The 60948-nt window shown below is 28.1% G+C and overlaps 3 protein-coding genes and 1 long non-coding RNA gene across 4 annotated transcripts; 3 read left to right on the forward strand and 1 right to left on the reverse strand.

The window, feature by feature from the left end:
- Positions 1-16017: 16017 nt before the first annotated feature.
- Positions 16018-40956, forward strand: LOC123265591 (laccase-5-like). The gene is made up of 5 exons (XM_044729376.1): positions 16018-16386; positions 29930-30420; positions 32607-33218; positions 36089-36938; positions 40207-40956. The coding sequence occupies exons 1-5, from the start codon at positions 16302-16304 to the stop codon at positions 40377-40379; spliced, it is 2211 nt and encodes a 736-aa protein (XP_044585311.1). The 5' UTR covers positions 16018-16301; the 3' UTR covers positions 40380-40956.
- On the reverse strand, positions 30753-36180 carry LOC123265607. Its single transcript, XR_006509617.1, has 3 exons — positions 36055-36180; positions 35637-35642; positions 30753-30768 (listed from the first exon to the last, which is right to left on the reverse strand). It is a non-coding gene; the product is annotated as an uncharacterized LOC123265607 (long non-coding RNA).
- Positions 40957-44550: 3594 nt separating the features above from the next.
- LOC123265601 (chymotrypsin-1-like) lies at positions 44551-46633 on the forward strand. Its single transcript, XM_044729395.1, has 3 exons — positions 44551-44830; positions 45991-46378; positions 46452-46633. The coding sequence occupies exons 1-3, from the start codon at positions 44622-44624 to the stop codon at positions 46599-46601; spliced, it is 747 nt and encodes a 248-aa protein (XP_044585330.1). The 5' UTR covers positions 44551-44621; the 3' UTR covers positions 46602-46633.
- A 4980-nt stretch (positions 46634-51613) lies between these two features.
- On the forward strand, positions 51614-59751 carry LOC123266159 (transmembrane protease serine 9-like). The gene is made up of 8 exons (XM_044730188.1): positions 51614-51690; positions 51765-51915; positions 52824-53070; positions 53136-53276; positions 54871-55009; positions 55326-55548; positions 59088-59475; positions 59544-59751. Exons 1-8 carry the CDS (start codon positions 51648-51650, stop codon positions 59736-59738), a joined length of 1527 nt encoding a protein of 508 aa, XP_044586123.1. The 5' UTR covers positions 51614-51647; the 3' UTR covers positions 59739-59751.
- The last annotated feature ends 1197 nt before the right edge of the window (positions 59752-60948 follow it).

The raw sequence follows: 60948 nt of genomic DNA on the forward strand, positions 1-60948 counted from the left end.
ACAACTTGATGTAGACATTTTGTACTTGTCCCACCAGTCACAAATGCCTGTCCCACCAGTCACAATAAAAACAAATTTTTTTAATTGTTTCTACGTAGGTAATCAGTTTAATTCTTCATAATATTGAATGTTTGTAGGATAAATTTACTATTGAGAGGGAAGTATTTTTTAAAAGTTTAGTGGTCGAACTGAAATTGGACTTTAAGTATACCTTTGGTAAGAGAGAAGGATTTTTCGATGTCTCACCAGTCACACTCAGTCAAATGATAATTACGAGAAACTTAAAAAGTAATCGAGATTTTTGACAAAGGGATGTTGTTAATTAGTTGCTCTTCCATATAATAAGATAAATTTTACTATAGTATAAATTTCAGTCACATAATTATAGCTTATAATTGATGGAATTCCAGAGTCAAATGTCCCACCAGTCGCTATGGAATGCCCCTTTTCTCATTATTTCATAATTTACAGCCAATTTTTACGTGAGCAATTTTTTCAAATTTCTGAAGTGTATATATTAATGCAAAGTAGTGTTACTTTTAAACTCAGAATTTTAGAAAAAAAATTTTGAGATAAAAATTGTATTAAATTCAATTTTGATCAACTTTTGTTGAAAACTTTTTTTTGTAAACTAAATAGTTTAAAAATTACAGCTATTTTAACAATGAGCTACTTAAAAAAATACAAAATGAAAAATTTGCTTCCGAAATAATAAATCTAAAGATAATTTATCGTCGGGAATAATTATTTAGAATGAGGTAACCATTTTTAAAGTAAAAACAAAGTTAATTACTAGTTGTGCAAGCAGCCCTATTCACGTGAATAAAAAATATGTAGATAGTTATAGATATAGTTTATATATTTATATATTTATATATATAAAGTGAAATTGTTGTAGGAATACATTGTTGATTAAGCTGGAGTTAAAATAACAAATAAAAACTATAATAGAAATGTAATCCAATAGAAAGTGGCATTAGTTACTCCAATTCTTGGCCGGTCTTGCCTTTACTCTGTCTCTGGCGTTTTCATTAGTAATCTTGAGCCACAATGCGCTAGGTCACTCGACCAAGGCTATATACCCTCAGTTCTCAGTTGCATAATAACAAAACTGAATTATTAAGTGAATGACTTTCGTTTACAAGCTTTTCGTATCCATTTTTACTCTTTTTATTCATGGAATTCACACCCGCGACCCCCAATTCTAACAAAGCCTTAAGGCCAAATTCCTAAGCGAGACCTCAACCTTTACCGAAATTTGTTTCATAAATCTCTCAATTGCTCTATTTATCTCTACCTTTGTTTGAAAATAGTTTTTGTAATGCTCAAAGTTTCAAAACTATTGTAAAATATTTAAGCATATACTTTAAGCACATTTACTAAATTTTTGCAATTAATTTTTATTCAAAATAATTATATCTTTAAAACTATCAATTTTATAAAATAAAGTTGTTTAAAATTGAATTTCAAACAATTTTTGTTCAAAAATTTTTTTCTAAAATCTCAAATTCAAAAATTATAACTTACCAAAAAATTATGTATACTTTTCAAAAATTTGGAATTTGCGCTTATTTTTAAAACAGTTGTATTTTTTCAACTATTAAGTTTAGAAAAAAAGTTTGGGACAAATGTTGTAGGGCATTGAATTCTCTACAATTTTTGTTTAAGAAATAATTCTCTAAAACCTCTAGTTCAAAAATTACAGCTTTCTCTACAAATATATATACTTTCCAAAAATTTGAAATTTGTGTTTTGATTCAAAAAAATTGTATCTTTAAAACTACTGACTAGAAAAAAAAAACTTTGAAATAAAAGTTGTTTAAAATCAAATTTACTACAACTTTTGTTCCAAAAATATTTTTGTAAAATCTTTAGTTCAAAAGTTATAACTTTTTGGACAACTGTGTGAAAATGTTCAAAAATTAAAAATTTGCGCTTGTATTCAAAATAGTTGAAATTTTTTAACTATCGGCTTTAGAAAAAAAAGTTTCAAAACAAAAGTTGCCTAAAATTGAATTCTCTACAATTTTTGTTCCAAAAATTTTTTTTCTAAAACCCCTGGTGACAATTATTAATTTTTTGACTTCTTGTTGAGTGAAATCTACCAAAAAGTAAAAATTTTTTTTTTTGACACTTGAGATATACTTTCCAAAAATTTTAAATTTGTGTTTGGATTAAAAAAACGTATCTTTAAAATTACTGACTGGAAAAAAAAATTTTGAAACAAAAATTGTCTCAAATCAAATTCACTACAATTTTTGTTTCAAAAATTTTTCTGTAAAATATTTAGTTCAAAAGTTACGACCTTTTAGACAACTATACATAAAATTTAAAAATTTGAAATTCACGCTTTTACTAAAAACAGCTCTAGCTTCTAAACTATTGACTTTAGAAATAAAAACTTCCAACAAAAGTTTTTTTAAATAAAATTTCCTACAACTTTTGTTTCAAAATTTTTTCTCTAAAATCCTTAATTCAAAAGTTACAACGATGATTGAAACTATATACATTTTTCAAAAATTTAAAATTCGCGCTTTTTTTAAAAAAAAACAACTATAACTTGTAAAATATTAACTTTAGAAAACAAAATTAACATTAAAAGTTATTTGAAGCAAAATTCTTTACAACTTTTGTTAATTTAAAAAATTTTTAAAATCGTTAATTAAAAAACTTAAAAATTCTTTTTAAATAAAAATTTAATTAAGAAAATTTAAAAAAGTTAAAATTAAAAAAATTAAAAATTCTTTTTAAAATAAAAATTTAATTAAAAAAATTCGAAATTTTTTTTAAATGAAAATTTAATTTAAAAAAAAGGCCATTCGGCAGCCGAAATGGAAGTAGATTTTTCAAATAAAGAAAATTGATTTTTAATAAAATAATATAATAACACTATTAATGTATAACTTAATTTATGAATTAAAAACAAAATTCAATAATAAATTTAAAACTATTTAGAACAAATTTTGGAAAAAAATTAACTTTTGAAGAAAAAGTTTCTCAAAGAATTGCAAAGATTATAAAATTTGAATTATAAATGACCAAATTTTAAATAACTGCTTAGGAACAACAATTTGCAAATCAATCAGATGTTTGAAACCGGATAAAATTTTAATTGAAGAAAACAATATATAGAACTAATTTGTGACATATTTACTGACGAATTACCTGAAAACATTACACGAAAGACTAATCATTATCGTAATTATTGAATTTACATCATGATTAAGCTATGATGTAGACAATAATTCTAAAACGGCTGCAACGGTAAAACTGTTTCATTAAACGAATTCTAAAAGGAGTAATATTGAGGCTATTACCACTTCTGAGTAATGGAAATTGAAGCTTATTAAAAGAGCTTTACGATGCATTTTACCGAATTTTGATATCTTGTCTCGATCAGTAATTATATCAAGTTGAAGTAGTAAAAACATCAATTTTTACGATTTTCAAAATTTCAAAATCCTGTCATTTCCAAATTACTCGCCCGATTAAGCTCATCTTCGAACTTAACCTTGGTCTTGATCGATAGATAAAGCATGTTGAGTTTGAAAAGAATCGGTTATAAATTGAAAACGCTATCGTGCTGACAAGCAGCGTTATATCGTATAAATATATATATATATACATACATATATAAACTTTTGAACTATATACATTTTCTAACTCAGCTCGACAAACTGAGTCAGAAAACGACTAAATTTTTTCAAAGTTGCGCCATGAGGACGGCTGCAATAGTTAGATTTTTATAAAATCTACTAAAAATTAAAAATTTTTTTTAAAATAAAAATTTTTAAGTTAAAATTAAAAAAATTCGAAATCGCGCTTACATTTAAAATAGTTGAAATTTTTGAACTATTAACTTAAGAAAAAAAAGTTTCAAACAAGGTGTCAAAAATTGAATTTTCTACAATTTTTGTTTCAAAATTATTCTCTAAAACCGTTAGTTTGTAAATTACAGCCACTTTAACAACTTAATGTGTAACAAAAATTTGTAATTTCTCCACAAATTATCAAAAGTATTCCACAATTCGATTAGTTTCATACTCACCCATCAAAACTTGTCAATTAAAACAAAGTCTTTAATCCGACGTTTTAAATGAAATTTAAAAATTCCGGATTTATCGTTCAATTAAACGTACTTGGTACCGGTTCGCAGAAATAAGGTTTTTTAAGAAATTCTTTATTATATGGGCTTGAGCAATTAATAATGTCTTTTTCTCTCTTTGCATAAAAATGTAGCGTAAATTACCGCGGCCTACATTAGAAGAAAAATATTATTCTCGAAAAATTTAATTATCGCGTGTTTCGGTTAATCGATTAATTAATTTTTTTTACAAATAAATACGTAAGTGTGTTTAATACATTAGTATTTATAATCCTACTTGTTGCATAATTAGAGTAAGTAGTTTTAGCAACACTTTAGACATTTTAAAAAATGTCTACAGGATTTACCGCATAAAAAAACTTTTTTTACTTATGCAATTTCAATAATTTATTATTATATTTATTTTGCGTTTTAAATTAAATGTATTACTGCGAATTATAAGAAAATATATTTTAAAAATTTTCTAATTCTTGTGACAATAATTAAAAAAAAAATCTATGCTCAAGACCTCTATTGAAGTAATTGCAATAGTTAGTTAATTAGTTAATTACCTGTATTTCTTTATTGCAGTAATTAGAAAAATTTTTTTTCTTTAAAAGTTTGCAACTCAAGTTTAAATAATTGAAAATTTACAATCCGCAACTTGAAATATCCGTCGTAATAATTTATGCAATGAGTTATAAAAATTTAAATTATGATAATTACTTAATTTGTTATATTTTGGGATTATTGAAATGTCTTTGTAGTAGTTTTTGTATTTAAAAAAAAAAACTAACAGTATTTATTGAAAAATTAAAAAATAAAATTTTGAATTTTTGGAAACTATATATAATAGGGTGATTCAAAAAAACTTTTTAATTTTTTTTTTCAACTCTTACCCTCTCAAATGTTTCTATTTGATATAAAAAAAATCCTCTCCAAACACGAGCCCTATAGCTCAACTCTAAGGGGTCGCTTTTTTTATTTTAGTTTCCCATTTAATTAACATGGGAAAAATTCTGTTTTGTTTTAAATTGAATTTACATATAATTTACGCAATTTTTTACAAAAAACGTTTTGATATTCTTAAAGTAGAGTCTTTGAGCTTTACAAAACTCTAAGACAAAGTATGATTATCTCTACAAAAAGACTAGTTACAGCCATTTAAAAATGACTAAATTTCGAAATTTAAAGAAATAGTTGGCAATTGGGTCATTCCATGTCAGATCGACAAATAGTTGGAATCGATCTCTTTCGATTTGGACAAATTTTTATCAGAAGTTTTCGTTTATCATAAAACGAAGTTCTGCCAAAGGAAAAACAATAAAAAATTTTTTTTCAAAAGATATGCAAATTCAAAATTTCGCAATTTTTTCAGTTTTTCAATTTTGTTTTTGTAATATCTTGAACGCTATTGTAGATATAGAAATGACCTTTTTTGGTTAAAAGGGGACACTTAGGGTTATTGAAAAAAAAATATTTTTAAAACAAATTTTCAAAAATGCCAAATTTGTCAAATTTTGAATTTTTGAAAATTGTTAAAAATTCAAAATTTGACAAATATTGCATTTTTGAAAATTTTTTTTCAATAACCTTAAGTGTCCTCTTTTAAACAAAAAAAAAGGTTATTTCTATATCTACAATAGCGTTCGAGATATTACAAAAACAAAATTGAAAAACTGAAAAAATTGCGAAATTTTGAATTTGCATATCTTTTGAAAAAAAATTTTTTATTGTTTTTCCTTTGGCAGAACTTCGTTTTATGATAAACGAAAACTTTTGATAAAAATTTGTCAGAATCGAAAGAGATCGATTCCAACTATTTGTCGATCTGACATGGAATGACCCAATTGCCAACTATTAGTTTAAATTTCGAAATTTAGTCATTTTTAAATGGCTGTAACTAGTCTTTTTGTAGAGATAATCATACTTTGTCTTAGAGTTTTGTAAAGCTCAAAGACTCTACTTTCCTATCTTTCCTATCGTTCCTATCTTTCCTATATAACTTTTGAACAAAAAGTTTGAGAAAAAAACTTTTTTAATTAAAATTTGTAGAGAATCTTATTTTTGATAAATTTTATTTCAAACTTTTTTTCTAAAGTCAATAGTTTACAAGTGACCGCCATTTTTTATGTAAGTGTGAATTTCAAATTTTGGAAAAGTACACTAAGAAAAAAAAAATTTTTGTCCAGAAAAAAATTTCTTGGCTCAAAAATCGTTTAAAATCATGATAATAAATGTTGGCATTTATTTTGATAGATTAACAAACGAATAAGTTCACTTGAATTAAACGAAAAATACTTCGATTAATTCGATCAATTCTTGAGACAAGAAAATGTATCGACTCTTATAATTTAGATGAAAAATATGAAAATATATCATGTAAGCAAACTATTCGTAACGTGATTGGTCAAATATATTATAAGTATGAAAATATAGATAATTCTATACTAATATTCACACGCGCGCTTGCGCGCGCAACGTATACTAGTTCTTGAAAATTATCAAGAATATATATTCTTGTAACAAGAAAATTTTTTCAAGAGTAGTACTTTTTTGTCAGCGCACATATTAATGTTCGGCGAGCTGCAATTTTTGAATTTCAAGTCTTAGAAAAAAAATTTCGAACAAAATCTGTCGAAAATTTGCTCCTCTATAACTTTTGTTCCTAAATATTTTTTCTAAAAGTGATAGTTTAAAAGTTGCGACTATTTTCAGAGAGCGCGAATTTCAAATTTTTGAAAAGCATGTATAGTTGTTTAAAGAGCATTAAATTTTGAACAAAAAGTTTTGGAAAAAAACTTCTTGAATAAAAATTGTAGAGAATATTATTTTGGATAAATTTTATCCCAAACTTTTTTTTTAAAGTCAATAGTTAACAAATTACAGTCACTTTAAAGTAAGTGAAATCTATTTTTGAACGGCGGGAAATTCAATTTTTAACAATGTATACTTATAGTAACCAAATAATGCCAATTTTTCATTTTAATTTCTCAAATTCTATCTCAATTTTCTCCTGTAGAACCTGTTAGATTCCCTTACAATCAATCGAAAAGAAAATCGTGACATTGCATGTAGGATAATTTACATGAATGGTAAGTCATAGAAAGAAAAAGTGAAAAAAAAAATGAAATTTTCGATCTAGCATAAAAGAACGGAACAGAGAAAGAGCATTAGCATTACATTGGTATTCCGGGTACGTAACAGTCAGGAAAGAGAAGCGAGTAATATTATCGATTCAATCAACAGATCCGATTTATCTGATGATTGAAAATCGGAATAGCCGTTCCATGATTATATCGGTTTAAAAAAATAATAAAAGAGTCACGTCGCCGTCGAACTTGGATCGTGCCCATATAATGTTTGCGTTTCCCGATTAAATCGAAAATATATCTAATGCAAACGCTCTGTTTATAATTTTAATTCATTTTCTGCTTGTGGAGATATCCATCATCAATCATCCATCATATTGCGATTGAGATCGATTATTCATACCGATTTCTCGCTGTTGGTATTTCAACCGGAAAATAGTGAAGTGCGGTCCACCTACGGAAAATTTATCTAAGAACTTCCGTACAAGTAGACGTTAAATAAACCGCTAATTTATCATTTGTAAGTCCTTTTAATATACATTTTAATATCAACAAACAAATTTAATGTTAATGGGATTATTATGGATTATAGTACTCACTCAAGTCCGTGTTTGGGATATAATATCTAATCTAATCGATTTAGACGCCTAAGGCTCTTGCATCACGTGCCGGTCTCCAATCAAATCAAAGCTAGGAAAATAAATACAAATCACCAAATAAATATAACAAGCCTTTACTTTAAATTGCTGAATTTCTTAATATTGTCTTTTAGCTGGCCTCATATATTTGTAAGTTAGAAATAATTGACAACTTGCGCAAATTTTTTTTTTTTTTAAGGGAATTTAATAGATTTTTTGGTAGTAAGGTAAAAGCCTTAATTATTAACAGGGGTATAAATATTGACACCCTAAATTATTTTTAAATACATTGAATCATCTGTAATAATAATAACTATCATATAAATTTTTATTAAATTCTAATTAATTAAAAAATTGAAAAAAATTACTCAGTTCAAAATATTAAGTATTAATTATTAAAAAAAAAAAATAAAGTTACCACCAGTTCATCAAACCAGCTTACGAACGTTTATTTTCTTAACAACTTTGATTAGAAAAGCATTTTTTTTAAATGCCGAGTTTCAATTAATTTCTTCATCTAATAATATGATTTTTTTTTTTTTTTTAATTAACAATACATGAAAAATTTATAAAATTGAATAATCGAAATTAATTGTATGCTTTATAATATTTAAATAATGGGTGTCAATAACTAGTTGATAATTTTTAAGTTGAATCTCATATTGACAGTCATTCGACAGTGCTATCACGCCTTTTTTTGACTTTAACTTAAAAAATTAACTGTAAGAGTTTGAACTCTTCTGATTCAATAAATTATTTTTAAATAAATTTTTATATTTTTAAAAGTAATCAATCATCTATGGAAATTATTATTAATAAACTTTAATAAAATTGATTACTTAATAAGGTCAAAGCCCCAATTATTGACAGGGATTTAAATATTGACACCCTAAATTATTTTTATATATATTCAATCATCTGTAATAAGAATAGCTACCATATAAATTTTTATTAAATTCTAATTAATTAAAAAATTGAAAAAAATTACTGTCAGTTCAAAATATTAAATATTAATTATTAAAAAAAAAATAAAGTTACCACCAGTTCATCAAACCAGCTTACGAACATTTATTTTCTTAACAACTTTGATTAGAAAAGCATTTTTTTTAAATGCCGAGTTTAAATTAATTTCTTCATCTAATGATATGATTTTTTTTTTTTTAATTAACAATACATGCAAAATTTATAAAATTGAATAATCGAAATTAATTCTATGCTTTATAATATTTAAACAATGGGTGTCAATAACTAGTTGATAATTTTTAAGTTGAATCTCATATTGACAGTCATTCGACAGTGCTATCACGCCTTTTTTTGACTTTAACTTAAAAAATTAACTGTAAGAGTTTGAACTCTTCTGATTCAATAAATTATTTTTAAATAAATTTTTATATTTTTAAAAGTAATCAATCATTTATGGAAATTATTATTAATAAACTTTAATAAAATTGATTACTTAATAAGGTCAAAGCCCCAATTATTGACAGGGATTTAAATATTGACACCCTAAATTATTTTTATATATATTCAATCATCTGTAATAAGAATAGCTACCATATAAATTTTTATTAAATTCTAATTAATTAAAAAATTGAAAAAAATTACTGTCAGTTAAAAATATTAAATATTAATTATTAAAAAAAAAATAAAGTTACCACCAGTTCATCAAACCAGCTTACGAACGTTTATTTTCTTAACAACTTTGATTAGAAAAGCATTTTTTTTAAATGCCGAGTTTAAATTAATTTCTTCATCTAATGATATGATTTTTTTTTTTTTAATTAACAATACATGCAAAATTTATAAAATTGAATAATCGAAATTAATTCTATGCTTTATAATATTTAAACAATGGGTGTCAATAACTAGTTGATAATTTTTAAGTTGAATCTCATATTGACAGCCGTTCGACAGCGCTATGACGCCTTTTTTTTGACTTTAACTTAAAAAATTAACTGTAAGAGTTTGAACTCTTCTGATTCAATAAATCATTTTTAAATAAATTTTTATATTTTTAAAAGTAATCAATCATTTATGGAAATTATTATTAATAAACTTTAATAAAATTGATTACTTAATAATAAGTTTGGATAAATAAGAATAAGCAGATGATTCTAGGCATGCTTAGTATAAGTGTCAATAATTGGGGTGAAAGTATGTCAATAATTAGATCAATCAGTTTTTTAACCTGCCAATAATTGGTGTATCCAGATAATCTTTTTAATTATTTAAAATTAATTAGTAAATATCAGTGATTATCATTTAAAAAAAAAAATTAATCAGCAAAAACATTACTTGAGACATTACCACAAACAAAATTCAACAATATTGATATTTGATTGCTTAAAAAAAATCAAATCATAACTTTGTCTCTAATAGTATCAATAATTGGGGCTTTTATCTTATATGAAAAATTTATAAAATTGAATAATCGAAATTAATTGTATGCTTTATAATATTTAAATAATGGGTGTCAATAACTAGTTAATAATTTTTAAGTTGAATCTCATATTGACAGACATTCGACAGCGCTATAACGCCTTTTCTTTACTTCAAGCTAAAAAATTAACTGTAAGAGTTTGTACTTTTCTGATTCAATAAATTATTTTTAAATAAACTTTTATATTTTTAAAAGTAATCAATCATTTATGGAAATTATTATTAATAAACTTTAATAAAATTGATTACTTAATAATAAGTTTGAATAAATAAGAATAAGCAGATGATTCTAGGCATTCTTAGTATAGGTGTCAATAATTGGGGTGAAGATATGTCAATAATTAGATTAATCAGTTTTTTAACCTGCCAATAATTGGTGTATCCGGATAATCTATTTAATTATTTAAAATTAATTAGTAAATATCAGTGATTATCATTTTAAAAAAAGAAATTGATTAGTAAAAACATTACTTGAGACATTACCACAAACAAAATTCAACGATATTGATACTTGATTGCTTAAAAAAAAATCAAATCATAACTTTGTCTCTTATAGTGTCAATAATAGGGGCTTTTACTTTATTTATGTTTATTAAAATGGATGTAACTTTGAAACTAAGGGTTTTTGAGGAAAAATTTTAATACAAAAGTTGTAAAGAATTTTATTTTGAACAACTTTTGTTTAAAAGTTTTTTTTCTTCAGTCAATATTTTGGAAGCTAGAGCTATTTTTAATAGAAGCGCGAATTTCAAATTTTTGGAAAGTGTATATGATTGCATGAATCGTTGCAACTTTTGAACTAAGGATTCTACAGAAAAGTTTTTCACACAAAAGTTATAGGAAATTTTATTTTGAACAGGTTTTTTTTTTTTCTAAAGTCAGTAGTTTGGAAGATACAGCCATTTTTTATGTAAGCGCAGTAACTAAATTTTTGAAAAGCGAATGTAGTTGTATGAAGGGTGTTAACCCTGAAGTTATGAACCAGAAGTTATAGAAATAAATGTATATAACTACGGAAAAATGCATAATAGAAATGGAAATAGTAATTTATTTTATTGTCGGAAAAAAATTGAAAAGCAAATAACCTGCCGGTGAGTAATTGTAATTTGATTTCTAAAATTTATCTTCTTAAAATTTTCTTACCTAGAAATCTAATGGGTTATGCGTGAGACAGTAACGTAAATAAGCATAAGAAATTCTAATGTCAGGCACAAACATACATAAACATTTGAATGGTATGCGTCCAGAGCGAGCGTCCACATTTACATTCTTACAAGTTGTAATTGTTTTGCGGAGAAAGTTAGTTTAGTTTACTTTTTTCACTTTTAAACTATTTTTCCATCTACATTCCCCAGCCCAATATTCAAATTTCCTTTCAACAATTTCCTCACATCGCGTGTATCATTCTTTTTATTTTTATAATTGCCTGCTACCATAATCATAGATAAATTCTACCATCAGTTTCAGTTATCACTTATCATTATGAGTAATCACTATCATTTGAAGCTTTGTTCTTTATTATCAAACATCTATTTTATTAAACACCAAAATTAATATATCTTGCAAAATATCAAATTTACCAAAAATATTATACTAACAAAAATTATTTATAATTAAATTTTCTACATTTTTTGTCCTGAAATTTTTTCTCTAAAACCTATAGTTCAAAACTTATATCTAAGGAAAAAGGCCCAATTATTGACACTATTAGAGACAAAGTTATGATTTGATTTTGTTTTAAGCAATCAAATATCTATATCGTTGAATTTTGTTTATGGTAATGTCTCAAGTAATGTTTTTACTAATCAATTTCTTTTTTTAAAATGATAATCACTGATATTTACTAATTAATTTTAAATAATTAAATAGATTATCCGGATACACCAATTATTGGCAGGTTAAAAAAGTGATTAATCTAATTATTGACAGACCTTCACCCCAATTATTGACACCTATACTAAGAATGCCTAGAATCATCTGCTTATTCTTATTTATCCAAACTTAGTATTAAGTAATCAATTTTATTAAAGTTTATTAATAATAATTTCCATAAATGATTAATTACTTTTAAAAATATAAAAATGTATTTTCAAATAATTTATTGAATCAGAAGAGTTCAAACTCTTACAGTTAATTTTTTAAGTTAAAGTCAAAAAAAGGCGTCTTAGCGCTGTCGAATGGCTGTCAATATGAGATTCAACTTAAAAATTATCAGCTAGTTATTGACACCCATTATTTAAATATTATAAAGCATACAATTAATTTCGATTATTCAATTCTATAAATTTTTCATATATTGTTAATTGAAAAAAAAAAAAGATGATATTCCCGAGAAAAAATATTTATATATAATTATATATATTTATATATAAATTGGTTATATATGATTATATATGAAAAATGGCCAAATATAATCATATCTAATTATATATAACAATATTTAATTATATATTTATTACATCTAATTAATTATTGGGTTAATTTTACGGATAGAATATTTAATATGGTCCTACGCAATTCTGTGTAACCAATTAAAATGCAAAAAAAAGTATCTAGATATAATTTTAAAGCTATAACACCAGCGTTCACCCATCCAACTATTAACCCTGCTCAATGCTGCTTAACTTTGGTGACCTCCGTGCGTCTTGAAGTGTCTGTCTGCTGTGCTGCTGTCTTAGATAATAATGATTCTATGATCTACATAATGTATCATATGAGTTTATCATAAATGGAATATAAAAATTGATTTTAATATATATTTGGATAGTCATTATTCATAATTTATTTATTTTACCGAATTTCATTATAATATAACACTTATTTAAATAATAAAATAAATAATGATTTTACTATTAGGTAATAGCAGAGCAGACCAAAACATCTCATAGGAAATGTGACAAATTTTGTATTTCAGAATTATTTAAACGTAATTATAAACATCATTTTACACTTTTTGTGATTACCAAAAAAAAATTTTTTTTCAAAGAAACAATTTTTATGTCTGTTAATTATATATAAGCATATATACTTATATATAATTATACATGGGACTATATACAATCTTGCATGGCTGTATATTGCTCCATATATAGTCATATATAATTGTATATGATTATATATAACCTCATATACAATTCCATATATAATCATGTATGATTATATATAATTCTATATACTTATATATAATTGTATATGGAACTATATATAATCCTGTATGGTTGTATATTGCTCCATATATAGTCATATATAATTGTATATGATTATATATAACCTCATATACAATTCCATATATAATCATGTATGATTATATATAGTTCTATATACTTATATATAATTGTATATGGAACTATATATAATCCTGTATGGTTGTATATTGCTCCATATATAGTCATATATAATTGTATATGATTATATATAACCTCATATACAATTCCATATATAATCATGTATGATTATATATAATTCTATATACTTATATATAATTGTATATGGAACTATATATAATCCTGCATGGTTGTATATTGCTCCATATATAGTCATATATAATTATATATGTGATTCCATATATAATCATATATGATTATATACAATTATATATAATTATATAGAAACATTTTTTCTCGGGTTAGTAGATGAAGAAATGAATTTAAACTCGGCATTTAAAAAAAATGCTTTTCTAATCAAAGTTGTTAAGAAAATAAACGTTCTTAAGCTGGTTTGATGAACTGCTGCTCTTAATTTTTTTTAATAATTAATATTTAATATTTTGAACTGAGGAGTTTTTTTCAATTTTTTAATTTATTAGAATTCAATAAAAATTTATATGATAGTTATTTTTATTACAGATGATTAAATATATTTAAAAATAATTTAGAGTGTCAATATTTAAATCCCTGTCAATAATTGGGACTTTGACCTTATTGAGTAATCAATTTTATTAGTTTATTAATAATAATTTTCATAAATGATTAATTACTTTTAAAAATATAAAAATTTATTTTAAAATAATTTATTGAATCAGAAGAGTTCAAACTCTTACAGTTAATTTTTTAGGTTGAAGTCAAAAAAAGGCATCTTAGCGCTGTCGAATGGCTGTCAATATGAGATTCAACTTAAAAATGACCAACTAGTTATTGACACCCATTATTTATATATTATAAAGCATACAATTAATTTCGATTATTCAATTTTATAAATTTTTCATATATTGTTAATTAAAAAAAAAAAAAAATGATATTAGTAGATGAAGAAATGAATTTAAACTCAGCATTAAAAAAAAAAATGCTTTTCTAATTAAAGTTGTTAAGAAAATAAACGTTCGTAAGCTGGTTTGATGAACTGGTGCTCTTTATTTTTTTTTTAGTAATTAATACTTAATATTTTGAACTGAGTAATTTTTTTAAATTTTTTAATTAATTAGAATTTAATAAAAATTTATATGATAGTTATTCTTATTACAGATGATAAATATATTCAAAAATAATTTAGGGTGTCAATATTTAGACCCCTGTCATATGGGGCTTTTACCTTAAATAAACACATAAACAATTTTTTTCCTAAACCACTGGTTCAAAAGTTACAACCCTTTTAGCAACTAGATAGATAGATAGATTTGCTTTATTATGCCAAGGCCTAATCGCCGAATGGCAATATTATAAAAAATACAGACATAATTAAGGGTACATTATATATACATTCAGTAATATTTAAAGGAAACAATTAGAGTGGTAAATTAACACTATTGACTAGTATCATCATTATTGATCATGTCAGTAATTGCTATAGTAACTATTTAATTATAATCTATTCTAAATTTAAAAAATATAAAAAATAAAAAAAAATAAAATAAATAACATAAAATATATCACTCTGATTTAACCAATTTGCTCAACGGCTTTACAAAATTCAATAAGTAATAATAAAATTTAAATAAATGAGTGTTGTTTAAATATCCGGATTAAATAAGTGGTCATACATCTTATTTTTAAAAATCTCCAAGCTCGCAGAATCAACAATATCAGCTGGCAATCGCTCCCACAAGCGAATTACAGTAATGATAAACGAATCTTTATACTGTGTCGTTGTAAAATTTGGTAACTTAAAGTTGATATTATTTACAACTAAATACAATTTCCAAAAAAGAAAAAACCTTAAAAATTTCCAATTTCTCTAATCTTCTAAAACTTAAAACCTAGTTCTCTAAAAATGAAAAAAAAACCTTCAAAGCGCATCATAAATTCCAGATCTTAAATAAACCTTGAAAGAAAGTCTTATTAAACCTGGCTGCGAAGTAGCATTAGATTAATAAAAAAACCCATCAACATCAGCATCACTATCCCGAGCGTCAGTTAATAGGTAAACAACCAGAGAGAAAGGCTACTTGAGAATTGGTGTGTGCGAATGTAAGCGAAACGAGACGTGCAATCTCATTGCCAAGGTGCTTGGTGCCTATTTCTATATTGCAACATTCTCAATTCCTCAAGAATCAAGCTTAATAGCACGATTCTTCCAGGGCCTAGATATGAATTTGGATAAGGCGATTGTAATAACTGCTAATGACTATGCACAAAATGGCAGGCGTTAAGCCGACTAGGTTGAACAGAGGCGGTGAACGCAAGTAGAATGTATTTGGGTGGTTTGGTGGATTGCTTGCTTGCTTGCTTGCTGGAGTGGGCAAGATATCAAACCAGAGACAGTGGTGGAGGAGTGATAGGTATTAAATAGCTCGCAACCCCAGAAAGTTCCGTGTTTAGTGTCGGCCGTCGTCTAAGGACCAAGTGGTTCAATTTTAAAATTAGTGGATAGTCGAAGTTTATTTTTTTTTTTCATGTATTTAACAGTGACTCCTGGTGATTGTTAACGGTATTGCGCCAATGAGTTGTCCCGATCAGGGAAATCAAAAGTAAGCGTAGGAGAAAAGTGACAGCAACTGTGCAGTGGCCTCAGTTGCTGGAGAGAACGTGTCTAAGACAGTTCTAGGCATTCCTATATCTGAAAGTACTGTTTGTTATCGATTATTCCGAAGATTTTACATTTTTTATTTTTAAAATGAAATTACTGGGTGCCATTATTCTGACTCTTCTCTTAGTGGAGTGTTGGGGAACGCGAGTACAGTCAAGTAAAAAAAAAAAGGGTGAGTTTTTTTCGGAGTGAAAAAATTATTTTTTGTGCGGATTGGAAATTTTTATTGTTTTATTTAAAGTAAGAGCTGGATATTTGTAGAAAGTAGATAAATTAGCGCGTTAATGATCGAGCACCTGTTCGAGATCCACGTGCGCCAATGTGAACCTACTTGACGGGCTTAACGGTACGGAAGAGTTAGATTTTTAATTTCTGGGCTTTGTAAAGGAGAATTTAAGTAGAATCGTTTCAGTTAGGCTAGGTTAGTGTAATTAAATGGAAAAGATCGGGTCATAAGACGACCTCGCACTCCTGGGCACGATCTCGATATGTCAGGGCATGTTTTCGTGGTCTAGATAGGGAGTTAATGTCAATGATGGTGGTATTTAAAGAGATTATTGGAGGAGTTTGCTTTCTGGGTTATGGGATGAAATTTAAGGTTGGAAAAGATTTTAAGGACATTTTTATACACTGAAAAACAAATTTAGAGCGCTAAAAAATTGAGTTTTCAAAAATTAACTTGATTCAAGAGAAAAATTCTTGAACCAAAAATATTATTTTGAAGAGGGGAATTGGCTTGAATTAAAACGAAAAATTCTTAAATCGAGTAAAATTTCTTTAAATTAAGATTATTAAGTTCTTCAAAATTATATACTTGATTCAAGATCATTTTTTTTCTGTGTAGAATTTGGAAGAGAAAAACTATGAATTTTTTGTAGAGCGGGAAATTATGGATGTGATTAGATGTTGATTTTGGGATAAAATTTTTTTTTCTTTGGAACTGCAGATTAGATTGTTTGTAAATTGTGTGTTGTGATTTTTTAGAAAGGGATTTTAATTAAAATGGGTGTAAATTTTGAAATATTGATCATAGGAAGTTTTTGTTAGACAAAAATTTGATTTTTTACGAATTTTGTTTGAAAATTTTTTTTTTTAAACTGATGGTTCAAAAGTTACAATCTGTTAAATAACTACATAATTTGTCCAAAATTGCTTTTTTTTTTATTGAGTTTGAAGGCTGTAATTAAAGAAGCTATATCTTCTAAAATATTGGTCCTAAAAAATTTTTATGGATATCAAAATTGTTTAAAATTTGATCTTCTACAAATTTTGTTTTAAATTTTTTTTTCTAAAATTGATAGTTCAAAAGTTACGATGCGTTAAATAACTACATAATTTTTCCAAAATAGCTCCTTTTTTTTATAGAGTTTAAAGTCTGTAATTAAAGAAATTGTTCCAAATTTGATTTTCTATACTCTAAGAAAAAAAAAATTTTTTGTCCAGAAAAAAATTTCTTAGCTTAAGAATCGTTAAAAAAAATTTTGGTTTTTTAACAAAACAATATCAATATCTATCATGATAATAAAATGTTGGCATTAATTTTGATAGATTAACAAATAAATAGGTTCACTTGAATTGAACAAAAAATACTTCGATTAATTCGATTAATTTTTGAGACAAGAAAATATATTCTTAAAAATTATTAAGAATATATATTGTGACAAGAAAATTTTCTCGAGAGTAGTACTTTTTTTTCTCAGTGTAAAATTAATAGTTTAAAAGTTACGGTCCGTTAAATAACTATCAAATTTTTCCAAAGTTGCTCCTTTTTTATAGAGTTTAAAATCTGCAAGTAAAAAAGCTATATCTTTTAAATTATTGGTCCTACAAAAATTTTTGAAGATATCAAAATTGTTCAAAATTTGAATTTCTACGAATTTTGTTAAGACTTTTTTTTCTAAAATTGATAGTTTAAAAGTTACGATCCGTTAAATAACTATCTAATTTTTTCAAAATTGCTCCTTTTTCATAGAATTTAAAGTCTATAATTAAAAAAGCTGTATCTTCCAAAATATTGGACTTCAAAAAATTTTTAAAGGTATCAAAATTGTTCAATATTCAATTTTCTATAATTTTTGTTCAAAACTTCTTCCTCTAAAATTGTTATTTCAAAAGTTAGAGCTCTTAAACAATTATCAAATCTAAAATCTAACATTTTTTCCAAATTTTTTTCTAGATTTACTTTTGAGCCTATAATCAAATCTGTCATAAAGTTAAAAATATTGATTTTTTTTTTAATTTTTATCAAGACTAATATTTTCAATATTGAATTCTTTACAATTTTTGTTTAAAACTTTTTATTCCAAAATTGATACTTCAAAAGTTAAATCCTTTGAACAACTATAACATTTTTTCCAAATTTTTTTCTAGATTTACTTTTGAGCCTATAATCAAATCTGTCATAAAGTTAAAAATATTGATTTTTTTTTTTAATTTTTACCAAGACTAATATTTTCAATATTGAATTCTTTACAATTTTTGTTAAAAAATTTTTATTCCAAAATTGATACTTCAAAAGTTAAATCCTTTGAACAACTATAAAATTTTTCCCAAAATTTTTTCTAAATTTAGTTTTGAACCTTTCACTAAATCATCCATAAAATTAAAAATATTGATTTTTTGCAAATTTTAACAGATCAATATTGTTCAAAATTTAATTTTCTACAACTTTTGTTCAAACCTTTTTTTTTTTCTTAAATTGATAGTTCAAAAATTACGATTCGTTAAATAACTATCTAATTTTTCCAAAATTGTTCCTTTTTTTTATAGAATTTGAATTCTATAATTAAAGAAGCTATATCTTTTAAAATATTAGACCTACAAAAAATTTTATAAAATCAAAATTGTTTAAATTTGATTTTTTATAACTTTTGATCAAAACTTTTTCATCTAAAATTGATAGTTCAAAAGTTAGAGCCTTTAAATAACTAAAAAATCTTTTCCAAAATTTTTTCTTAATTTACTTTTGAGCATTTGATTAAATATTAATTTTTTAAAAATTTTTACGAAATCCATTATTGTTCAAAATTGAATTCTCTACAACTTTTGTTCAAAAATTTATCTCTAAAACCATCCATTACATAATTAAAGCAGTTCCAAAATTACTAATACAAAATAAAAAAAATCGCAAAAAACTGTCAGTAATTGTAACTCTGAATAAAAAAAGGATTATCTCCCGTCTTAAATCAGAGCCTCATTATCCAAACAATAACAGGATCAAAGAATGACAGGAAATTCTTCTTCAACAATCGGAAGTTGTCTTGTCACATCAGAAAACTGTGGAGAAAACATCTAGGTATTTTCTCTTTGGATTGCTGCACAACTACAAGTTGCGTGTTCCTGAGAAAGATTTGCCAGTTTTACGACATTATATACATGTCCGCGTCTCTTTAGGGCGTCCCGCGGTCATTAAGAGCGAGAGAGACGGAATATTAACCGCGTATTAACGTATGAGTAGAAATCAGCTATCTTCCGGCTCTTAATGTCCCTCTAGCACTTTAAAACATTTATTACTCGGACTCCGTAGTGACCAAACAAAACCAGCAAGTCAACTTTCTTGAGGACTGCTTTAATAAACTAAACTCCAAATACATCTAAATGGATAAATAAATAAATAATACATATGAATAAATAAATAACAGCCTCGAACTTAAACTTATAGACATTACTGCACTTGACCAAATTTTAAGGTCAATCCCGATCCCGTTCCCGTTCCGGTAGATGTTTATTTCCACGAGACAAAAAAAATAACCCGAATTTCGATTTAATGTCTTAATTTATTTAATCTCGTCGTAAATCATTTTTTAATGCATTATTCAGAGATTTTTTATTTTATTTATGCGCTGATATTTACATTGATCATTAATCTTTTATTTAATGCCAAAAATTGTGATTATTTATGTAATTCGATAATTTTAAAGGAAGAAAACACTATTACTATTGACCTGGAATTTTTAGTTTCTAAAATGAATTTCGGTAGAAATTTAACTACTCGGGAAGTAATCAACGGATTGCAAGAATTTCTTCCGGGGTCGAAAGCATATTATATATTTAAGATCTCCACAAAATTTGAAATTATTCGGATGATTAGTTTTGAAGTTATCGCGAAAAAACGATCCGTACAGAAAGATTTGTGCGGATGTACGGAGTGAATATCTCGGAAACTAATCAAATAATTAGAAAAATTCTTTGAACAACCTTAATAGTAGCAAATAATGAACAGTTTTACAAAATTTGAAAACAATTGAACAATTGGTTCAAAAGTTATTGCAAAAAAGATTGTTAGACTATAATTTTACATGTTTGTAACTCGAAAGTAATCAACGGATTATAAAAATTTCTTCTAGGGTCTTAAGAGTATTATAAGCTTAAGATCTCTACAAAATTTGAAATAATTTAGACAGTTAGTTAGGAAGTTATCGCGAAAAAATGATCCGTACAGAAAAAATTGTGCGGATGTACGGAGTCAATATCTCGGAAACTAATCAAATAATTAAAAAAATTCTTTCAACAATCTCAATGGTAGTAAAAAACTAACAGTTTTACAAAATTTGAAAACAATTGAACAATTAGTTCAAAAGTTATTGCAAAAAAGATTTTTAGACTATAATTTTACATCTTTGTAAGTCGGAAAGTAGTCAACGGATTATAAAAATTTCTTCTAAGGTCTCAAGTGTATTTTAAGCTTAAGATCTCCATAAAATTAGAAATAATTTGAACAATTAGTTTAGAAGCTATCGCGAAAAAACGATCCGTACAGAAAGAATTGTGCGGATGTACGGAGCCAATATCTTGGGAACTAATCAAATAATTAAAAAAATTTTTTTAAAAACCTCAATAGTAGCAAAAAACTAACAGCCGTACAGAATTTGAAATCAATCTTACAATAAATTAAAAAGTAATTTATTTTACAAAAATTTCCATGACAGAAACTATAAACAAAATATAAAAATTTCTCTAGATTAACCAACGGTATAAAGTTCAATCCAACTAGTCCCAACACGGAAGATCAATGTTCGATTCCCGGCTCGAGCAAAACCAATAAATCACCGTAAGATTTCCGATTAACTAAACACCTAAATCTACTTTATTTATTTCCTTATTTTGTCGAATCATCGAGTATGAAAGTAACGTGAAATGTTTTAAATATCCTTAGCTGCGGCCGATAGCCATCGGAGTACGTGACACACGATATCTAATAGAGATAGAAAGAGCACAACGTGGTAACTGATGCAGAAACCGTGACACCGATTTTTATAGCAGACACACGCCATTAGATCTATCGAAAAACATTTACATTAGTTATTTACAATTAAATCTCATTCTTAATCTCCGAATAAATATCCGTTAATTTCGCAAACTAGCCCGCGGCAGAAACAATTTGCGTGTCTATAAAAAAAACTACTTTTACTTTTTTATCCGAAATTTCCTGCAAAAAATTAATTTATTAAACAAGTGTTTGCAGCAAAAACATCTTATTAAAACTAATAACAGGTATTTCGCGAAGTAACATAACAGTATTTATTTTATTACCGGATTATTACAATGGTCATAGTCATAGTGCAAATAATTGATATGATACGACAAAGTAGCGCAACATATGATACTTATTTATATATATTGTCTACTGTCTAGTTATCGAGTCCAGAAAAATAAAACAAATAAAATTTAATCTTACGAAAGTCTATCATAATATTGTTCTTAGAATTTATTATTGTACACGGAGAAAACAATTTATTTGAATTAAATGAGATTCGTTTAGTATAGAGAAATATCTCATTTAAATACCACCAATTAATAATTATTTGACACAATTAAATGAATTTATTTGAGAAAAAGATATGGTTTCAGGGTATTTATTTGAATGAAATAGTTATTGCTTTATAGAACAAATATTTCTTTAATACTTTAATAGTATATTGTGTGACTAGGGATGAAACAAAACGATTTCAGACCAGAGTGAAGTTGCCTGCCCGAGCGAAGCGAGGGCTGACATCACTCGGTCTGAAATCGTGTTTCATCCCGCGTCACACATTATATTTTTCTGCCCTCCGGCCGGAAAGTGGCAACTTTCTGGCCGCTGCGCTAAACAAAGTTGCCACATTCCGGCTACGTCGAGCAGAAAAATAGTATACACACCTTGGCCAGTAAATAAGAAAGCCTCAGATCACATGTTTGTCAACCTCGGCTTCGCCTCGGCCAACAATTACATGTGATCTGAGACTTTTCTTATTTTACTGGCCTAGGTATGTAATATACTATTTCATATAAGTTGCATTAAAAATGCTAGTTTCAATGTCTGGAGCCAACCAGAATTAGATAGTTTCAGACGAACAGCGAAAATACCATTTTATTATAAAACATAATAAAATAGAAAGTAATAGTTTATTTTTATCAAACATTATTCGTAAATTGACAAGTTTTCTTTTATCATTCTTATTTGTGCTTAATAACAGAATTATAATATGTCAGTACAGTTAACGGTTAGAATGACAATTATAAAGCTGCAACTTCACCTCGCGGACAGAAAATCGTCATTTTCTGTCCGCCGGGAAGAAATAATTGATTCCTGCCCGGCACAGTCGCATTGGTCTGAAATTGTCTAGTTTCGGTTGGCTCAACAGGCATTGAAACTCGCATTTTCAATGCAAGTTATATGAAAAATAATTTATTTCAGACAAATCAGATTTGTTAACTATAAACAAATGTGATTTTTGAATGTCGATAAAGAAATCATGCTCTGTAATATAGTAAATAATATCTGACATATTTTTAGGGTAATGAAAGCAAAGAGGATGAGTTTATTTAAATAATTTATATTGGGGTATCTTCTAATAAACTAAAATTATTAGATCCGAGTTGGATTTTGATAGTTTTTTTTTCATTATTAAATTCATCAAAAATTTATGTATATATACAAAATTACTCAATTATAACAGGCGACGATAAAGGTATTAAAATTACGATAACTCAAATAGCGACAGTCGCGACACAAACGTCTTATGATTTATTTCAAACGAGATTTGTTCACTATTAACAAATCTTATTTGAATGAAATAAATCGGTGAATTCAATCAATTAAACCAAAACAAAATAGTATTCGGTTGAAAGTAATCCAAATTTAAATCAAACAAATTTATTCCTATTAAATACATATTTTTAAGCTATTTTAAATAAATCTACGAATTTAAATGAAACAAACTGTTTTCTCAGTATGTACTTACTTCAATAAAATAGTTATTTGTTTATAGAACAAATATTTCTTTAATACTTTAAAATCATATATTTCAGTCAAATCAGATTTGTTAACTATAAACAAATGTGATTTTTGAATGTCGATAAAGAAATCATGCTCTGTAATATAGTAAATAATATCTGACATATTTTTAGGGTAATGAAAGCAAAGAGGATGAGTTTATTTAAATAATTTATATTGGGGTATCTTCTAATAAACTAAAATTATTAGATCCGAGTTGGATTTTGATAGTTTTTTTTTTATTATTAAATTCATCAAAAATTTATGTATACATACAAAGTTACTCAATTATAACAGGCGAGGATAAAGTTATTAAAATTACAATAATTCAAATAGCGAGAGTAGCGACACAAACGTCTTATGATTTATTTCAAACGAGATTTGTTATCTTATTCGAATGAAATAAATCGGCGAATTCAATCACTTAAACAAAAACAAAATAGTATTTGGTTGAAAGTAATCTAAATTTAAATCAAACAAATTTGTTCATATTAAATACGTATTTTTTAGTTATTTTAAATAAATCTACGAATTTAAATCAAACAAACTGTTTTCTCAGTAAAGAGTTCAAAAGTAACAGTCCTCCAAAGAACTATTATATAAATTTAAAAATTTCAATTATTTAATTTAATAAATTATTCAATTTTAGTTTTAATTTCTATAACAATTTTTTTTGGTTCAATAATAAATTGATTAATATATGCTTTTCAAAAATTTAATATTTCAGCTATTTCTAAAAATGGCTGTATTTTTCAAAATATTGTGTTTAGAAAAGAAAGCTTAAAACAAAATGAAATTTTCTAAAACTTTTTTTTAAACCTTTTAGTTCTCAAGTTACACCTATTTTAACAACTAAATATACTTTCCAAAAAAAAATTATTTTCAGACGACGACAAAACACTTTCTCCGCTTTAAAAACTCCCGCTCTTAACTTTCAAAACGTCTTTTTCAAATCAATCAAAAATAGTCCGTTTAATTTCCAATTTTCATTCTAAATTACAAAAAAAAAACTCTTAAATTTTCAACAATATATATGAAAAATAAATAAATAAATAAATAATAAATATTCCGTGTTAACAAAGTCTTAGATGACAGAAAATAAATAGCCGACACTCGAGAATGCGCTGTATAAAAAAAAGAAAAATAAAAATAGAGTGAGTTGAACCTTAACCGCAAACTGTGTCACCTTTCTCGGATAATGCAACATATTAATAACAACAAACAGAGTTTTATCGTATCAAACAACTTGCCCAGAAGCATTTCTACGTTGCGTGTACTTAGGCTGAGGTATAAAGGTATCCTTAGTCCGTAACAATAATAATAACATTAAATCTTGAGGCCTACATGCCTGTGATTATTGTTTATAGCCATAGTTACATTCTATATAACAGTATGTTGTGCAGAAACGCACGTAATGCAGAAATGTAGTAACAAGGAGATATATTGGCCCTCGGCCGATAGATAAATAATCTCCTGTCCTGAAAGTAAACTTATTGTATATCGGTGATACAATATATAATGTACAAAGGTGCCATACAGTATTCACGCGTCGGACAATGAAAAATGCTAAGAACAATATTATGATATTGTTTCGTAAGATTGAATTTTATTTGTTTTACTTTTTGGACTCGATAAGTAGACAGTAGACAATACACTAAGAAAACAGTTTGTTTAATTTAAATTCGTAGGTTTATTCAAAATAACTTAAAAATACGTTTTTAATATGAACAAATTTGTTAGATTTAAATTTGGATTATTTTCAACCGAATACTATTTTGTTTTGGTTTAATTGATTGAATTCACCGATTTATTTCATTCAAATAAGATTTGTTAATAGTGAACAAATCTCGTTTGAAATAAATCATAAGACGTTTGTGTCGCTACTCTCGCTATTTGAGTTATCGTAATTTTAATACCTTTATCGTTGCCTGTTATAATTGAGTAATTTTGTATGTATACATAAATTTTTGATGAATTTAATAATGGAAAAAAACTATCAAAATCCAACGGGTCTAATAATTTTAGTTTATTAGAAGATACCCCAATATAAATTATATAAATAAACTCATCCTCATTGCTTTCATTACCCTAAAAATATGTCAGATATTATTTACTATACTAGAATTCAAATTTGCGCGCGCAAGCGCGCGCCTCATATTTATTGTCATGATATATTTATGTGTCGTTTATGTATATTATATTCACTTTCAACCAATCAGAATGAGAATAAATATTTTCAACCAATCACATCACGAATAGATTGGTTTCACATACATTTCATCTCAATTTTATTATAGGACTAGAATTTGAATTTGCGCGCGCAAGCGCGCGCCTGACTGTAGCATTTGCATATATTTTCATGCTTATGATATATTCGACCAATCACGTTACGTATAGTTTGATGCCACATACATTTCATCTCAATTTTATATTAGGATTACAGAGCATGATTTCTTTATCGACATTCAAAAATCACATTTGTTTATAGTTAACAAATCTGATTTGACTGAATGAATGATTTTAAAGTATTAAAGAAATATTTGTTCTATAAACGAATAAGTATTTCATTGAAATAAATACACCCTGAGAAAACAGTTTGTTTGATTAAAATTCGTAGATTTATTCAAAATAACTTAAAAATACGTTTTTAATATGAACAAATTCGTTAGATTTAAATTTGGATTATTTTCAACTGAATATTATTTTGTTTCGGTTTATTTGATTGAATTCGCCAAATTATTTCATTCAAATAAGATTTGTTAATAGTTAATAAATCTTGTTTGAAATAAATCATAAGACGTTTGTGTCGCTACTCTCGCTATTTGAGTTATCGTAATTTTAATACCTTTATCGTTGCCTGTTATAATTGAGTAATTTTGTATATATACATAAATTTTTGATGAATTTAATAATGGAAAAAAAAACTATCAAAATCCAACTCGGATCTAATAATTTTAGTTTATTAGAAGATTCCCCAATATAAATTATATAAATAAACTCATCCTCATTGCTTTGATAACCCTAAAAATATGTCAGATATTATTTACTATATTACAGAGCATGATTTCTTTATCGACATTCAAAAATCACATTTGTTTATAGTTAACAAATCTGATTGGACTGAATGAATGATTTTAAAATATTAAAGAAATATTTGTTCTATGAACAAATAACTATTTCATTCAAATAAATATACTGAAACCATATCTTTGTCTCAAATAAATTCATTTAATTGTGTCAAATAAGTATTAATTGGTGGGATTTAATTAAGAGATTTCTTTATACTAAACGAGTCTCATTTGATTCAAATAAATTGTTTTCTCAGTGTTGGTTTTATAAAAAAAAAACCTTTTTAAAACAAAAGTTGTAGATCATTCAATTTTGCACAATTTTCATCTGAATCCTTTTTTTCTAAATTCAATAGTTCAAAAGTTACAGCCTTATATTTAATATAAGTATATTTCAATTTGTGAAAACAGAGTTAAGGTTGATTTTTAGCAATAATGGACACAATTATCTATAAATTTGATAATTAATCAGAAAAACATTATAATAAATAGTAGAAAATCAGTAAATTGATGAAAAATTGCTGGAAAAAAAAGTTTATTAAAAAATTTTGAACTTTCTAAGGACAGATATAAAAATAAGAGGTCACTTTCTCGATCAGTCGCAAATTCTTATTGCAGATAGATTTAAGCTGGCGTTAAAGCCATTTACGAGTAGTAAAGTTATGCGCGAACGGCAACGGCCCGTACTGAAATTACTCTCAGTTTGTTCTTGTTTACCGTGACTGATGATATTCCCGATTGTCACGGTTCCCGCGTTCACATCTTGTGAGGCGGATTAAGAGCTGAAAACAAAATAACATGTAAATTGTAAATATCAAATAAAATGATATTTAATTTTAAAAAGATCGACGACAACAATAACAGGAGCGTTTAGTTAAAAGTAAACAAAAATAATTAAAAAACATTCGATCCTGTTATTATGTCGCTTTATATCTTTATTATGAATGAAAAAGGAAATTTTACATCTCTTTCTTTCAGCTCCCTCGGTCAAGGTCGCAGCACACGCTTTCGTTTTAAAAATAAATAAACCGTTTTAATTTATCATATAATTTAAGCCCGACCGTTTTTTTAATAATCGTCCTAAAAATTTAATCACCGGCTCAAATACAATTTCACGATATAGTTTCGTTAAATAGTTCATTTGTTATTTATATTTATATTCATTATTTATTTTTTTTTTTAACTTTCTTTCGAAGCAAAAAAAATTCAGTCAGGAAATTAAATTATATTTTTCGGTTATTATTGAACGTTAATTAATTGTATAGAGGCCATTGGAAAGCTAATTTTTAATTTTAAAGATTTAGGGATTTTAAGGCGACCCAAGTACCTTCCTAGTGTAAAAAATGGCTATAAAAAATTAATACGTAGAAATACTTTTGTTATGCATCTTAAAATTAATTTTTAAATTAATTAATAACATTTTTGAGGAAATTTCCGACAAATTTACTCATTAAATAATTATTAACATTTAATTGACCAATAAAAAAATATAGCACTCTGAATTACCGGTATACACTTGACAACACCGCAAGAGTTCCCTAACCTTCAAATTTATTTATGTTTACTGTCTAACTAAAATGACTTAGATCTTCTAGCATTTAAAAAACCGCGGTTACTTATGCGCCGAGTAACTGCGCAAGCGGTGTTGCCAAGTCAAATACAAGAATTTAAAGAACGCAAGTTCCGAGTGATTTTTCATAAAAAATATAAAATATCTCCGTCATACGTTCGGAAAGATACTTTTTTATTGTTTTAATCGAAATCTTATTATTTTTTCAATCAAATTCAATGAAAATAAAATTTTTTTTAAATCGTTAATTGCATTAAATTCTTAACCAAATACACGGCTGGTGGAATCTCTATTTACCTACATGTAAAAATTACAATTTTCAAACTTAATTATTTGATTAAATATCCCGGAATTCTACTGTTTTTTAATTTTTAATTTCCCGCTAAGAAAATCGAAGATTTTCAAAAATCGGGAAGTTATTGTTTTCACCCCGTTTTGCAAAAATCGAGTTTTCATCAAATCTCGACGTTTGAAGGTCACAAGAAGCTTCCCTGACTATCCCCGCGAGGTTGTCACGGTGTCTGTATGTATGTGTGTGTGTGTGTGTGTGTGTGTGTGTGTGTGTGTGTGTGTGTGTGTGTGTGTGTGTGTGTGAAAGTATGTGAACCGCTTATAACTTTTGAACGGCTTGACCGATTTTATCGCGGTTGGTGCCATTCGAAAGGGCTTGACCAAACTTAGATTTTGAAAACTATTTGGACCGATTCAAATCAATAGATTTTGAGAAATCTTAAAAAAACTGAAAAAAAATTTTTTTCAAATGTGGTTTTTTTGGAATAACTTTTAAACGGCTTAAAGGTTCAATTCCAAAAACTAATCAGCTCTTAACCTCAAAAAACCACGTCGATCGCCACCAGTCCGGTCAAAATCGGTTGATTCGTTCGAGAGATATCGTGAACGAAAGAAAACCGAAAAAAGTGTTTTTTCGGAATAACTCCAAAATTCCTAGCGCGATCAATTCAAAATTTGAGATTCTTTGTGGGGCTTGAAAAACTGCGTCAAATGCTTCTAACCGCGTAGAAATCGGTTTATTCATTCAAAAGTTATTGCGGTTTAAAAATTCAAGAAATAGTGTCTTATCAAATCTCTATCAGACTTTTGAGCTCGAAGTGCTTTAAAGCATAGAAAAGCAATCTCTTTGAGCTCGGAGAGCTCAAAATAACCCATAAATTGTATTTTTAAGCTCGAAGAGCTCAAAAACGGCATTGGTGCAATTTTAAGCGCCTAAGTATGGAATTAGCGGGAAGTTGCAGGGATGGCCTTCAGGGTCAACCGTTTTCCTAATTTTTTTATTAATTATTAGGCTACGTAGAATTAAATTTACAAATTTTCAGGAAGTTTTAAAAATTAGACTACTTCGCGTGGATATCCTTGAAATCGGCGTATTTTTTTTGCTTTTGATTTAAAAAAAAAAAAGTTTATGGTACAAAATTTGGAGGAAATTTTACTTTGAACAATTTTTAAAGAAAGAAATTTTATGGAAAGAATTAAATTTTGAGAGATACAGTAAATTTAAATGGTTTAAAATTTTAGAAAAGTACACATAGTAGTTTAATAAGTTGTCATTTTTAAACTTGAGATCTTAGAAAAAAATTGTTTCTAATGTTAACTCAAATTCTCAATTTATAAAAAACATATATAGTTTTTCAATAAGCGGTAATTTTTGAAATTATCATTTTACAAAAAAATTTTTCAACTAAAACTTGTAGAAAATTAAATTTCCAACAAAATTGATTTCTATGAAAATTTTTGTACAGTCATTAGTTTTAAACCAAAAAAAAAAGTTTTTCTCAAAAAGTTTAACTTTACAAAAATTTTATAGAAGTAGCAGCCGATCAAACAGCAGCCTCCTCATTCTGGAGCCCTGCAATAAAGACAGGTAACATCTTCAGCCAAGATGACAACTCAAACTTCTTCTCCGCCGGGCACGGATTGGTGCAAACCCACCCAATATCCAGCACCTTCCAAAGCGGGTTCGGTGGAATCGACGATTTGGGAACCCGTGGGGCCACCGTACGACCGCCTCGGACGCGCCCTCTGGACTACAGCGAGCGCGCAACCGCGGAACTGCGCAGGAACCCTTCCTTGTCAGCTCCTGACGAATGCGCACGTGCCTGTCGCGAGGGAGAGCCACCCCGAATCTGCTACTACCACTTCACGCTAGAGTACTATTCAGTTCTGGGAGCTGCCTGTCAAGTCTGCACTCCAAACGCGACCAACACCGTCTGGAGTCACTGTCAGTGTGTTTTGGCTGATGGAGTCGAACGAGGAATTCTCACGGCCAACCGGATGATTCCTGGACCCAGTATACAGGTAGAGTTCTCGATATTTTTAGAAATGTTCTTACTAATCATGCTAAAAATATTGCGCAAGTAGTGCAGAAAGCAGTTCTTTGTTCCTAGAACAATATTTTTAACAAGATTAGTAAGTAAAATTATTTCGTACTAAAAACATTGCCTTGTTCAGAAAAAATTACTTTGCGCACTATTTATGCAAATATTTATCAAGTAAAGTATAAGAGCAGTTATAATGATCATTATTAATTATCATTAATTAATTATCAATTTTTTAAGTTCAAATAGTATGAAATATTTATTGTGATTATGAATTATGGATATTATAAGTGCAATCTTAATTGAAAAATATTTAAAGACTATATATCTAATGTTTCATTTATCTTACTCATAAATTTCAATGTTTGTAACATGGGTCGCAAAGGAACTTACTAACCACGTTAAAAACATTGTGCAAGTAGTGTAAAAAGTAATTTTTCGTTCCAAGAACAATATTTTTAATAATATTAGTAAGTAAAGTTAATATCCATCTTAAAAACATTATTTCTCGAATAAAAAATTACCTTGCGCACTATTGATGTGAAAATTCAACAAGTAAAATATGATAGTAATGGATTTAATGATTATTAAATTAACAATCAATTTCAAAGTCATAAAAAATGCGAAATATTTATTGTAATAATAAATTATGGATATTAGAGGTTCGATTTTAATTGAAAAATATTTAAAGACCACATAATTACCATTTCATTTATCTTACTCATAAATTTTGATGTTTTTAGCATGGATCCTAGCGGTACTTATTAATCATGCTAAAAACATTGTGCAAGTAGTACAGAAAGCAATTTTTTGTTCCTAGAACAATATTTTTAGCAAGATTAGTAAGTGAAGTTAAAATTCGTGTTAAAAACATTGCCCCTAAAATAAAAAATTACTTTGCACACTATTTAAGACCATATAACTACTGTTCCATTTATCTTACTCATAAATTTTGATGTTTTTAGCATGGATCCTAGCGGTACTTATTAATCATGCTAAAAACATTGTGCAAGTAGTACAGAAAGCAATTTTTTGTTCCTAGAACAATATTTTTAGCAAGATTAGTAAGTGAAGTTAAAATTCGTGTTAAAAACATTGCCCCTAAAATAAAAAATTACTTTGCACACTATTTAAGACCATATAATTACTGTTCCATTTATCTTACTCATAAATTTTGATGTTTTTAGCATGGATCCTAGCGATACTTATTAATCATGCTAAAAACATTGTGCAAGTAGTACAGAAAGCAATTTTTTGTTCCTAGAACAATATTTTTAGCAAGATTAGTAAGTAAAGTTAAAATTCGTGTTAAAAACATTGCCCCTAAAATAAAAAATTACTTTGCACACTATTTAAGACCATATAACTACTGTTCCATTTATCTTACTCATAAATTTTGATGTTTTTAGCATGGATCCTAGCGGTACTTATTAATCATGCTAAAAACATTGTGCAAGTAGTACAGAAAGCAATTTTTTGTTCCTAGAACAATATTTTTAGCAAGATTAGTAAGTGAAGTTAAAATTCGTGTTAAAAACATTGCCCCTTAAATAAAAAATTACTTTGCACACTATTTAAGACCATATAATTACTGTTCCATTTATCTTACTCATAAATTTTGATGTTTTTAGCATGGATCCTAGCGATACTTATTAATCATGCTAAAAACATTGTGCAAGTAGTACAGAAAGCAATTTTTTGTTCCTAGAACAATATTTTTAGCAAGATTAGTAAGTGAAGTTAAAATTCGTGTTAAAAACATTGCCCCTAAAATAAAAAATTACTTTGCACACTATTTAAGACCATATAACTACTGTTCCATTTATCTTACTCATAAATTTTGATGTTTTTAGCATGGATCCTAGCGGTACTTATTAATCATGCTAAAAACATTGTGCAAGTAGTACAGAAAGTAATTTTTTGTATTTTTGGAAAATGTTTTTAGCAAGATTAGTAAGTCAACTTATGACCCGTGCTAAAAACATTGCCCTGTACAAAAAAAATTACTTTGCGCACTAGTTACGTTCATATTTATCAAGTATTTTTTAATTGCAACTAATTAACTAATTAAAAAAAAAATATACTTAGATTTATATTAAATTATCCAAAAAGTGAATTATTTCACCATAAATTTTCATTTTTTAAATTGTTTCTTCTCCATTCTAGGTCTGCGAAGGAGACAAAGTAGTAGTTGACGTAGAAAATCACATGCAGGGAATGGAAGCAACTATCCACTGGCACGGAGTCTGGCAGCGTGGAAGCCAGTACTACGACGGAGTTCCTTACGTGACCCAGTGTCCCATCCAGGAAGGAAACACTTTCCGGTACCAATGGACGGCAGGAAACGCAGGAACCCACTTCTGGCACGCCCACACTGGACTCCAGAAGATTGACGGTCTCTATGGAAGCGTCATTGTCCGTCAACCACCCAGCAAGGACCCCAACAGCAACTTGTACGACTACGACTTGACCACCCACGTGGTTCTCATCAGTGACTGGATGCACGAGGACGCTGCCGAAAGGTTCCCCGGAAGATTGGCAGTCAACACTGGCCAGGACCCCGAAACCGTTTTGATCAACGGAAAGGGCCAGTTCAGGGACCCCAACACTGGATTCATGACCAACACGCCTCTAGAAGTATTCACTGTTACTCCTGGACGCAGGTACAGGTTCCGATTGATCAACTCCTTCGGAAGTGTTTGTCCAGCTCAGATCACCTTCCAAGGTCATGAACTCACTTTGATTGCTACTGATGGTGAACCTGTTCAACCAGTGCAGGTAAGAATTATTGATAATTTACTAAATTACAACTTACTTGTATTGATTATTTATTGTAACTTACAATTAGCAATTTGTTGACATGTTTGGTAATGATTAATGACAATACAGTGACAAAATTAATGCATTAATTACTCATTTCAATTATTTACTGGATTTAAACTTTTATTGATTATTGATTTCAATTATTTAGTAAATTGGCTTTTTTATTAAACAGTACTGTCAATATTTAAAAGGTTGACACTCATATTAATCATTGTTCTTAATTATTTACTGTGTTAACACTTCTATTGATCATTAATATCAATAATTGACTGTACTGATCTTTATTGTCAATTTTTAGTATGTTGACACTTTTATTGACCATTATTGTCAATTATTCACTGCATTGACACTTATTTTGACCTTAATTGTCAATTATTAACACGTTTATTGACCTTAATTATCAATTATTAACACGTTTATTGACCTTTATTGTCAATTATTAACTACAATAACACTTTTATCGATCTTAACTGTCAATTACTTACTGCATTACCTTATCAGTGATAATTAATGTCAATTATTGACTGCATTGACACTTATTTTGACCTTAATTGTCAATTATTAACACGTTTATTGACCTTAACTATCAATTATTAACATGTTTATTGACCTTTATTGTCAATTATTAACTGCATTAACACTTTTATCGACCTTAACTGTCAATTATTTACTGCATTACCTTATTAGTGATAATTAATGTCAATTATTGACTGCATTGACACTTATATTGACCTTAATTATCAATTATTAACTGCATTGACACTTTTAGTGATCATTAGGGCCAGGACTTTCGCAGTTGTTTAAATGAGTATTCATATGTTTAACCTAAAATTTGAATAAAGAAAAAACGCCAACTTCCTGGCCCTAGTGATCATTAATATCAATTATTGACTGTATTGACACTTTTAGTGCCCTGTTAAGTTAATTTTTAGTATATTGACACTTTTATAAACCTTTATTGTCAATTATTAACTTCATTTACACTTATATCGACCTTAATTGTCAACTATTTAGTGCATTTACCTTATTAGTGATCATTAATTGTCAATTACTTACTGTATTAACACTTATATTGACCTTAATTGTCAACTACTTAGTGCGTTGACCCTATTAGTGACCTTTTTAATCAATTATTGACTACATTAATTTTACTATTGAAATTAATTATCAATTAATGATTGCATTGACACTTATATTGACCTTATTTGTCAATTTTTCATATATTGAAACTTGCATCAACCTTTATTGTCAATTATTAACTGCATTGACACTTGCATCGACCTTTTTTTTGTAAGTTATTGACTGCATCGACACTTATATTGACCTTTCATGCCAATTTTTAGTATATTGACACTTGCATTTATCATTAATATCAATTATTGACTGCATCGACCTTTATAATGACCTTAATTGTCAATTATTTACTGCATTGATATTTTTAGCAACCTTTTTAGTCAATTATTGACTAATTTGGCTCTTTTATTAACCTTTATTGTCAATTGTTAACTGCATTGATGCTTGCAGCGGCCTTTTTTGTTAATTATTGACTGCATTGAAACTTATATTTACCTTTAATGCCAATTTTTAGTATATTGACACTAGCATTGATCATTAATGTCAATTATTAACTGCATTGACACTTATATTGCTTATTATTGACCTTTACGTCAATTTCATGTTACATTGACATTTCTGATGACCATAACTATCAATTTTTCACTGTATTAACCTTCCCAGTGAAAATTAAAATCAATTATTCACTCCATTAACATTTTCAATAACAATTAATTTCAATTCTTGCCTGCATTGACATTCTCAATCATTAATTACAAATTTCCACCAAAAAACTTTCTATATTGTAACGTCCACGTTTTCCAAAATTATATATATATATTTAATTTGTCCCCGGCTCGAAATTTGCTCGCCGGAGTCCAGGGTCATAAACGGGGATCGCCGACCCCAAGGATCGAGAGGATAGCCTCCAGCTCGATCCCTCCTACTCGACTATGATCACCTGCCGCACCCTGACAGAAGGTCGGAGTACGGGGAGTCCGTAATACCCTTAAGAGATGAGCTCCACTTACCTTGGTACAGTCGTACTCTGGGTAACTTGAGTTCCTTAGCGTTTTTCCCTTCTGGATAGCCTCCATAGGGAAAATCGTCTCAGTGGTACTGGATGCCTTTTCCGCGATAAATTTAGGCGTTTATCATTTTTCCCCTAACTCTCTTGTAACGAACCGGAAGGGTCGTTTTAGACACCTGTCCGGTGTCCTCGAACTAGCATTAAAAAATAATTATTTATTATTTTAATCGTAATTTCCTTCGTTTTCTATCCATTCGTCTCGCCAAATTCTAAGTTTTTATTTTCGAAACTCAATTCTTTATTATTTTAATCGTAATTTCCTTCATTTTCTATCCATTCGTTTCGTCAAATTCACAATTCTTTATTATTTTAATCGCAATTTCTTTCATTATATATCCATTCGTCGCTTTCCCATACTAAATCTTGTTCGGAACTTAGAATAATTTTCCCAGTCTTTTAATTTCTTTTACAATTAATTCGCTCGGCTTCGTAATAATTTCTCACACGCTTAATTTCTTAATTTAATCATACCTTCGGTAACAATAATATAAAATTATTAACTAAATAAATACAATAATTAAATAATAATCGCCGCACTAATACAATAATTGTTTCTATTAATTTTTAAGTAATTAATAAAAAATAAACTCAAATACTCAAATACAAAAAGTAAAATCTGGGTCATAATATTTAAAGAACCTCTTTAACAATTTTCTCAAAAATCAACCCAATTTCTCTCCAGGTCAACACAATTATCTCCTTCTCTGGAGAGCGTTACGATTTCGTAATCAACGCAGACCAACCAGTCGGCGCTTACTGGATCCAGCTCCGTGGATTAGGAGAGTGTGGAATAAAACGAGCTCAGCAGTTAGGAGTGCTCAGATACGCGAGAGGACCTTACCAACCAGCCAGCCAGCCACCAACATACGACCTTGGTCTTCCTCAAGGAGTAGTTCTGAACCCGCTTGACGCTATCTGCAATATGCCGCGTGACGACGCCGTGTGTGTCAACCAACTTAAGAACGCTAAGCCAATTGACGAAGGAATCTTGCAAGCCAGACCCGACGTCAAGATCTTCCTGCCCTTCAGGTTCTTGTTCTACAGACCTGAAGAAGTCTTCCAGCCCAACACCTACAACAGGTTCTTGGTAGCTCCCACAGGTGACCATGTAATCTCGCTGGTCGACGAAATTTCCTTCACTTTTCCTCCAGCACCTCCACTGTCGCAAATTGATGACATCCCACCAGAACAATTTTGTAACGGAGACAACAGACCCGCTGATTGTGGAGCTAACTGCATGTGCACGCACAAGGTTGATATTCCTCACAACGCCATCGTAGAAGTCGTCCTGGTTGATGAAGTCCAGCAGCCTAATCTCTCGCATCCGTTCCATCTTCACGGATACGCTTTCAATATTGTGGGAATGGGAAGGTCGCCTGACAAGAATGTCAAGAAGATCAACTTGAAACACGCGCTGGATCTTGATAGACGTGGGCTTCTTCACAGAGAGTTTAACTTGCCGCCTTCTAAGGATACTATTGCTGTGCCGAACAATGGATATGTTGTCTTCAGATTCCGAGCTGATAATCCTGGTTTGTATTTTTGGTTCTTTGCGGTTTGGGTTGTGCACTTTTGATAGTTTAATTTTTTTGGGAGTGATCTTGTAGGAATGTTTTAAATGATTTGAGTTACTGTTTTTATCTTTGGAACTATTTGGGGTAGTTCAATTACTTTAAAGAGTTCTAAAGGTTCTAAATGATTATTTAAAATTCTTAGAACAAGATAAAATCTTGTTCTTGGAACTTATCTTGTTCTTAGAACAAGATAAGTTCCAAAGGTTCCAAATGATTATTTAAAATTCTTAGAACAAGATAAAATCTTGTTCTTGGAACTTGTTCTTGTTCTTGGAACTTGTTCTTGTTCTTGGAACTTGTTCTTGTTCTTGGAACTTGTTCTTGTTCCTGGAACTTGTTCTTGTTCCTGAAACTTTCTCTTATTCCTGGAACTTGTTCTTCTTCTTGTTCTTGTAATCATTGTAACATTTAAAATGATTTAAATTCTCAATTTTCCACTAATTCAAAGAGCTCAATAACTTCAAATTCTCGAACAATTTGAGAATTTTAATTCTCTATAATGTTCCAAAGATTTAGTTACTTCGAATTCCTAGAACAAGATAGGTTCTTGGAATTTGTTCTTGTTCTTGGAACTTATCTTGTTCTTGGAACTTATCTTTTTTTTAGAACAAGATGTTCTAAGGTTCTAAACAATTACTTAAAATTCTTAAAACAATTCGAGAATTTTAATTCTTTATAATGTTCCAAATATTTAAATTGTTCGATAACTCCGAATTAATAAGAATATTATCAAATAACTCAAATTTTTGGAATAATTTAAAGTAATCTTACTTGAATCTTACTAGATCATTGAAAATAATTGAAATTATAGTCTTTCTATCAATTCAAATAGTTCGATTACTTCGATTTATTCTCAAGATTCAAGTAGTTTGATTTCTTCTAATTTTCGGAAGAATTTACAGTAATCGAACTAATTGTCCCCTTATAAAAATTCGAAGTAATCAAACCAATTTAATCATTGGAACATTTAAAAGAATTTAAATTCTCAATTTTCCACTAATTCAAATAGTTCAATAACTTCAAATTCTTGGAACAATTTTAGAATTTTAATTCTTTATAATGTTCCAAAGATTTAATTACTTCGAATTCTTAGAACAATTTAAAGTAATTGAACCATTTGAATCTTAAGAATAATTCGAAGTAATTAAAAAACTTGAATCTTTAGAACATTAAAAAGAATTGAAATTCTTAGCGTTCTACAAATTCAAACGATAACTTCAAAGTCTTAGAACAATTTGAGAATTCAATAATATTTCAAAGATTCAATTATTTCAAATTCATAGAACAATTTAAAGTGATTGAACCACTTGAATCTTTGGAACATTTGAAAGAATTGAAATTCTTGACTTTCTACTTATTTAAATAGTTCAATTACTTCAAATTCTTGGAACAATTTAAAAATTTCAATTTTTTACAATGTTCCAAAGATTCAGTTATTTCAAATTTTCAGAACAATTTAACGTAATTGAACTAATCAAATTCATAAAAAAATTCAAACAATTAAAAAGACTTGAAATTCTCGACGTTCTACAAATTCTAACGATTACTTAAAATTCTAGGAACAATTTGAGAATTTAAATTCTTTATATTGTTCTAAAGATTCAATTATTTCAAATTCTAAGACCAATTTAAAGTAATTGAACTAATTGAATTCATAAAACAATTAAAACAATTAAAAATAATTGTAGTTCTCGACGTTCTACGAATTCAAACGATTACTTAAAATTCTTAGAACAATTTGAGAATTTAAATTCTTTATATTGTTCCAAAGATTCAATTATTTCAAATTTTTAGAACAATTTAAAGTAATTAAACTACTCTAATTCGTAAAACAATTCAAACAATTAAAAAGAATTGTAATTCTCGACGTTCTACGAATTCAAACAATTACTCAAAATTCTTAGAACAATTTGAGAATTTAAATTCTTTATATTGTTCCAAAGATTCAATTATTTCAAATTTTTAGAACAATTTAAAGTAATTAAACTACTCTAATTCGTAAAACAATTCAAACAATTAAAAAGAATTGTAATTCTCGACGTTCTACGAATTCAAACAATTATTTAATATTCTTAGAATAATTTGAAAATTTAAATTCTTTATATTGTTCCAAAGATTCAATTATTTCAAATTTTTAGAACAATTTAAAGTAATTAAACTACTCTAATTCGTAAAACAATTCAAACAATTAAAAAGAATTGTAATTCTCGACGTTCTACGAATTCAAACAATTATTTAATATTCTTAGAATAATTTGAAAATTTAAATTCTTTATATTGTTCCAAAGATTCAATTATTTCAAATTTTTAGAACAATTTAAAGTAATTAAACTACTCTAATTCGTAAAACAATTAAAACAATTAAAAAGAATTGTAATTCACGACGTTCTACGAATTCAAACAATTACTCAAAATTCTTAGAACAATTTGAGAATTTAAAGTAATTAAACTACTCTAATTCGTAAAACAATTAAAACAATTAAAAAGAATTGTAATTCACGACGTTCTACGAATTCAAACAATTACTCAAAATTCTTAGAACAATTTGAGAATTTAAATTCTTTATATTGTTCCAAAGATTCAATTATTTCAAATTTTTAGAACAATTTAAAGTAATTAAACTACTCTAATTCGTAAAACAATTCAAACAATTAAAAAGAATTGTAATTATCGACGTTCTACGAATTCAAACAATTATTTAATATTCTTAGAATAATTTGAAAATTTAAATTCTTTATATTGTTCCAAAGATTCAATTAATTCAAATTTTTAGAACAATTTAAAGTAATTAAACTACTCTAATTCGTAAAACAATTCAAACAATTAAAAAGAATTGTAATTCTCGACGTTCTACGAATTCAAACAATTACTCAAAATTCTTAGAACAATTTGAGAATTTAAATTCTTTATATTGTTCCAAAGATTCAATTATTTCAAAAATTCTTAGAACAATTTAAAGTAATTGAACTACTCTATCCTTTTTAATTCGACAAGAATATTAAATTAAATCTAACTATTAAAATTCCAAAATTGAAAATTCTCCAAATATTCTAATTTTTATAAATTTTTTCTCTGAATTGGATTAAATTTAAACATTTTACAATAAAAAATCACCAAATATCTACAATTACCCCCAAATTTAAACATAACCATCAAAAGTGTGCAATTCTTAACATCTTAACCTCCAATTAAAACTAAACTAACCTAAAAATTTGTTCCAAAAACAGGATACTGGCTCTTCCACTGTCACTTCTTGTTCCACATCGTGATCGGGATGAACCTGGTGCTTCATGTGGGTACCCACGCAGATTTACCACCAGTACCACCAAACTTCCCGACTTGCGGTGACCACTTACCACCGATAACGCCGCCACTCGCACTGGATAATCCCTTCCATTGAGGATCTGTAACTTTAAATAGGAAATACTTTTGTAAAATAGTTTAATCGTCTAGCGGAAGATGTCCAAGTCCAATAAGTACGTTCGTCCCTCAAGTCCACGATGGGATTTACAAATGCGGATTATTTATTAACGGTCTAGGTTTTTTCGAGTTAGCTTCTTTAACTTCGAAAAACAAAAAAGACCGATATTATTCTAACACTGTGTAATTCTGTAAATAATCTAGGCGTAATTACTGTGTATACATTATGCATACATTATTATTAAATGCAGAGTAGTAGGAAATTTATATGATTATAATAATTTTATTTTTAATGTTTTTTTTTTTTTTTTATATATATATATATACATAGTTTTAATTACTAACAGAGTGTTAAATAATTGAGTGCGCGTGATGTGTGTATTCAATTGTGTAAAATTTACAACGCAATAGAGTATCGATTTTTTAATCCAATTTATTAATTAATGTTAATTAAATACTATTGCTATTATTCATTTTAACCTGCTACTCTCGACTGTCATTCATTTTGTTCTCGATTGAGAATTATTTTTTAATAATAAAGTTGTTTTTTTAAAATATATATTTTTTATTAATTTTTATTCCCGTTTTTTTAGATTATGGTTTATTATGGGGCATTCCATTTGAAATGGAAAAATGACAAAAATTTTTAAATTTCACTAATTCATTCTAATTTAGTCTTAATTATTAAAAGTTTATAATTTACTTTGTAAAAAAAAATTTTTTTGATCAATAAGAAAATCGATTATTCTCTCCTAGTAACTTTTCAGCCGTACTAACTTGTATCCGGGTCAAATGTTGTTTTAATAATTTTAACAATAAATTCATTTTATATTTGTTACTAATTAACATATTTATTATTATAGTTTTAAGAACAAATTTTGTTTATGTTCGTTATTAATTAACACCTAAGTTTATCAAGATCGTGTTGTCAGCATGCTCAATCCTTTATTTGTGTTTTTTAATTAGTTTTTTTAAATTATCCTATTCTAAGGTTGAAATAATATAAAAGTCTTTTTAATAAACAACTTGATGTAGACATTTTGTACTTGTCCCACCAGTCACAAATGCCTGTCCCACCAGTCACAATAAAACAAATTTTGAACTTCCCGCTAAGAAAATCGAAGATTTTCAAAAATCGGGAAGTTATTGTTTTTACCCCGTTTTGCAAAAATCGAGTTTTCATCAGATCTTGACGTTTGAAGGTCACAGGAAGCTTCCCTGACTATCCCCGCGAGGTTGTCACGGTGTTTGTATGTGTGTGTGTGTGTGTGTGTGTGTGTGTGTGTGTGTGTGTGTGAAAATATGTGAACCGCTTATAACTTTTGAACAGCTTGACCGATTTCATCGCGGTTGGTGCCATTCGAAAGGGCTTGGCCAAACTTAGATTTTGAAAACTATTTGGACCGATTCAAATCAATAAATTTTGAGAAATCTTAAAAAAACTGAAAAAAAAAATTTTTTCAAATGTGGTTTTTTTGGAATAACTTTTAAACGGCTTAAAGGTTCAATTCCAAAAACTAATCAGCTCTTAACCTCAAAAAACCACGTCGATCGCCACCAGTCCGGTCAAAATCGGTTGATTCGTTCGAGAGATATCGTGAACGACAGAAAACCGAAAAAAGTGTTTTTTCGGAATAACTCCGAAATTCCTAGCGCGATCAATTCAAAATTTGAGATTTTTTGTGAGGCTTGAAAAACTGCGTCAAATGCTGCCAACCGCGTGAAAATCGGTTTATTCATTCAAAAGTTATTGCGGTTTAAAAATTCAAAAAATAGTGTCACCAAATTCCTATCAGACTTTTGAGCTCGAAGAGCTCAAAAGCATAGGAAAACAATCTCTTTGAGCTTGGAGAGCTCAAAATAACCCATAAATTGTATTTTTGAGCTCGAAGAGCTCAAAAACGCCATTGGTGCAATTTTAAGCGCCTAAGTATGGAATTAGCGGGAAGTTGCAGGGATGGCCTTCAGGGTCAACCGTTTTCCTAATTTTTTTAATTGTTTCTACGTAGGTAATCAGTTTAATTCTTCATAATATTGAATGTTTGTAGGATAAATTTTGTATTTAGAGGGAAGTATTTTTTTTCAGTTTAGTGGTCGAACTGAAATTGGACTTTAAGTATACCTTTGGTAAGAGAGAAGGATTTTTCTTAGTCCCACCAGTCACACTCAGTCAAATGATAATTCCGAGAAACTTAAAAAGTTATCGAGGTTTTTGACAAAGGGATGTTGTTAATTAGTTATTCTTCTATATTATAAGACAAATTTTACTATATTTTAAGTTTCAGTCACATAATTATAGTTTATAATTGATGAAATTCCAGAGTCAAATGTCCCATCAGTCACTATAGAATGCCTCTTATATAAAAAAGAATTTTTTTGAATGCAAGATAAAAGCCTCAATTATTGACAAGAGTCTAAATATTGACACCCTAAATTATTTTTAAATATATTTAATCATCTATAATAAGAATAACTATCATATAAATTTTTATTAAATTCTAATCAATTAAAAAATTGAAAAAAATTACTGTCAGTTCAAAATATTAAATATTAATTATTAAAAAAAAAATAAAGTTACCACCAGTTCATCAAACCAGCTTACGAACGTTTATTTTCTTAACAACTTTAATTAGAAAAGCATTTTTTTTAAATGCCGAGTTTAAATTCATTTCTTCATCTACTAATATCATTTTTTTTTTTTTTTTAATTAACAATATATGAAAAATTTATAAAATTGAATAATCGAAATTAATTGTATGCTTTATAATATTCAAATAATGGGTGTCAATAACTAGTTGGTAATTTTTAAGTTGAATCTCATGTTGACAGCCATTCGACAGCGCTATCACGCCTTTTTTTGACTTTAACTTAAAAAATTAACTGTAAGAGTTTGAACTTTTCTGATTCAATAAATTATTTTTAAATAAATTTTTATATTTTTAAAAGTAATCAATCATTTATGGAAATTATTATTAATAAACTTTCATAAAATTGATTACTTAATAATAAGTTTGGATAAATAAGAATAAGCAGATGATTCTAGGCATGCTTAGTATAGGTGTCAATAATTGGGGCGAAGGTGTGTCAATAATTAGATCAATCAGTTTTTTAACCTGCCAATAATTGATGAATCCTGATAATCTATTTAATTATTTAAAATTAATTAGTAAAGATCAGTAATTAGCATTTAAAAAAAAATTAATTAGTAAAAACATTACTTGAGACATTACCACAAACAAAATTCAACTATATTGATATTTGATTGCTTAAAAAAAATCAAATCATAACTTTGTCTCTAATAGTGTCAATAATTAGGGCTTCTACCTTAGTTTAATAATTCCTTAATTTGGAAATCTGATTCTTTTTTTCCATAAATTTCATTCATTGTTCAACTTACCCATCTACTTCGTTCTCATCAATCATATCAATATAAAATTCATAATTAGTATAGCCAATGACTATGTGGGTTTTACCAAGATAACCGAACTGCGACTTATCTTGCTATCAATTAATGCCAGATTTCAATCAGTAGCTCGTGATCTGATAACATTTTTAAACAAAGCATACAATCATTCTGATAACGTTCAAGTAGGTAAATTATCAATCATCAATCAATTGTCCAAAAATAGACTAACTAGTAAACTATTTTTTACTTACCAATTCAATTTTTAATCAAGACTTTAGAATCAACCCTTTAGATCCCAAATCTTTCTAAATTTCCAAATTGATATGTATCTGCAGAGATCGGCTGCCTAATTTCAAAACACAGCAACTGACAGTTTTAACATTTTTTAAAATTTTTCTTGTTAAAAAAAAATTTGCGCGCCTAATTGATAAAAAATTTGATCTATGAATAGAAAATACTTGAATAAAAATATTTTTTAGAAAAAATACTTGAAATTAAGGTCTAAAAGTTATAAAAATTGCAGCAATACTAAAAAAATCAAATATAAATATTTTGCAATTACTGTGTTTTAAAATTGGACAGCCGCAGATGCACATCAGATATTATATCCATATCCGCAAATCTAAATCAGATAATCAAGAAAACCTTCTTTTCTCTAATTTAAAAACAGATCTGATGAAAATTAAATCGTTATCGATCATTGCACCATCAGGGTGTCAGGTGTCAATCACTTTCTAGCAGTATATAAACTCTTGCAAATCATGAAGATGCATCAAGTGCAGCTTTGAGTAAGCAGAGCATTAACAAAGCATCAACATGCAGGCGATTTTCTTTGGAATTCTCGCAATAATTGCTCTTGTAAGCACTGAGGCAAGGGAAATTCCTTCGAGGGTAGTCGGCGGTGAAGATGCTGCTGAAGGGGCTCATCCTTGGCAAGTTTCACTGAGGAGATATAATTCTCATTTATGTGGAGGAGTCATTGTTAATGAACGCTGGATCTTGACTGCTGCTCATTGCATTGTTTAGTAAGTTTTTAATTTTTTATTCTGTTATAAAACAATAATGAAAATGATAAAAAACTAAAAATAATAATGATAACTTTTTTTTTAAATTCAAGCATTAGTATTATGGTTGTTAATAGCAACTTTGCAGTCACTACGTGACTGCCGTGACTTGTAAACTATAAATAAATAGAATTTTGCTTTTTTAGATAATGACTTTTGTTAAATTGCACTGTACTTTCTTAAATATTGACATTTATGAAGATATAAGCTCATCCCAGTGTTACACTCATCAAAAGCTTTCATTTGAGTACCCACATGCATTTTTGATATATTTTTCATATATATATATATATATATAATATATATAAATATATGAAAAATTGATGTGGGTACTCAAATGAAAGGTCTTGATGAGGCTAACATCGGGGTGAAATTATATCTTTAAAAATGTCAATAGTTCTCAAGATACAAGCTCATTTCTTAATTATTGACATTTTTTAAGATATAAACACATTTCGATGTTACACTCATCGATACCTTTCATTTAAGTACCCACATGTCTTTTTTTTATATATTTTATATATATGGTATTTGTGAAATATATAAATATACAAAATATGTGAAAAATTTATGTGGGTACTCAAATGAATGGTCTCAATGAGTGTAACATCGTAATGAGCTTATATCTTTAAAAATATCATTAGTTTACAAGATACAATGTCATTTCTTAATTATTGACATTTTTTAAGATATAAGCTTATTTTGAAGTTACACTCATCGAGACCTTTCATTTAAGTACCCACATTGCACTTTTTATATATTTTATATATATGGTATTTGTGAAATATATAAATATATAAAATATATGAAAAATTGATGTGGGTACTCAAATGAAAGGTCTCGATGATTATAATGTCGGGATGAGCTTATATCTTTAAAAATGTCAATAGTTCACGAGATGTAAGGTCATTTCTTAAGTATGTATTTAGAGTATTTTCGAATCCAGCCTAAATACTTATCCTGGAGACAAAATTTTTCTTAATCTCTTAATAATATAGATTATTATTATTATTATTATTATTATTATTATTATTATTATTATTATTATTCAGTTAATAATTACAACTAGGTAAAAATTGTTATTAATAATGACAATTAAATTAATAATAATAATATTTCAGTCAAAGCGCATCTTCCATCACTGTAGTCACAGGAACGAACCGTCTTTCAGAAGGTGGAGACCGTTACCAAGCAAAGACTTTGGTCCCGCACAAAAAATACAATCCATCGGTCTTTAGCAATGACATAGGGATGATCATGCTTGATGAAGACATAACTTTCAATGATAAAGTCCAGCCGATTGCTCTGCCCTCTGCCGATGACCGGTACGAGGAATATCCAGCTAAGCTTTCAGGATGGGGAACGACCAAACTTGGTGGACCGCTACCGGACAAGCTTCAAGAAATTGAGTTGATGGTCATTACCGAGACTAAATGCCAGAGTTATCATTCTATAGTCAGTGCTGGACACATTTGCACTTTAACCCAGGCGGGAGAAGGTGCTTGCCATGTAAGTGTTTTAATAAAAGCAAAAGTATTCTTTATTAAAGTTTGTTTTTTGAATCTTGAATTTTAAATTGCAGGGAGATTCTGGTGGACCTTTGACTGCTGATAGGACTCTGATTGGTCTGGTATCATTTGGACGTCCTTGTGCGGTTGGATACCCAGATGTCTACACCAGAGTTTTCTTCTATTTGGACTGGATATCCGAGACCATGCAAGCGAAATACTAACGCATTTCATTTTTCTACTTTGTATTTTCATACGCCGAATTTTGTACTTACAAAACTCGTCATTTTTTTATGAACAACAAATCAATGATGATCAATAATTGACTAGCAACCATGCAGTCACTATGTGACTGCCGTGACTTGTAAGCTATAAATAAATAAAATTTATTAAATAATGACTATTGTTAAATTGCACTGTACTTTCTTAAATATTGACGATTTTAAAGATATAAGCTCATTCCGATGTTACATTCATCTAGAGCTTTCATTTGAGTACCCACATGCATTTTTGATATATTTTTTATATATACATATATATAATATATCTAAATAATAATAATAAATGGAGAGTCGGTTTTTTTGTCCGGTTATACTGTGAAAACTACTGAACCGATCGGAATAATACTAATACCATAAGATGCAGCGTGTTTCGGAGAAGGTTTTAGTATATGATATCGCGTGTCTAATGCAAAAAGGGCTACATAGCTACAGGTTAGTAGGGATCCATGCTAAAAGGGCCCATAAAAAAATTTTTTTTTGCCATCCTTCTTAAAATCGCTTAAAACACAAAGATCTGTAAAAAAAAAAATTAGGAAAACGGTTGACCCTGAAGGCTATCCCTGTAACTTCCCGCTAATTCCATACTTAGGCGCTTAAAATTGCACCAATGACGTTTTTGAGCTCTTCGAGCTCAAAAATACAATTTGTGGGTTATTTTGAGCTCTCCAAGCTCAAAGAGATTGTTTTCCTATGCTTTTGAGCTCTTCGAGCTCAAAAGTCTGATAGGGATTTGATGACACTATTTTTTGAATTTTTAAACCGCAATAACTTTTGAATGAATAAACCGATTTTCACGCGGTTGGCAGCGTTCGACGCAGTTTTTCAAGCCTCACAAAGAATCTCAAATTATGAATTGATCGCGCTAAAAATTTCGGAGTTATTCCGAAAAAACACTTTTTTCGGTTTTCTTTCGTTCACGATATCTCTCGAACGAATCAACCGATTTTGACCAGACTGGTGGCGATCGACGTGGTTTTTTGAGGTTAAGAGCTGATTAGTTTTTGGAATTGAACCATCAAGCCATTTAAAAGTTATTCCAAAAAAACCACATTTGAAAAAAATGTTTTTTTCAGTTTTTTGAAGATTTCTCAAAATCTATTGATCTGAATCGGTCCAAATAGTTTTCAAAATCTAAGTTAGGTCAAGCCCTTTTGAATGGCACCAACCGCGATGAAATCGGTCAAGCCGTTCAAAAGTTATAAGCGGTTCACACACACACACACACACACACACACACACACACACACACACACACACACACACACACACATACATACATACATACATACAGATACCGTGACAACCTCGCGGGGATAGTCAGGGAAGCTTCCTTTGACCTTCAAACGTCGAGATCTGATGAAAACTCGGTTTTTGCAAAACGGGGTGAAAACAATAACTTCCCGATTTTTGAAAATCTTCGATTTTCGTAGCGGGAAGTTAAAAATTAGGACGACGATTGACCTTAAAGGCCATCCCTGCAACTTCCCGCTCATTTTGTACTAAAGCGCTCAAAATTACACATTAAGTTTTTAAGCTCTTCGAGCTCAAAAATATGATTATTGTGTCATTTTGAGCTCTTCGAGCTCAAAACTCTAATAGCAGTTTAACAAAACACAATTTTTTCAATAATACTTGGCCGCTTTTTTTGAGCTCTTCGAGCTCAAAAATACAATCTGTGTGTTGTTTTGAGCTCTCCGAGCTCAAAAAGATACCTTTTCTGTGCTTTTGAGCTCTTTGAGCTCAAAAGTCTGATAGAAGTCTCATAGAATACTATTTTTTGAATTTTCAAACCGCAATAACCTTTGAATGAATGAACCGATTTTCACGTGGTTGGCAGCATTCGACGCAGTTTTTGAAGCTTCATAAAGAATTCTTGAGTATGAATTGATCGAACTAGGAATTTTGGAGTGATTCCGAAAAAACACTTTTTTCGGTTTTCCTTCGACAACGCACTGAGAGAAAAGTGCATAGTTAACTGAATCATAACATCACAATTATGAAAATATAGTTTTCTGGATTTTTTTTTTGTAGTTACTCAAACTATGCATTAGTTTAAGTAACTATTGATAAATAGTTATATCGACTATATTTTAATAAATATGTTTTTATTATCGTGTTAAACAAAAAGTTATTAGGTGACTGAAAGGTTTTTACGGACAACGTCTCAGAGATAGCTAAACTGGAAGAGCCCTTAGTGCGTAACCAAAAGATCCGAGTTAGATTCCCAGTCCGAGCTATTCGAATTATTTTTTCTGTTTTCTAAGTTAAAGTTAATCAAGATGGTTAGTAAGCTGATATTTAACTGAAAATAGTTTAAGTAACTATTTATTGGGGTTCAATATAATAAATAATGTTAGGTACAAGAACTGCAATTAAATAGTGGTGATGCTATTTGACTAGATTTTCCTAGTTCAGTTGACCATATTTTTCTCTCAGTGCGATAACTCACGAACGAATCAACCAATTTTGACCGGGCTGGCGGTGATCGAAGTTGTTTTTTGATGTTAAAAGCTGATTCTTTTTTTGGAATTGATCGGTAGAGCCGTTTAAAAGTTACGGACATCATCGCGAAAAAATTCAGAAAAGCTTCCTAGGACCTCAAAACGCCGAGATCTGATGAAAACTCGATTTTCGAAAAACGGGGTAAAACCAATAACTTTCCGATTTTTGAAAATCTTCGATTTTCTTAGCGGGAAATTAAAAATTTCAGCATCTTAAAGCTAAAAGGGCGTAACTCAAAACATGCGCCCTTTTAGCTTTTAGAAAAGTAATGCCTAAAGCTAAAAGGGCGCATAAAAAAATTTAAGTTTTTATAAAAAATTTTGATAAATAGCTACACAAGACATGAAATAAAAAAGTTTAATAAATAAAAAAAAATTTCTTAACAGCCGGTCCCTACAATTGCAGCTTTATATTTCTCTCCTAGGCAAAGAAGAATTTTCAAAGAAACACTGCTACGTAATAGATTTTATCTATTATCTATTTCGTATAGCAGAGCGTTTTTTTCGAAATTCTCATTTGTTTAAAAGAAAAACATTAAATTGCAATAGCTTTATAATCATGAGTGCAACAAGGATAGTACCGTTTTTGCAGTAAGTGCGAAACGAGAAAAGAGGAGATCGGCTGCTAAGTACTTGAACAACATTGAAAAAATAATAATTTTTAACTATTTTTAAACAAGCAATGGATGAATAAATTAATCAAAAACTAATGGGATTAAAATAATTTTCAAATGAAAATAAATTAATACAATCACGCATATTTAGCAATTTTTTAAAAATATTATTAATTGTATTTTTAAAATAATGTATGTATCGTTAGAGTATGCCTCTTTGACTCTACCGTTTTTTTTATTTTTAGGCTAAAAATAAGCATTTTAATGAATAATTTAAAAAAAATTTATAGGCCTTTTTAGCTTTAGGTCATAAAATTTTTAAATTTCTAAAGCTAAAAGGGCGCATAATTAGAGACATACGTCCTTTTAGCTTTAGGAAATCAATGCTTGATTTTTAGGTGAAGAATATGTCAACCAGTCGATTGGTGATAAAAAAGAAAATTATGCACCCTTTTACCTTTTGGCACGCGATATCTTTAAAAACATCATTAGTTGATGCGATACAATATTATTTCTTAATTATTGACATTTTTTAAGATATAAACTCATTTCGATGTTACACTCATCGAGACCTTTCATTCAAGTACCCACATGCCATTTTCTATATAGTTTATATATATGGTATTTGTGAAATATATAAATATGTAAAATATATGAAAAATTGATGTGGGTACTCAAATAAAAGGTCTCGGTGATTGTAATGTCGGGGTGAGCTTATATCTTTAAAAATGTCAATAGTTTACAAGATACAATGTCATTTCTTAATTATTGACATTTTTTAAGATATAAACTCATTTCGATGTTACACTCATCGAGACCTTTCATTCAAGTACCCACATGCCATTTTCTATATAGTTTATATATATGGTATTTGTGAAATATATAAATATATAAAATATATGAAAAATTGATGTGGGTACTCAAATAAAAGGTCTCGGTGATTGTAATGTCGGGGTGAGCTTATATCTTTAAAAATGTCAATAGTTTACAAGATACAATGTCATTTCTTAATTATTGACATTTTTTAAGATATAAACTCATTTCGATATTACACTCATCGAGACCTTTCATTCAATTACCCACATGCCATTTTCTATATAGTTTATATATATGGTATTTGTGAAATATATAAATATATAAAATATATGAAAAATTGATGTGGGTACTCAAATAAAAGGTCTCGGTGATTGTAATGTCGGGGTGAGCTTATATCTTTAAAAATGTCAATAGTTTACAAGATACAATGTCATTTCTTAATTATTGACATTTTTTAAGATATAAACTCATTTCGATGTTACACTCATCGAGACCTTTCATTTAAGTACCCACATGCATTTTTCATATATTTTTCATATATACATATATATAATATATATAAATATATAAAATATATGAAAAATTGATGTGGGTACTCAAATTAAAGGTCTTGATAAGTATAACATCAGGATGAGCTTATATCTTTAAAAATTTCAACAGTTCACGAGAAACAGGGTCATTCCTTAATTATGTATCTAGAGATAGAGAATTTTCGAATGCAGCCTAAATACTTATCATCATAAATTGACTATTGATGAGAATAATATGAAACCTTGCAAAGGCACAAATTAAAACCCATTTTATCATATAAATACACTGGCCACAAAATTTTGCTGATTCTCTTAATAATATAGATGATATTAAAGTCTTCACTCGACTTATCTTCTAATCAACCTCAATCCTAAAATATTCAAAATTATATAATCAATATAAACAAACTGATAAACCAAAATTTCCATTTTATTTAAATGAAAGATAGCAAATAAAAATGTGATAAGTCCTGCTATATAAGACACAGTCTACATACCTTGTCATCGATTATCGATAGATAGTTCACTATGTGGTTCGCATTGTTATTTTTGGGCGTTGCTGCAGTTAATGGTATATTATTCTTCTTTATTTACAATGTACAATTATAAATTTATTAATTGAAATTAATTAAATTAATACTTAAGGAGTGCCAACTCTGAGGGTAGTAGGCGGTCAGGACGCACCGGATGGAAAATATCCGTACCAAGTGTCATTGAATGCATTTGGGTCGCACTCATGTGGGGGATCTATTGTCAGCAATCGATTTATTCTCACTGCTGCTCACTGTGTTATTGAGTAAATTTATTAAGTTGATTTAATTAGTATTAGTGCTTTTACTTTCGCATTTTCTAAATAAAAAAAAAAAAATAATTTTCTATTTAAATAGTGCAATTAATGTTCAATTTGATAAAATTTTTTTCTTAAAAATTTGCCTTAAGAAATTTTGCTAATTGTTTAATTTTAAAATTAATTTTTTTTTTCTGTTATAAAAATTAAAATTTTGAAAAATTTATTATTTTTTAATTATTTAAAAAATAAATTTATTAATTAATTTTAAAGTTTTGAATTTAAAAAAAAAAATTTTATACAATTAAATTTATTAAAATTGTAAAAAAAAAACTTTTTTTGTCAAAAAATTGATATTTAAAAAATAATTTTCTAGAAAAAAATTCGTTAAAAAAAATTCTGAACATTATTTTTAATAATTAAAGTATTATGAAGCTAAAAATTTAATAATTAGCTTAATTTATCGATACAAAATAAAAATTTTAAATGATACTGAAATTAGACAGACACATTTTAATTTTTTTAATTTTTAAAAATAATTAATTCATATAAAAAAAAAAAAAAAAAAATCACACTTAAAATATTTTTAAATTTCTACAAAAAAAATTTTTTTTTATTATAAATTTAACTGGTATAAAAAATTAAAAAAATTGTTAGATATCTCTTAAATTAAAGAAATAATAAAATTAGCCGAAATAAATTTTTGATTTTTCAATTCTGCTTAATTTATTAAATTAGAACTAAAAAAAAAAATTTTTTAAATTGCACTTATAGTTTTTTACAAATGAATTTTTTTGGAATAATTTTTTCAATAAAAAATATTATTAGATGTTGAATAATTTAATTTTCATTAAATTCAGTATCATAAATTTATAGATATTAAAATTTGCAGCCTAATTATCTTGATAAATTTCCAGCGTATCAAAGCGATTCATAACAATTGTCGTTGGAACAAATTCACTGAGCAAAGGCGGCATTGTTTACAAAGTAGATGAAATTTTCATCCACGACTTTTCTCCATCAACAATTATTAATGACATTGCATTGATCCGCACTGTCTCTGAAATAGAATTCTCCGACAAAGTTCAGCCGATTAAACTCAGCGAGCAAAATTTCCACGCTCACGGAGACCCTGCGGTTCTCACCGGGTGGGGACACACCGCCGTAAGTATATTTTTAATTTTCCAACAAGAATTGAAATTAAAAAAAATATCGACTTTTAAATTTAGGTTTCAGGATTGGGAGCACCTGACAAACTGCAGGAGATAAATTTGAGAATTTACGAGCAATCTGAGTGCCAGAAACATTGGACGAGCTTACCTGAGAGCCAAATTTGCACCCTGACAGAGACAGGCGAAGGTGCTTGCATGGTGAGTAAATTATATTATCTGCATTCAAAAATGCGCTATCTATAGATACATAATTAAGAAATGACCTTGTATCTTCAGAACTATTGATATTTTTAAAGATATAAGCTTATTCTGACATTACACTCATCGAGACCTTTCATTTGAGTACCTACATCAATTTTTCATATATTTTATATATTATATATATGTACAATATGTACATATGAAAAATATATCAAAAATGCATGTGAGTACTCAAATGAAAGCTCTTGATGAGTGTAACATTAGAATGAGCTTATATCTTTAAGAACGACAATAGTCAAGAAAGTATAGTGTAATTTAACAAATATCTTGTGAACTATTGACATTTTCAAAGATATAAGCTCACTCCGACATTACACTCATCAAGACCTTTCATTTGAGTACCCACATCAATTTTTCATATATTTTATATATTTATATATTTCGTATATATCATATATATAAAATATATATAAAATGCCATGTAGGTACTTACATGAAAGGTCTCGATGAGTGTAACATCGAAATGAATTTATATCTTTAAGAATGACAATAGTCAAGAAAGTATAGTGTAATTTAACAAATATCTTGTGAACTATTGACATTTTCAAAGATATAAGCTCACTCCGACATTACACTCATCAAGACCTTTCATTTGAGTACCCACATCAATTTTTCATATATTTTATATATTGATATATTTCATAAATACTATATATATAAAATATATAAAAAATGCCATGTGGGTACTTGAAAGAAAGGTCTCGATGAGTGTAACATCAAAATGAGTTTATACCCTAAGAAATGACATTGTATTTTGTCAACTAATGATATTTTCAAAGATATAAGCTCATCCCGATGTTACACTCATCGAAACCTTTCATTTGAGTACCCACATCAATTTTTCATATATTTTATATATTTATATATTTCGTATATATCATATATATAAAATATATATAAAATGCCATGTAGGTACTTACATGAAAGGTCTCGATGAGTGTAACATCGAAATGAATTTATATCTTAAAAAATTTCAATAATTAAGAAATGACCTTGTATCTTGTCAACTAATGATATTTTTAAAGATATAAACTCACCCCGACATTACACTCATCGAGACCTTTCACTTGAGTACCCACATCAATTTTCAATATATTTTATATATTTATATATTTCATAAACACTATATATATAAAATATATAAAAAATTCCATGTGGGTACTTAAATGAAAGGTCTCGATGAGTGTAACATCGAAATGAGTTTATATCTTAAAAAATGTCAATAATTAAGAAATGACATTGTATTTTGTCAACTAATGATATTTTTAAAGATATAAACTCACCCCGACATTATACTCATCGAGACCTTTCATTTGAGTACCCATATCAATTTTTCATATATTTATATATATTATATATATGTATGTATGAAAAATATATCAAAAATGCATCTGGGTACTCAAATGAAAGCTCTTGATGAATGTTACATCAGGATGAGCTTATATCTTTAAAAACGTCAATAGTTAAAAAAATACAGTGCAATGTAACAAAATTCATTATTTAATCAATTGTTGTAATTGATAAATTTCAGGGTGACTCGGGCGGACCTTTGGTAGCCGACGGTGTCCAGATTGGAATTGTTTCCTTCGGAGTACCATGCGCCCAAGGGTACCCAGATGTTTACACCCGCGTGTTCTACTACGCCGAGTGGATAAACGAGATTATCAATTAAAATTTAAATAAAATTTATTTAGTGGAAACTATTAATTAATAAAGTTAATTGTTATCAGATCAGTTATCAGTTGGGTGCTAATTATTTTATTTAATAATACCTAAGCCATAATTTTTGCGGTAATTAATTGCTCGGCGGAAAAACATTTTAATTTAGCGTCTTCAATCAGATAAAAAATATTTTTAATTAACGAGATTATCAAGCGAAAAAATCAACGTTATCTAGTGGAAAAGACAAAAATAATTGATAGTGTCAAGATATAAAACTCGCTATTTGTCAAGAACCGATCACTTGGTTATTTGGTGATTTTTGAGCTCTGGAAAAAATGCACTCGTTAGTCGCTTTACAAGTTGTAATTATTGTTACGGTTGGAGCGGCACTTGCTACCCCGGGAATTTCTAGGGTTGTTGGTGGGAACGACGCTGCTGATGGCGCTCATCCATATCAGGTGTCACTGAGACGCGAAAATTCTCATTATTGCGGGGCTGTGGTCCTTAATAGCCGCTGGATAATTACTGCTGCACATTGCGTTGTTCTGTGAGTATAAATTTTGGTTAGTTATAATTATGAAGTATGATTGAAATTTTTAATTATTTTTGAATAATAAATTGTTAGAAAAAATTTTTTTTTTAATTTTATTTTTAGAAATTGCAAAAAAATTATTAATATAATTGGTTTTTTTAAATCATTCATATAATTTGTTTTTTTTTTAATTATTAATATAATTTTTTTTTTATAATTTTAATAATATTTTTTTTTTATTCATAATTAATATAATTTTTTTTTTTTATTATTAATATAATTTTTTTTTTTAATTATTAGTAATTGCAAAAAATTATTAACATAATTTTTTTATTATTAATATAATTTTTTTTTCAAATTATTAATTTAATTTTTTTTTTGAAAATTATTAATATAATTTTTTTTTAATTATTAATATAATTTTTTTAAATTATTAATATAATTTTTTTTTATAATTTTAATAATATTTTTTTTTTATTCATAATTAATATAATTTTTTTTTTTTATTATTAATATAATTTTTTTTTTTAATTATTAATATAATTTTTTTTTAATTATTAGGAATTGCAAAAAAATTATTAACATAATTTTTTTTTTATTATTAATATAATTTTTTTTTCAAATTATTAATTTAATTTTTTTTTTGAAAATTATTACTATAATTTTTTTTTTTTAATTATTAATATAATTGTTTTTTTAAATTATTAATATAATTTTTGTTTTGAAAATTATTAATATAATTTTTTTTAAAAAACTATTAATAAAATTTTTTTTTTTAATTATTAATATAATTTTCTAAGACACACCAATTATTTTAAAAAACTAGTTTATAATTTTTAAAAATTTTTACACGCAGAATTTTTTTTTTATTATAATTTTAATGATTATAAAAATATAAAAAATTATTAGCTAAAAAACAAAAAAATTTTGATATTAATATTTGGAAAAAAAGCACCGCATAAATTTAATTTTTAGGCTGGAATAGTTAACAGTTTTATTTAGTTACTATATCAGATTTCATTTCGTGCGAGACGAGGCTATCAGATAAGTTACCTTTTTTAAATTTCTGATAAGAGAAAGCGGTCAAGTCTATTATTGTATATAGATACTTTCATTATCAATTTATAGAGAAATTGTGCAAATAGGTTACGATTAAACATTTATTTTGTTGTGTAACAGTAATAGTAATAAAATACAAACTCTACTTACCCGCTGGCTGATTGAATTTATTTGACAAGTTATGCCTGGAACAAAATTAACTGATTCTATTTGTTTGTATATATAATTCAGAACTAATTTCAAATTTAATAGTTATCATTTTTTTCATCAATCACTTGATACAAAATGATGTTGAAAAATTGATTATCTAAATTTGGAACACAAAATTTAGGAATTAATATTGAAAAAAAGTATGAAAATTAATTTAGCAGATATTTAATAATTTTTGTAACAAATAAATTATGGCAAAAAAAAATTATGAAAAAAATTGACTTGAAGAAATTATAAAAAATTAAAAATGCAATTTTTTAAAAATAATTTATTGGAACAAATTTGTTTGATAAAAAAATTAAAAAATCGTGAAATAACTGCTAATTTTATGAAAATTAATTCAGCGGATATTTGATAATTTTAAAAATTTTTGTAACAAATAAATGATCATAAAAAAAAATTATGAAAAAAAATAGACGAAGAAATTTTCAAAAATTAAAAATGCAATCGTTAAAAATATCTTCTTAGAGTTACATTATTCTTTAAAATAAATGACATTAAATTTAGCTGTCAGTTTACAAATTTTTAATTTTTTTAACAAAGAAATTTGTACAAAAAATAATTTTAAAAAAATTAGGAAAACGGTTGACCCTGAAGGCCATCCCTGCAACTTCCCGCTAATTCCATACTTAGGCGCTTAAAATTGCACCAATGACGTTTTTGAGCTCTTCGAGCTCAAAAATACAATTTATGGGTTATTTTGAGCTCTCCGAGCTCAAAGAGATTGCTTTTCTATGCTTTAAAGCACTTCGAGCTCAAAAGTCTGATAGAGATTTGATAAGACACTATTTCTTGAATTTTTAAACCGCAATAACTTTTGAATGAATAAACCGATTTTTACGCGGTTAGAAGCATTCGACGCAGTTTTTCAAGCCTCACAAAGAATCTTAAATTTTGAATTGATCACGCTAGGAATTTTGGAGTTATTCCGAAAAAACACTTTTTTCGGTTTTCTTTCGTTCACGATATCTCTCGAACGAATCAACCGATTTTGACCGGACTGATGGCGATCGACGTGGTTTTTTGAGGTTAAGAGTTGATTAGTTTTTGGAATTGAACATTTAAGCCGTTTAAAAGTTATTCCAAAAAAACCACATTTGAAAAAATTTTTTTTTTCAGTTTTTTGAAGATTTCTCAAAATCTATTGATCTGAATCGGTCCAAATAGTTTTCAAAATCTAAGTTTGGTCAAGCCCTTTTGAATGGCACCAACCGCGATGAAATCGGTCAAGCCGTTCAAAAGTTATAAGCGGTTCACATACTTTCACACACACACACACACACACACACACACACACACACACACACACACACACACACACACACACACACACACACACACACACACACACACACACACACACACATACATACATACAGACACCGTGACAACCTCGCGGGGATAGTCAGGGAAGCTTCCTGTGACCTTCAAACGTCGAGATCTGATGAAAACTCGATTTTTGCAAAACGGGGTGAAAACAATAATTTCCCGATTTTTGAAAATCTTCGATTTTCGTAGCGGGAAGTTAAAAATTAGGACGACGATTGACCTTAAAGGCCATCCCTGCAACTTCCCGCTCATTTTGTACTAAAGCGCTCAAAATTACACATTAAGTTTTTAAGCTCTTCGAGCCCAAAAATATGATTATTGTGTCATTTTGAGCTCTTCGAGCTCAAAACTCTAATGGCAGTTTAACAAAACACAATTTTTTCAATAATACTTGGCCGCTTTTTTTGAGCTCTTCGAGCTCAAAAATACAATCTGTGTATTGTTTTGAGCTCTCCGAGCTCAAAAAGATACCTTTTCTGTGCTTTTGAGCTCTTTGAGCTCAAAAGTCTGATAGAAGTCTCATAGAACACTATTTTTTAAATTTTCAAACCGCAATAACCTTTGAATGAATGAACCGATTTTCACGTGGTTGGCAGCATTCGACGCAGTTTTTGAAGCTTCATAAAGAATTCTTGAGTATGAATTGATCGAACTATGAATTTTGGAGTGATTCCGAAAAAACACTTTTTATCTGTTAAAATTAATTTTCATTTAAATTAAATAAAAAAATTAATTTCACTCTAATAAAATTTTCAAATAAATTTGTCCATAATTTTATAATAACTTAAAATGATATCAAATAACTAAAATCATTTGAGTTTCAAAAAAATTTATAAAAAAAAAAAAATTTAGAATATTTAAAAATTGACAATTTTAAAAATATCATTTTTTCAAGCTAGATGTCTGCTGATAAAAAATTGTTTTAAAAAAAACCTAATGATTAAAAATAATTTCAGGGTGAATACAACCGGAGTAACAGCAGTAGTTGGTACCAACACCCTCTCATCAGGTGGTAAAGTGTATCACCCGGACCTGTTCATAGTCCACAAAGATTACAAGCTCGCAGTGATCAACGACATCGCGCTGATCAGAGTTTCCAAGGCGATTAAATTCACCCGCAAAATCCAGCCGGTTCTGCTGCCAACCACCGACTCCTTCACAAAATCCTACCACGTGACATTGTCCGGATGGGGAAGAAACAGTACTAACGGAGCAATTCCAGAGAATCTTCAAGAAATTGACCTGGTGGTGATCAGCCAGCTTAAGTGCAGGATCTACCACCCGATTTTACTTACTAGAGGACACATTTGCACCCTAACTGTCCGTGGCGAAGGAGCCTGCAATGTAATTGCTTAGATAATTATTTACTTATTTTTAATAATAGTAAATTTTATCTTACTTTTACTTTCTAGGGAGATTCAGGTGGCCCGTTGACTGCCAATGGGACTCTAGTTGGCATAGTATCTTTTGGGAGTCCATGTGCCAAAGGAGTTCCTGATGTTTATACTCGCGTCTATCACTACTTAAACTGGATCAATCAGACACTTGCTACTGCTGATACAATTTCTGATGATGATATTCCGAATTTTCTGATTGATTACTTGTGAAATGTTAAAAATTGTTTTTAAATAGACTTTTCAATTGCTAAAATGCTAAAATTGTAATAAAAATAAAATGCGACAAATATTTTTTATTTTGGTATGATTGATGAGAAAGAAGTAGATGGGTAAGTTGAACAATGAATGAAATTTATGGAAAAAAAAGAATCAAATTTCCAAATTAAGAAATTATTAAACATACACTAAAAAAAAAAAATTAGAAAAACGGTAGACCCTGAAGGCCATCTGTGCAACTTCTCGCTAATTCCATACCTAGGTGCATAAAATTGCACTAATGAAGTTTTTGAGCTCTTCGAGCTCAAAAATACAATTTATGTGTTATTTTGAGCTCTTCGAGCTCAAAAGTCTGATGTAAGTATTATAGAACAATATTTTTAAAATTTTCAAACCTCACTAACTTTTAAATGAATCAACCAATTTTCACGCGGTTGGCAGTATTTGACGCAATTTTTTTAGTTTCATGAAGAATCTTCAAGTTTGAATTGATAAAACTATGAAATTTGGAGTAATTCCAAAAAAACACTTTTTTTTGTTTTCTTTCGTTCATGATGTTTCTTGAACGAAGAATATATGGTGAGGCTTTCGCCTACCTCCGAAGAGGCCGTTTCCTGGGCTCAAAAGAGCTATACACGCACGTATATTTGTCCTACCCCCACATAGGAAATACACAGCCAAGTTTGCCGGCAAGGAAAAACCCTGTCCTCAAGCATTTACGCTATCATAGGACAGATGTGAATTGAGTTGATTTTAATGTCAATCTGTCCTCGTACTTAGTTAACTGTATCAACCCATTCAACGACTGCGTTAGCCTGATCGGTAATATAATAACAACCCGACCAGTTACCAGCGGGGCCCATGCGGGGAGGTGCAGCCGTAAGACCTGTTTGAGCCGTAACACCTATCCCCCTTACAAGAGTCTCGTTCGTTCGTTCTTCTGTCTATCCTAGTCCCCGAATCTTTGAGCTTACCTGCGTTGCCAAATTATTTTGACAACGTCACGAGACCTTGCTCAGAAATGTTTCTTGAACGAATTGACCAATTTTGACCGGCTTGACGGCGGTCGACGTAATTTTTTCATGCTAATAGCCGATCAGTTTTTGAAATCGATCAGTGCAGCCGTTTAAAAGTTATTCCAAAAAATGTCGGAGTTATGTTAAAAAAACACTTGTTTCCAAATATTTCATCGAGGATAACTCTC

This window comes from Cotesia glomerata, linkage group LG5 (genome assembly GCF_020080835.1).
Source record: "Cotesia glomerata isolate CgM1 linkage group LG5, MPM_Cglom_v2.3, whole genome shotgun sequence".
NCBI lineage: Eukaryota > Metazoa > Arthropoda > Insecta > Hymenoptera > Braconidae > Cotesia > Cotesia glomerata.

Bases quoted from the DNA above. Each gene is read 5' to 3' on its own strand.
- LOC123265591 (XM_044729376.1), top strand. From the start codon at position 16,302: ATGAAATTACTGGGTGCCATTATTCTGACTCTTCTCTTAGTGGAGTGT. The intron at 16,387-29,929 runs GTGAGTTTTTTT...AAAATTTTATAG, and splicing joins GTCAAGTAAAAAAAAAAAGG to AAGTAGCAGCCGATCAAACA. The intron at 33,219-36,088 runs GTAAGAATTATT...ATTTCTCTCCAG, and splicing joins AACCTGTTCAACCAGTGCAG to GTCAACACAATTATCTCCTT.
- LOC123265601 (XM_044729395.1), top strand. From the start codon at position 44,622: ATGCAGGCGATTTTCTTTGGAATTCTCGCAATAATTGCTCTTGTAAGC. The intron at 44,831-45,990 runs GTAAGTTTTTAA...ATAATATTTCAG, and splicing joins GCTGCTCATTGCATTGTTTA to TCAAAGCGCATCTTCCATCA. The intron at 46,379-46,451 runs GTAAGTGTTTTA...TTTAAATTGCAG, and splicing joins CGGGAGAAGGTGCTTGCCAT to GGAGATTCTGGTGGACCTTT.
- LOC123266159 (XM_044730188.1), top strand. From the start codon at position 51,648: ATGTGGTTCGCATTGTTATTTTTGGGCGTTGCTGCAGTTAATG. The intron at 53,277-54,870 runs GTGAGTAAATTA...GATAAATTTCAG, and splicing joins CAGGCGAAGGTGCTTGCATG to GGTGACTCGGGCGGACCTTT. The intron at 59,476-59,543 runs GTAATTGCTTAG...TTTACTTTCTAG, and splicing joins GTGGCGAAGGAGCCTGCAAT to GGAGATTCAGGTGGCCCGTT.